At 43.9% G+C, this 72089-nt stretch overlaps 1 long non-coding RNA gene across 1 annotated transcript; it reads right to left on the bottom strand.

Moving 5' to 3' along the window:
• Positions 1-10786: 10786 nt before the first annotated feature.
• LOC135321410 (uncharacterized) lies at positions 10787-32601 on the bottom strand. Its single transcript, XR_010381156.1, has 3 exons — positions 32457-32601; positions 17902-17995; positions 10787-12231 (listed from the first exon to the last, which is right to left on the bottom strand). It is a non-coding gene; the product is annotated as an uncharacterized LOC135321410 (long non-coding RNA).
• Between the last annotated feature and the right edge of the window lie 39488 nt (positions 32602-72089).

Below are 72089 nucleotides of genomic sequence, written 5' to 3' on the forward strand. Positions count from 1 at the left end.
CAGCCGCCAGGCTCCCAGGGGGTTCTGTTTATTTGCCTCTTATTTTTTTTAAAGTACCCTCTCATTAAAACAGCAAATCACATGCATTTTCTAAAACGGTATTGCTGACTTTTAAATTCAGATGGCTGAGTTTTAGAGCAGTGATTAAGAAAACAATTAAGACGCTGTGGGCCACATGGCAGACCTGTGTAACAAATCTTGGCATATTGGTCGGAGTACCCCAAGAAACTTGAAAGACAAATCTAGGTCACGTAAAAGGGACACACCCCACGTGGGGCACAGGGGGCTGGTTATCCAGAGGAGATCCAATAGGCGGAAGGTAAGGAGAACTTAAAATTTTAGATTTGTTCTTGGGTTGAAGATTGATAGAAGGATACTGAGGAAGATGAAGACTGGCCACGTAGGACTGTAATGTCTCCAGATGGAAAAGGTGTGGAGATTTCTGTGCATTCCCTTCCCTGGAAGCAATATTCCTCAGGATCAAGCTGGGGAAAGAATGCTGGATGGATCACCTTCCCCATAGAAGGCCCTTTGTGTGGGGCTGATGGCAAGTCTCCTCATCGAGGTGCTGTGTGATGTGACGGATGGAAGGAGCCCAGAGTCAGTGGCGTGGCTCTCACAGCTGACTGTCAGCTCCACGAGGACCAGCCCTGTGATGGGCCTTAAACCGCGTTAAGAGGAGCCTGTAGACTAGAGTGAAGAAGAAGATAGTCCCATCACATCTTCTTCTAAACAGATCACTTCTGGAATGATCTCTTTCTGGAATGCAACTTGGGATGCCAGTGACTTAGAATTTTGAGAAATCATGCCTGAACATTTCTATATGTTTTGTCCATGTTCTAGAGTTCTCCAAGTAGCTCCATTTATTATTTCACTGAGCCTCAAAGTAAACTTAGGATTTAACATTATCCCCAGACTGCCAATGAAAACACTGAGGCCCAGAGCAGGTAACAGGCTAGCCAGGAGGTAGGGATTCCAGAACTTAAATACAGCTCTTTGGCGGCAGGACTCGTGATTTTTCCACTATACCACGAACTAAAGTGCAATGAGCCCAGAGGCAGGGGCCAGGACCGAGGATTCTGGAAGCCACATTCCGGAAGAAGCTTTTGAAGAAACTTGAGATGTCTGGCCTCAAAGAGAGATGCTTCTAGAGAGCACATAATGGCTGTTGTCAAATATTCAAAACCTGTAATACAGAGGAGGGGGAGACTTCTTAATCGCTTCAGAGGGCAGAAAGAGACCTAACTGATTGAAATTATGCATGAAGCCAGAGGGCAGTGGCAAAACTGTGTCTGAAGGAGTGACAAGTGCACAACTGTGCCCAGACAGGCCAACAGAGCTGTGACCCCAGGGCAGCAGAGTCAGCCCGGTTTGCCTAAGCAGGGGGGAGGGAGGGTCGTCGGCACAAATGCCAGCAGCTGGCTTTTCCCCTGCTTTTGTGGGCAGGCTGGATCCATCTAAAGCCCCATTCCTGCTCAGTTTTGATTCCACTTCCAGCAATTTCCTTGATGGGCATCCTAAAGGGGAGCCCTGGCTGGTCAGTTTGGAAAGGTCATAGTTCAGAGCAGATCGCAGAGCCCCAGCGTTCCTGGGTCGGATTGGGCGGAGCTCCTCCCGGCCCCGCAGCTCCTCTCCCCAGGCCTGCAAATGCTCCCACTTGTCAGCTCTTTGGGGTTCTCCTCTTCAAGGTCTGTAGACGCCTCGTGGCTTCCCTCTGCCTTCCCACAGGTGTGGAGAGCGCCCAGGGCTTGCTGCTGTTGGGGGTTTATCCTAACTTGCCTGCATTTGGGGTTTCTTGGGAATACCTCATCAGCTAGCTTTGTCGTAAATGTTGTCCAAGGCCAGGTTGGTCGGTTTGGCTACTGAGTAGCTCTGTCTGTTTTTACGTGGGGATTCAAGCGGCCACAGACCTGCGCTGCCACATCGCCGCCACCTTGCCCAAATTCTCTGGCCTGCTACTATTACATCAAACGCCTTTCTCGCCTGTTAGGTCTCTGCTAATGTAATCCTCACCAGTTGCCTCTTAGAAACTCTCATCAACATACAGTAAATCACACTTCTGTGAAGGGGTCTGGACTTGAGATACAAGTTAAGCTCTGCTAGAACACAACTTATAGAAGAAACTTGGGAAGATTTAAAAACAGAGAGGAGTTTTTCACGGTGAGTTATGGTCCTGGGCTGGGTAAGAGATGACGTTTGGCAGCATTTTGCATTCTCTGCCCCAGAAGAGAACAGTTCTCACAGTTGGATATCTGACTCAGGAATCTGTTGTTTTTGTCTGACTAAAGTCACATCACTGATTGATGCCAGATCTTGCCCAATTAAAGGTCCATTTTTTCTTTGGCTGTTGGCAAATGCAACATTGGTGATTGGTTATTAGCATCCACCCCTTCGGATTTCCATGCTCTGGGTATGTTTGCCTGCATTCCTACTACAGCAGCAGCCCTGGGCTCCAAACCACTTTTCGGTTCTGGACCCAAGGACACCTGCGTGTGTCTGACTGCAGGGAGGGGACATGCTCAGTCAGGCCCTTTCTAGGGAGATGGAAAGAAAAAGAGGATCTTCACCCAATCTCCATCTCATTCTAGCCCTACACCCCCAAGCTAAGAAAAACAGTGATATTTTGTGATAACATTTTGGTTGTTTTCACTTGTCTATTTATTCACTCATTTGTTTGTTTATTCATTCAATAAGTATTTTTGAGAACTGGTTTGTGGGGGCAAGCGGAAAGAGTACAGAGACTCTAGAAAAAGGAGGTTGATTCTCATAAGCCATGTGTGAAAGCACTCTGCTTTATTGTGAGAGTTCTCAAGCAGGATGTGGAAACTCTGAGCCAGCCGCTGCAGCCACCACTTTGCATCAGGCCCTTTCTCTGAGGTCTTCTGTGGAGAGGGAAGGCAGCATCCCTGGTCTGCCAAGAGACTTTGAGTTCTCACACATCATCTTCCATTTGAGGATGGTCTCCAAGCCATCATCATGCCCTGGCCTTGAGCTGTGACTCCATTGGTATCAAGATTTCATGAGCTGAATCCTACTCCTGGGAAAATTTTGGGAGGGAACTCTAATCCAAAAAGATACAAGCACCCCAATGTTCATAGCAGCACTGTTTACAATAGCCAAGACATGGAAGCAACCTAAATGTCCATCAACAGATGACTGGATAAAGAAGCTGTGGCATATATATATATATATAATGGAATACTACTCAGCCATAAAAAATAATAAAATAATGCCATTTGCAGCAAGATAGATGGACCTAGAGATCATCATTCTAAGTGAAGTAAGCCAGAAAGAGAAAGAAAAATATATCATATGGTATCACTCATATGTGGAATCTAAAAAAAAAAAAAAAAGACACAAATGAACTTATTTACAAAACAGAAACAGACTCACAGACATAGAAGAGAAACTTACGGTTACTAGGGCGAAGTTGGGGAAGGGATAAATTGGGAGTTCAAGATTTGCAGATATAAACTACTATATATAAAATAGATAAATAACAAGTTCCTACTGTATAGCACAGGGAACTATATTCAATGTCTTGTAGCAACTTGTAATGAAAAAGCATACAAAAAGGAATATATGTATGTATATGTATGACTGAAACGTTATGCTGTACACCAGAAACTGATACATTGTAAACTGACTATACTTCAAAAAAAAAAAAAAAAAAAAAAAAAACACCTTCATGAGAATGAAAGTAGCTGCTTTTCCCCACAGGGCTGAGGCCTCCACCAGGTGCCCTCTGGCAGGAAGGAGCCGACGCCCAGGACTAGCCCCTGTCAAGGTTCATCTGAGTTCCTGCCTCCTCTCCTGATTGAGCCCACATCTCCACCATTACCTGGTGTATCTGTTTCCTATGGCTGCTAGAACAAATTTCCACAAACTTAGTGGTTTAAAGTAAAATAAATTTATTATCTTAAAGTTCTGGAGGTCAGAAATCTCACTGGTCTAAAATTGAGGTGTCTGCAGTGCTGGGTTCCTTCTGGAGGCCCCGGGAAAGAATTTATTTCCTTGCCTTTTCTAGCATCTAGAAGCTTCCTGCATTTCATGGCTCCTGACCCTCTTCCTCCATCTTCAAAGCCTGCATCATAGCATCTTCTCTCCTCTCTGACCTCTGCTTTTGTTGTCACATCCCCTTCTCTGACTCTGACCCTCCTGCCTCTCTCTTTTGAGGACCCTTGTGCCACGACTCACCTGGGTAATCTAGGATAATCCCCCTTCTCCAGGTTCTTAACAGAATCACAACTGCAAGGTCCCTTTTGTTATGTAAAATAATATTCACAGGTTCTGGGGGTTAGGACAAGGATGTTTTAGGGGAACCACTATTCAGTCTTCCATACCCAGGTTCTTTGTTCGTTCGTTTTTGTTCTTTTTAATTTTTTTATTGTGTGAAATACACGTATGTGAAATTGACCATCTCAACCATGTTTAAGTATACAGTTCAACAGTATTAAATACATTCATAATGTTGTACAACCATCAGTACCATCCATCTTCAGAGCTTCTTACCTTGTAAAACTGAAATTCTCTACCCAGTTCCTTTTGTCCTGACCAAGGCAGGATAACTCCTCAAAACGGCCCTGCTGTGGCATTTGTCAAAATGATAGTAATGAGAGCTAACAATGAGAGCTTGCCAGAAAAAAAATTAGATAAAAAATTGTTAGACAGTTGAGGAAACTGAGGCATGAGAAGTTAAAACATAACCAACCCAGGAAGCAAGGGAGCCAGCAGCTTGTCTCCAGATGCAGGCTGCTTCCCTGGAAAAGAAGGTTTGCTAGGACCCCAGGGTGGTGGCGGGGGCAAGGGGGGCAGACCCATAAAGGGTTGTTCCCAAGTGTTGCCTGCAGCAGCAGAACTTGGAGTATCACATATGAAAGGCAGACGATAAAACTTCTCCGATGCCTTTGTGGCCAGTGTCAATTAAACACCATCACTCTCCGAGGTTCTTAATCAGACACTTCTGTCAAAAAAAAATAATGCTGCTGAAGTAAGCAGGGCTTCTCTACAAGTTACAGAATAACTGTCAAGCTTGTTAGTGGAAATTCCCCCCATCCCTCCCCCACGTGGTTTGCTGCTGACTTTGCTCCAAAAAAATGCCTTTGAGTGCTTTTTCATGCCAGGCTCTCTAGACGGGTGTCTCTTCTCCTTGTTGGCTATTAGCAGTGATGTTCCTGTGGGTCTTCAGGGGTCTAATTTTCCTTTTGGAGGAGAGCTAGCAAATCTTCACAAGGATTCTGCAACTCTGTATTCTAGCTGCCTGCTGTGTGAAAGATCAGCCTGGAGATCAGAGTTTAGAGGAATGAAAAGGGCTCACAGCTGCTCACCCTGAAGAACATGAGCCCACGGAGAATCCAGGAACTGAAAATAAAATGCCCAGTTTGGATACAGGGCCAGCGAGACAAATCTTGTCCATAGTTCAGTGTTAAATGATGCCCTTAATCCCCAGCTCTTGGGACCTGCTACCTCAGTTGAACGTTGATCAGCCTTGGCTCAGAATCGTGGAGTTCTCTGCACGGACATTCAAGGCTGTTTGTAGGCACAGTAAATATTTGTCCTGTCAAACGGCATTTGGCTGCTCACATGTCTTGTTTAAGAGATAAATGTCAGGGGTTTCTCTCTCTCTCTCTCTCTTTCGTGTGGACTACAAGGAGATACATACGCATCAATATCATTCCTACTTCCCTAACAACTGTGAGTCTGCAGATAAAGACTAATATCTTCAGAGTTTCATATCCTGATTGGGTTTGTGTCAAGTCCAAGTGAAGCTATCCCCACCCCATTAATATATGTGCCATCGAGAGTGCAGCCTGTACCAGACCAGAAGCAATTTCTGTTCTGACATGTCTCTGTATTAAAAAGGTAAGGAAAGCAGAAAAGGGAATACAAAGGTTGGATCTATCAAAGATGGGACTATGAAGTTAATGGTCCTGTGCCGTCTATTTGGAGAGGTGTGGAAGCCCACAATGACTTTAGTCAGGAGACACTGGAAATCCACAGCAAGGATCAACCACGGGGAGGAAAAAGACACAGAAGAAGAAAAAACTGCTTCTGTTTTATAGCTATTATGTCAAGATTACAGGGATTAAGGGTAGTAATTGATTGGCAGGGAGCAAACGTTGGGGTCAGGGAAGACCATCACCTTTGCCACTGCTGCAGGTTAAAAGAGCATAACTGGAAACGATGACTTCACACTTTCATAACTGCATATTCATAAGTGGCGAATGATTGATGGGAAACAGGCAGAGGGTCTTTTGGTGTGTGTGCTTATAGACAGCTAGGGGCAATGACTCTGATTTGGGAATTTTCTCAGGCTGAGGAAGGGGTGAGAAGCAGCAAGAGATTTTCCTGATTTTAGAGTGGGAAGTTCTGGGCTTGCAACAGTCATACTGTCCTCATTGGCACTGGGGAGAGAGCCGCTCTGGGCAGCTGCCCCACTGAATGAGGTTCTGTGAGGCTCAGAAAAATCAAAGTGAAGATTCTGCAAACAGAATGTGTATTCTCCCCAACAAAGATTAGAAAATGAGCTTTATTAAAACTATCTTGTGTACCTCCAAAACCCAGGGACTAACCATCGTGTGGAAGCTATCTTTGACATGACACATGTGACCTCATGTGATCCTCCTGGCAATTATGAGGGCAAGTTAGTCATTATCCCTATTTGACAGGTGAGGAAAGCAAGACCCAGGGGAATGGATGACTATCCAAAGTCATACAGCCAAGGGAGAGCCAAGGAGGAGAGGACACAGACGGGTGGATTCCAGGTTCTGCTGTACTTCCTTTGCTCTGTGCTCCCATTCATAGCCCTATCCAGCCCCTTGTCCAACTGGAACCACCATATCTGTCCACAGGGCAGAAAAATAGCCAGAGCCTCAGTCCAGAGGTTTCATTAAGACTAAATATGGAAGTGAAGGCTCGCATGTTCCTGATACCCTCTGGTGAGGACCCTCATCTGTGCTGTTAGCATCACTCTGATCCTCTCTTGTTATGGACTGAATGTTTGTGTCCCCCCAGATTTCTGTGTTCAAGCCCTAACCCTCAATGTAGAGGAGGAGCTTTGGGAGGTGAATTGGTCATGAAGGTGGAAATTCCATGAGTGGAATTAGTGTTCATATAAGAAGAGATATGAAAGAGATGATTGTTCTCTCTACCATGTAAGGACACAGAGAGAAGGTAGCTGTCTACAAACCAGGAAGAAGTTCCTCCCAGATGCCATAATAGGTCAGCACCTTGATCTTGGCCATTCCAGTTTCTAGAACTGTGAGAAATCAATGTTTGTTGTTTAAGCAACAACATTGCTACAACAACATTGCTAGTGTTTGTTATAGCAGCCTGTGCTGACTAATACATTTCCCTTCCAATTAATGCCAGTTCTACTCTCCCTTAGTCTTCACCAACCTGGGCAGAAACCCAATGGCTAAAATATATAACTTTCAAATAATCAGCAGTTAAAAATGGTGATTGTTCCTCCTCATAGTCCTTCATTTATTTATTCAACAGATGTTTGTGGGTCTCCTGCTCTATGTGCCAGACTGTGCCAGGCATTGGGAGTCCAACGGTACCTACTCTCATGAGCTGGTGGACCAGTCTGTCCTTAATTTGAAATGACTAATCAAATAATTATTTGGCATCAAATAATTATTCGGTAATAATTTTTCTATTAATCAAATAACTACAGAAGAAACATAATTACAAATGCAGAGAAGAACTCTGAAAGACAAGAATGGTGTGTTAAAAATTCACAGATCAAAGAGAGCTGAACTAGTGGGGAAGGAGGGAGGGAATGCAGGAGAGTCTCCTCTGGCCCCTCCAGACCCACTGTCTCCTCTTCCTCAGGTTGCTCTGACCTCAGCAGACCACATCCATGGGCTTCCTGGCCCTCTGTCTTTAGTTTGGAGGCAACAGCAGATGATCAGGGAGTGGAAGGGGAGAGAGGTGGAGGTGTTTGTGCCCTGGTACTGTCCCTGCTGGACTGTAGTTTGGCAGTGATCTGTTCCTGTCCTGGAAGTCACAGCTCTATCAGGAGGCCTCTCTCCCACAACTGCCGCTCCTGCCCCTGTGCCTTCAGTCCTTGGGTGGCAACAGCTTGCAGCCCAGGGATGCCTCATCAGCCATCATGGGTCCCTTAACTGGGCCTTCACCCTGTAATTAGTCCCTTCATTAAACTCCCTTTAGTCCAGTCCCTTTTGGGGTGTGCTGTGTCTTCTGCTGGGATCCTGACCAATACTAAAGGCTGTCGTGAGAAAGTGATTTTGATTGGAAATTACTTAAAAGAAGGAATTGGGGAAGGGAGGAGAGTATCAGATAGAGAGAACATGTTCAAATTCTATGGGCTGGAGTGAGACAGGTATGTTTAAGAAAACAGAGTGTTGCTGAGTGCAGAGAGCAAGGGGAGACTGGTACAAGATGAGACTGGAGAGATAGGTCAGGGCCCAGGGCCAAATGTACAGCTGTGCAGGCTGTGTACTGCACAGCTTCAAGGGGAGCCTCACCAGATTATCATGTAAACAGTGGCTTCTGGAATTGTTAGTGGATGGAGGGACACCTAAATTAGGAAGCCCACCAAAGTGTGGGTCCTTGCTGCCAGCTGTGAAAGAATTCAAGCAGCAGAGGCAGAGGGATGAAGTGAACAGCTGTTTTATTGCTCAGAAGGGGAAATGGGAGGGGCGTGCTCGAGCAGAGAGAAGGAAAGGAAAGTGCTTGAGTGGGGAGCCAGCAGCCAAGATGGCCAGTAAAGACAGCTCCACTGGTTTGGGCCACGTGGACTTTTATGGGAAGCTTCTGCCAGCATGTCCTCCTTCTAGTGTGATGGAGCCGGTCGATCCTTATACAGGCTTTTCAGTCCTTGTATGGGCTTTTCTAGTTGCTGTAATGGCAGTTGTCAACTGTCTTGGTGCTGGTGGGTGTGTCATTTAGCATGTTAATAGATTATAATGAGCATATAATGAGGCTCAAGGTCCATTGGAAGTCAAATCTGCCACCATCCTGGATGTTGGTTCTAACCAGTTCTTGTTTCTCTGCAGCTGCCTCCTGAGACTTAGATAAGAGTAATTGATTTCTATTCGAGGGAGGGGCAGGGGTATGATCCTGGGGGCAACAGCCTTGGTAACAAAAAGAAAAGTTACTTTCAATCAGAATGCCTGCAATCTGGTGGATCCAGTGTCACCCCCTAAAAAAACAAAACAACAAAACAAAACAAAAACCATCTCCAAAGATTCTGTTCAACCATGAAAGTTTTGAAGGGAAATGACGGAATAATCTCACTTAATTGTTGAGACAGATGGTCAGAATCTTTGCCATCTCCTTCAGGCTTGTCCTAATCAACTGCTTGAGCCTGATCTTCTATGATTTAGGGAGGCCTGGGAGACTTCAGCTTTTCTACAAACAAGAGGCAGGGGTTGGAGGAGGACCCACAGAGTCATGCTCCGTATCAGAATTAGACAACGTGGTGGCAGAACCTGCTGGATCTTATAGACCACGTTAAGGATTTGGATCTAGATTTAAGAGCAATGGAAAAATTACCAAAGAGTTTTAAGAAGGGTGTGTGTGTGTGTGTGTTGTGTGTATGAGTGTGAGTGTGTGTGAGCTCATATGCTCATCAGCATTTTGAAGAAAGTCTAGAAGATTTGAAATAACCTAGTATTAAATAGAAAGTTCTAATTGACAGGAGTTTTGCCTTCTGGACCAGAAGGCGCCTAGGCCTGGCCCAATGCCAGGCTTACAGCTGGGACTTCAGCACCTATTGAAGAAAATCAAGGAGGCTGGGTCTTCTTGACTGTGGTTTCCATCATTCCCTTTGTATCGCACTTGGTCGTCAGGAATGGTGGATTAGGAGAGAAAACCTAAGAGTGTACTTCAGACATGACTGCGATGTTTGCAGGATTGCGGATGAAAAGAGAAAGTCTGGATGTGGTTTAAGTTTGGGGCAGAGAAATTGATCACTCGGGAATCCTTGGCCCAGAGCACTGTGAGTCTCTTAAAGCTGATTGGTGAAGACTTTCCCTGCTAAGATGTTAACATAGGTGAGTGATGGAAATGTTTCAGGACCACACGTTAAAAGGTTAGGGTCTGGATTAGGAAAGTTCATGCTATAGCTCCGTGCATTACCCTTAGAAGGACTTAACTCCCCATCCTCATGCTTCCATAAAGAAACAGGAGCTACACTCCCCAGGAGGGAACGGCACTGAGGGACACTGCCTGTCCCTGTGGATCCTCAGGTAGAATGTGAGGACGCCCATCTGGCTGCAGGTGTGATCTGTCTCTACTGGCTGCAAAGCTAATGTTTTGATCTCCATTTTTCTGACATCTACTTCTAGAGCTCAGCTGGCTCAGATCATGGAGGGGAAAGCGGACGACTTACTGCCGTCCCTCAGACCATCCCAGCTGTCAATTACGGCCTGGGGTTTTCGAATATCATCTCATTTCATCTCAAAACATCCTGGGAGACAAGTGTGTTTAATCCCCATTTGCTTACCTCATTTAATCCTCATAACAACCTTATGGGATATTTATAATTTACCCTTAATCTAATCCCAAACTCCTAATTATACACATTGCTATGTATAAAATAGCTAAACAACCAGGACCTACTGTATAGCACAGGGAACTATATTCAGTTTCTTGTAATAACATATAGTGGAAAAGCATCTGAAAAAAATATGTATGTATATGTGTAATTGAATCATTTTGCTGTACACCTGAAACTAACATTGTAAATCAAATACAGTTCAATAAAAAACAAAATTAGGAGAAAAAAAAAGCTTACCCTTAATTTAAAGATGAAGAAACTGAGGCTTAGAGAACATGAGTAAATGAAATCACTCTGCTGGCAAGTGACAGAGCGGGGTGGGAACCCTGTTCTGCTGCGAGCACATGAAGCTCTGGCCCCTGCTCCAGGCCACGCTGCTGCTGCGATGGGTGGCTGTGATGGGCCGTCCTGCTCTACACCTGTGGGACATCATCTCTCTGTCTCCCCAGCTCTCTCTGCACAGTCTCGAGCTGTTTTTAGAGGCGATTACTAAGTACAAGGCCAGCGTGATGATGACCCTGGTCACGATCCCACGCACTCAGTGGGGAGTGAACTACCTTCTAGTTTCCGTGCTTGTCCCACTGTTGCCAGCTTCCCCACCTTAGGAAGTCAACACCGACCCAGAGCCGCCCTGGACGCAGACAAGGCAGCTGAGACAAAGCCACTGAAGTCAGGTGGCTGCGAATGCTGAGATTTATTTCAGGACTTGGCACCCATGAGAGACAGGCTCACCAACACGAGCCCTATACAGGTTTATTCCATTTACTGACATATAACTTCCTTGGGAACAGAGATGGGGATCCAGACGAGTTTATGGCTTAAAGTCGATCAGGCCCTCATGCACCATGATCTCCACTCTGCCCTCATTTCAGCTCCTGTGGAGCCTGGGGAAGGATTCCTGTTCAGCACAAGCAGGAGCCAAGGCTGATTTTGGAGCTGGCTTGGCTCAGGGCCTCTGGGATTTCAATCCATTAAGGCTGGAGTCCTCCTATTTCCTTCTGTAATCTCCCTTGTAACTTTCCAATTTGAATTTGTTTAAATTGTCACTAGACTGTACAGCTTTGCTTCAAAAGACTTGTTCCATTGTGAAATAAAAAGAGTTTTCTTAATATGTAAATGCCTATGCAAATTGTGTCTTCCCACCACCAATCCCTCCTTCTCCCTCCCTACCGCTCTGATTGCTGAGGTTCAGGGAGGACATCTGAGCCACAGAGGAGCAGAAATCTGGGGCAGCTGTTACCATGACGACCACTTATTGAGCACTTACTCTGTGCCAGGAACGGTGCCAAGACCACTGCATGCATTATCTCCTGTTTCTTCACAACGATGCTTAGGGCTAGACATTATTCATACTCCTATTTTAATGGAGAGATTGAGTAACTTGCTCAAGAGTTCATAGCTTCCGGCAGGGCCAGGTCTGGCAGAACTGAAATCCAATGCCCAGGAGCACTGTGCTTTCTAGTAAGATGTCTCCTTAGCCAATGCAAGGATGATGGGGCTCCAGGGTTGAAGAACCAAAGGGGAAGGTTTGAATCATCTTGATGGGATTCCTCCAGGAGAGCAGGCAGAAGACCCAGTACCACATCCCGGGCAGTAGAAATGGCATGGACTCTGAATTCAGACCCGGGTTCAGTATTACTCCTGGCACTTAGAACTGTGCAACCACAGGCAAGGTATTCACCCTCATTTAGCCCGTACCTCACCTATCGAATAGAAATAATAATGATAATAATAATGACCATTATTATTATTCCAGCAACTCCCCTGCCTAATTTGCTTCTCCTGTTGTAGTCCCTATTTCTAGGATATGTATGAGTATGTGGCACATGAGACATGCCACCAAAATGGTAGCTATTATTGCAATTCACTCATTTAGTCATTCAACAAATATTTATTGAGTGACTACACAGAGATTTTATTGATTTTACCCCATTAGCAGAGTGCCTAGGGCTTAAGAGCTCTTCAAGTGCCTACAAGAATATTTAACACCTAAAATGATAAAATTATTAGCTCCAGGAAAAGAAGTAACTTCCCATAGATTCAAAATTAATTAATGCTTAATTGAATGCCTACTAAACTGACATTATACCAATCAACTGTTAACAATTCAACTCTTTTATAGTTATATATAGGCAATAAATATAATAGAGTTTACACCACAAGAACAACATGAAGAATTTAATATGTTAAAGGATAAAATTTTAAAAAATAAAATCATGACTGTCACATAAATATACAAAGTGAATATGCATCAAATATTTGATTTAACTTATTAATTAATGAGGAAGTCAGTAAGATGTCATAACTGGTTCAAAGGAGAATTCAAAGAGCAGAGACACATGTAGGTCATGAAATGAATTTACAAGTAAATGCAAAACTGGCTTCTTCCACAGTGGAGGAGAGGAAGGGCTCAATTGTTTCTCCCCCAGACAGAATTAATTTGCATGTGTATAGACAATAATTATTTGCATTGTTATCATTAAAAAAAAAACAACAACAAAATCATAAAATAGCTCAAAGACAATAAAAGTTTTAAATCCCGCAGAATCAGATAAGCCAGAATGGTGTGCTCTAGATAACATATAGATTGCCAATGAGTACATGCAGTCATTTGGGGGAGGCTTTTTGGTACATTTCAAAGTCTTTCACAATTTTTTCTGACAGTCTTTCTCCTTTCCCTTGTGTTTATAGAATTTCAAAGAAAGATTATTCTTGATCACAAAATAAGGCTGACCTCAAATAGATTTGGCCTGATTCTTTACATAAATGCAGTGAGGGTGTTCACTTAATACACAGGCCTCTTTAAGTCTGCTTTGCAAATCTTGAGCCATACGGTACTGAGCAACTACTAATGCCACAAAATTAACTTCCTTCTGGGAGTTTTTATAAGGAATCTCAGACGGATTTAAAAGCCTGTACTTTAAAAGCCTCTAATTTACTGTCTTGAGACAAGAAAACTCTCTCCACCAGAGTTCAGCCACAGGTCTGAGGAATTTAGGTGAATTCCTCTCTCCTTAAGGCCCTCAAATAGTCTATAGTACTTGATCTGCTAGGAAGTAACCTTACCCATCATCTGAAAGGCTGGGACCCTACCAGCCAGGAACCGGACCAGCTTTCCTGGGAGGGTTTTGTAGGCATTATTAGCTCTATAAATACAGCTAAGCTTTGTTCCCTAGAACAAAATAGTGGTCATATGTGATTAAATGGGCACAATCTTCAAACATAACACTTTGCATAAGTCCTTCATTGGACAATCAGTTGGTCCAGTTATATCCTGATAGAAAGAAAGACTGATTCTTATGGAAACTATGAAATAACTCCATTGCCGTGAGAAGCGAGGAGTTTCTGTAAGTGTTTCTGAGTTCTGCAGACCCAGTGAGAATCAGAAAATAAAACATGTTTAATTTCAGTGTACAAAAGCAGACTTTACCAAATTATAAATTGGGTTATAGAAGTATAAGAGGAAAGAGAAATGTCTTTTTATAGATCCAGAAAATGGAATAATTTTTAAAAATCAATAATATTCCAGAAAACCACAAGAAATTTTTCCTCATCAGTTTATTCAGTCCTATAATTAATTCGTGTTCTGCTAGATCTTGGGTTAGCAGTTGCATGAAGCTGTCTGCTTCTCAACTGGAAAAGAGTTCTGGCAATCTGGACTCAGCCCACTGGTACTGTCGGAGAGTTGTCTAAGGGATGTTCACCTCACAATACTACCCAAGTTGCTGTTCTTCGAAATGTCAATGGTTTGAAGTACCTGGTAAAATCCTTTTCAACGAGACTGAGACTATCCTTCTTTATTCAATGCATAAATTCTGGCCTGTATCTTATAGCATCACTTCAGGGAAGCATCAGAATAAAACAGAAACCATCTGTAGATAACAGACACTTAGAATAGCTGTGCTTAATTTATTAATGATAATTTTAAAACATAAAAGGTCTGATGCCATGCAAGACATAGCTAATTAAGAAATTTTAAAAATTTAGACAAAACATCACTAGGGATATTGATTATAAACTTATCTCCAAAGAAGTTAGTGAATGTTACATTTGGTTTATACAAATGTATGAATATAATCTATAAAGAAAAAATCTTGAGCTATAACCTATAATTAATAATCCTGAGACATAATACACATAATAGACCAAGAATATCAAGTAAAGAGAGTCTATAAGTCTGGATCTTATTTTATATTTTTACAAAATACATAAATGGGTACTTATATTCCCATTTGTATGTCCATACTCCATAGATAACTTTCATATATATTTCCAACAAAGAACCATTGGCCTAGAAGCCTCTAGATTCAAATTAAAGAAGTAAGGTTTTGGATAAGAAAGTGTTTCAAATAATAACTGAATTTATGACTAATAATACCATATGCTGTGGCTTAATATCATCAGGTAAAGCATCTCCAGGGCACTAATAAAATATAGGAAAACTTGAAAGGAACTATTTCTTAAGAGTTTTAATCAGTGTTTTCCCTAAGGTGAAAGCATATTATAGAAAGCAAGAATACTGACAAATTTCCGGGGACTTCCCATAAACCATACACTTTCTGAAGCATTTATTTTAATACAATTTTACTTATAAAGATTTAACCTAGATTAGGCTGAGTGTCTTTCCTGACAGTTCTTCCCGTGAAACTCTTACAATAGTCACATATCAAACAAACCTAATTATTTCTAGTATTTCTCTCTTTACAAAGTAGAAGAAAAAACTTTGTGAGTTTTTCCAGGGGCTCTCTAGGAAATCTTAAAGATGGTTTTAGGTATAAAAAATATCCTAACAGTTTTGTTTTTTCCTATATTTAGGATTCTATTTTGGGAAGGCACAATTTAAAAAAAATTGTCAAAGGAGTTCAGACATAGGTTCATGGATTCCTGAGAAACAATATTTGATGACCTATTTAATCAAAGTGACAATAAAATATGTAAAAATACACATTGATGGAAGTGTAATTGCCAAGAACCTTACTTGTTTTACAAATGAGGAAACTTTGTACTTTTTTAAAAAAATAATCAAGGATGTAATAAAGTCCACATAAAACACAGAAAATTACTCTGATAAGACTCAGGATCTTTTCTCTCTAGGCAATTTACACAGAAAGTAGAGAATCATCATTTATATTGTGAACAAAGTTACTCATCTGTAAACCAGGGAAGCAAACTCATTAAAATAAAGTGAGCTTTGCTAAGATTTTAACACATTTCGTAGCTTCTTTTCAGACTCAGTTTTTATCAACAACGGCAAATAGAATTCATATTCTGAGTTTTTTTTCATTATCCTGTTTCATATTGTAGAACAAATGGACACTTTGCATTAGGACAGATCTCAGAGGATCCACAAGATCAAAATTAATTTTCTTATGATTCTAAGATGCTGTTTATGTAAACATGCCATTTGTTTATTACTACTGTTACTGGGAAAAGGAAAATAAGAATCACCTCAGTTCTTTGTCACTCGAAAAAGAGATTTTTGACGAGAGACAGGAAAAAAACGTGATAAGCAAAATTTTATTAGTGATACTAAAAAAATACTGAAAGATAGTACACTCCCGAGAATTGGGAGCGGGCCAATCCAAGAGGGGAAACATGGCCCCGCTCTCTCCTTCCTCCTGTTTTTATATCCTGGCTTTGTAATTGATTAATTAATTGATTGACTGGCTGATTAACTGATTGATTCCCTGTGCTCTGGTTAATTAACAGCTCAGGTTCCCTGTGCTCTGGTTAATTGACAGCGCAGGTTCCTTGTGTTCTGGGTTGTTCCTTCCCCTTCCTCTCCCCCTGCCCAGTGCTCATTTCTGTCTAAACTACCTAATACCACTACCCTCAAGTTAAATAATAGACCAGTATTTTAAAAATTCCAAGTTTTAATTTCTAGCATGACTTTAATTATAACCTGTATACACAGAAGCCCCTTGGGGTCCTAAACAAATCCTAAGAGAGCAATGATCTGAAGACCAGCAAAACTGAGGACTGCTGCCTTAGGATAAAACTATTCTTTTTCTTTGAAAAACAAAACATACATGCAGTTGGAGTTCTCTGTCACAATTGCTCTCAAGTATAGCTGCAACCACTTATATTAATTATAACTTTTTACCAAAGTAATTTTCATTCATAAAGGAAAGTGAGTGTGGATGTGGATAATTGAAAACTTTGCCATACACCAGTGTTACAGCAGACTAGAAAATTTCATGAATATACTTTTCTATAACCCCACACAGAAGCCTTCTTTTTTACATGTTCTTACTAGCAAAAATGATCATGTTCATTATTACCATGACCCATAGATATAGCCCTTCTAGAGCATATAATTATGTTTCAATATTCTAGCTTTCTTAGAAATTATCTAGATATTTAATGACTATTCAATAATTAACTCAATATAATACCAGTTCAAGGTTTTAAGCTACACAGAAATCTCATAAATTATCTTTAAGCGAGCATGCCACAAAGCATAATTATTCTTAAATTGAAGTTATGAAAATCTTGAATACAAATGTATATTATGTAAGAGTAATTGTTAGTTTATTTGGTTAGTAACTTGGCATCTGATATAATTCAGAGAAGGCACAACTGTTCTATTAAACCAAACATATCAAACCAGTCACATTTGCCAAAGATTTACCTTAATTATGTGAACTTGGATTCTTAAAATGTTTCTGAGTTAGTTTCTGAAGAATTTTTTTCAGGGTAGCACATTTAAAGCATTAGAAATTTTAAGCCTCATTTTATTAAATTTTAGGAATATTTGATTTATGTAAGCACTTATTTATCTCTGTAAGTCAATAAGAATAGAGCTTCTTTAAGATACTCGATCATCTAATTGATTAATACCCTCTCAAGGAAGGAAAACATTTCACACTTTATAAGAAGTAAAGGACTGAATTACAGACACATAGATATACAGACACAAAGAGAGCTTAAAGCTTCAGTTCTACAATTTTAGCCACAGGTTGAGAGACGTAAGAGGCACAAAACACACTCACTACTGGTCCAGAAATAAAAGAGCTGCTCTCTTTCCTGGTGGGTGCCAAATTTTTTGAGCTCAAAATAGACAAATAGACAAACAAATAAGACTTAACAACCAGATTCTCTGTCGTTTCTTGTCTTAACAGAAAATAGATTTCTATGATTTATTAATCCATTTACAGAGATCATTATATAATCAATTTATAAAACCAAATAAATTCCTAGTCATTGCCACCACCATTGGAGAATCACTTCCCAACCATAAACAAAACAAAAAAAATGAAACAGAACAACATACAAAATTGGGAGGGGGAGAACAAAAAAACAACAGATAAACTGAGAGTCAACAAGGTTCTATTGCTACGTCAGTTTCACCTCTGTGTCAGGAACTGGCATACCTGGGTTTCGGCTGCCCATGGGGTGCACATCTCTGGCAGTACAATTTCTCTTGCTCCGTCAGGTGACTCCACTGGGCACATTGGTGGAGGATCTCTAAAGCCGATAAAGAATAATATTTTTAAAAAGATAAAAGCATGATTCTCATACAAATATAAAATGAACACGTCAATAGTGTTATTTAACTCATTAATTAATAAGAAAACCAGTAAGACATTATGTCTAATTCAAAAGAGATTACAAAGCGACTTGTCTAGGCATTTACTTGAATTTACAAATAAATGCAGAACTGGCTTTTTTACACAGTGATGGAGGAAGGGAAATCAGTTGTGTCTCTACTGGACAAAATATATTTTCATGTTTACAGACTAGAATGATTTACATTGCTATCAGGTGTCTATGATTTATAGAGTCAAAGACAATAAGGGTGCAAACCCCATAAATCAGATCATCTGGGAGGATGTGCTTTAGACAACATGTAGATTTCCACTGAAGATATACCACAATCGTTCTTTTTTTTTTGGTCTACTTCAAAGCCTTTTACAAAGAAAGCTCAAAAGTGTAAAAATTGTGAAGATCACACAAATCTTCCAAAAAAAAAACAAAAACACTTACATGAAATGTGGCTAATAAGCACACTTTAACACCTTTGATGTGGCATGGAGAGGAATGGGGTCTCCAGGAGTGAACATGCTTAGGATCTATGAGCGTCTCTGAGGTGTGATGGGTGCTAGCACTGTGTTAGTGTGGAGGGCTTGTTGAGATGAAGGGAGATGTAAGCCAAGATGCCAAGGAGCTTACATTCCATCATGAGGTACAAAAACCAAGTAAATAAGCAAATTCATTAATTTTTAGATATTGACATGCAGTCAAGGAAATAAATTGAGTTCAGTGAAGAGAGGATGGTGCAGAGGAAATTATGGTGGTATGTTTAGTATGGCGGACATTATTGGTTGCTGACTTACTTGCCGTATCTCCGTCTCTTTTTTGGAGTCAGCTCCCCAGTTTTTACTAGTTATAGAGCCTTAAGGTGTATAAGAGTGATGGTCAAAGCCAGTCTTGATAATTCCATTCCCTCTGCTTTTTTCTCCATTACCACTGAAATAACTCAACTTCAGGCATTGTTATCTCCCTTCTGGGTTGTTGCCTACTTTGAGTGTTGCTATTCTCCAAGTCATTTTCTTTTTATTTTAAATTGTGAACACATACACATGGAAAAATATACAAAATAAAAAAGTAAAGAATAGCTTTTGGCAAAATGAACACCCTATATAATCATCACCCAGGTAATAAAATCAAATATTGTTAGAAGCCCCAAATCCTTCTTTGCCTGACTGCGTCCTCCCTTATTGCTGGAGGCAATCACTGTTCTGATTTTGTGTAATCCCATCTAGCCTTTCCTTCAGGGTTTTACCATCTACATATGCATCTGGAAATGATACAGTTTTATTTTGGCTGTTTGAACTTTATTAGAAGCACTTCACTGAACATTATATTTGTGAAATTCAGCCATGTTGCTGGCAAAACTATAATTTGCTAACTTTCCTTGCTATGTAGCAGTGCTTCTCAAAAGTTCTTGGTCTCTTGACCCCTTTAACCAGTAAAAATGGCTGAGCACCGCAAATATCTTTTGTCTATGTGGGTTATATCTATCAATGTTTATTGCATTAGAAATTAAAGTGGAAATTAAACAAAAATTTGTCTCTTAATTCAAAAAAAGAATAATAATACCTCCAAAAGCTAACCAGAGAATTACCACATATGACCCAGCAGTGGGGGAGTTACTGTTTAACGGGTTCAGATCTTCTGTTTCAGTGATATAACCAGTGCCACTGAATCACATGCTTAAAAATTGTTAAAATTGCAAATTTTATGTTATCTACATTTAAGCACAACAAAACAAACAAAAATCATATTAATGAAACCATCCCATGTTAATGTAAGTAAAATAGTTTCTCAAAAGAAACTGTACTTTACAAAATAAAAAAAATGAGGAATGACATTATTTTACATGTATTTAATACCTATTTAAAAGAAGGCAGTTGAATTCTTATCTGTGCTTCTTCATTCAGTCTGTTGTGATATCTTGATTTGGCTGAAGTATATAAAGAAAATCTGGCCTCACGTAAAAATGCAGTTGATAAAAGGAGGTGTAATTTAATAGCTTTTGTAAATAATTGTGGCTATTCTTCCTCAGTATTACACCAGAACTTGATAAATGGTAGTTTCTTAAAGGTTGTTTGCCACATGGGGTGTGAAACTATATCCTTTGGTCTACCTTGCTCTCTGAGTGGATTTTTTTACCCATGTACAATTTTATAGCAGCATGCATTGGCTATTTAGAATATGTTGGTTCACTGAGTTATGCAGATTTTATAAATATTGATACATTTCATTATGCAGTATCAAAAAATCACATTAGTAAATATCACCACCAGTCTTATCCAAAGATTCTTTAAATGTTGGGAAACTCACAGTGGTGGGTACAAGCTTTCAAAAATTCTAATTTTTGCTGGAAACCTCAGATTTTATCACTGGTAACAAATACCGAAATTTTTCCCCCAGGCTCAATTTGTTAATGTTTGAGGAAGTATCTGCCAAATTCCAAAGTCTGAATAAACATTTTTGGTATGTCAGTTTTTTTTTTTTTTTAATAAAAACTGGTATTCCATGAAATATGTGGATAGTTTAGCTCACAACTTAAATATTTATACAAGTGCTTTTTTCAGGGCTGGTATTATATTTTGGCATGCAGCAAAAGTGCTTTCTGTATACTTCCCATTTTGTCACACAGAATACTAAAAAATTATATTAATCTTTTTGGAGAGATATTTGGCAATACTTAATGAAACAACATATGCACTTACTTTTGGCTCAGCAATCCTAATTCTAGGAACTTCACCTGAAGATATTCCCCAAATGAGACAAAAATGCATATGCACAAGTTTATTTCTTACAGCATTGTTTATAACTGCAAAATACTGGAAACAACCTAAGTGCTTATACATAGAAGAGTGGCTGAATAAACTACAGCACATCTACAAAATGGAGTACTAAACAGCCATATAAAAGGATGAAGAAGACTTATAAAAACTGATTTGGAATGATTTCTAAGATACATTGTTTGAGAGAAAGCAACGAGAAAAGATTATTTTAGTATGTTATTCTTCATATAAGAAAGAAGGGGTATAAAGAACAGACATATATCTGCTTATTTGTGCAAAAGAAATTCATGAAGGATAAATGAGACTGACTGATTTAAGGAGGTAGGGGGGAAAGGGTGGGAAGGGAGTGGGAATGTGGTAATGGATGAGGAGGGGGTGACATCTCTGAGTACATCTTTTCATACAGCCTTGACTTAGACTCAGGCTCTTTTACACAAACCACAAACTATATACAAATAATTAAAAGCAACCAGATGTAAGTAGACGCAAAATTGGAATACAAATTATAACAAATGAGCCTAACTGTTTAAAAATGAAAAGCGCTGAAGAAAATGAGGAAGACCCAATTTACATAACTTTGGAAAAGAGTTCTGTTGACTGGATTCTATAAGACTAAAGACAAAAAGAATTGCTCACAGGTACTGTACTCAGGTTGGTGAACTTGTTTCTCATAGGGGCCTGGGTTAGCAATTCTGGACCCAGTTTATACCAGGATTGAATAAATAAGTGTTGATAATAAGAACCAGGTTTCTCACTATTGGAGAAAGAAGCTATAAATAAGGAAAGGAGAAATACTAGAATCAGCCTTGTGGCGTTGGATTAGAATCAGAGGGATTAGCATGAATTCATAGTTTTTAATATATACATATACATATATATATATATATATACACACATACATACATACATACACAGATACACAGACATGGAAAGAAACAGATGTGTGTGGATGTGTAGTTTCATCCCAGCTGTGTGCTAAGAAGGTCCCCATAGTAATGAGCACACCTAATTTCCTGTTTCTGGTTTCTCTAATAAAGGAACCAATGCTCCATGGGAAAAATGATGAAAGCAGGCTTTGGACAGAAAATTCAAAACGAGCTTGGACTATCTTGTGATACCAGGGGAAAAAAACCCCCAAATGCTTGAAAAAGTATAGAGATGTATCAAGATGACCCAGGAACCCAACTGAAGAAACAATCAGTGGCTAAATTTGGGACAATTTGAGCAACAAAATATACCATGATAGAGTTAGGTTATAATCCACAGACTAAAACAAATATCTCTGAGTTCCTACTCCTGGAAGTAAATAAATAAATAAATAAATGGGGAAATAGAATAATACACAGTTCAAGGGTGCAGGCATCCTTGAATTACTAGGTATAGTAGGGAGAGAAATGCCTTCACACAAAGATGTCCACGACTAATCCTCAGAATGTGTAAATATGTTACATGGCAAAAGGGACTTTACACATGTAATTAATGTGTAAAACTTAATGACTTTGAGTTGGGGAGATTATCCTGGATTATCTGGGTGTGCCCAAGGTAATCACAAGTGTCCTTGGAATTAAGGCAGCATCTATAGGGAACTGCCTAAAAAAATAAAGAGTTATAGGTTACGTAACTAACAAATTAGTAGGACAGGGCATGGAAGTGGTTAAAAACAAACAAACAAATATCTTGATTAATCCTAAAGAGAGCAAAAAAGAAGAGGAAAGTGAACATAGAAGAGGCAGGGCAACTAGAAAACAGACAGTAAAATGGTAGATTTAAATCCAGGACATGGAACAAAGTGAAAAAAGCAAGATGCTGAACTACGTGCATCTTTTAAGAAACTTTTTCTTATAGGCTTGTCAATTCTGTGAATCTTTCTGGAAGAATTTGGTGTTTCATAGAGGGTCTCAGATAAGAGGAAGATTTCTCTTTCATTACCTCTACTTGAAATTTCTTACCATATGAATGTATTACCTTTTCAATTTAAAAAAATGTTAATTAAAATAAATATTTGCTGAATGAATACACTGGAAATGAAAATTCATCAAACAGACTTATCTTTCTGCCATGGATTTAGAATCCTCCCCCCATCTTCTCTCTCCTCCTTTCTTTTCTACTTCAAACATGTTGTGCCTGAAAGGGGATTAAAGTGGCTTAATCCAAATATTGCAATTTTAAAAGTACACATTGCACTCTGCCCTTTATCTGAGAAATGTGTTTCAGTAGCTCATCACTGGTAGCCGCCTTTCCCGGGGGTGGGCTGTGTCTGAGCAGGTAACAGTTTCCTGCTAAGGATAAAGGCCTCCAGTGACCATTAGGACCAAACTTAAATGTTTGTATGTATTAATTTTTTCCATTCGCCAAGCTTTTATCAAAGGTATATTATAAGCCACAGATAGATCAGTGTTTGAGGAAATCAAGGAAAGAAAGCACGCAAAGGAAAGAGTTTTATAATCTCAGCCTCTCACCAGTAGGCAATCTAATAATTTCAGGCAAGTAATATGGCAGTAAAACAACTAGGATTCCAGAAGTAATCACTTCTGTTTCTCTCCCACGAAACCATTGGCTATAAAACAGGGCTGGCAAACTATAGTCCATGGCTAAAGCTGATTCCCAGCCAAATCCAGCTCAGAGTCAAATCTAGCTTACTCCCTCTGTTTATAAAGTTTTATTGAAACTACCCCACCTATTTGTTTGTATATTGCTTCTGGCTGCTTTCATGCTAAAATGACATAATTGAATAGTTGCAAAAGGCTGAAATATTTATCATCTGGCCCTTTACAGAAAATCTTGCTGATCCCTGTTATAAACTCACACAGAGTCTAACATGCCACCTGGGGACACATGCAGAACTAAACTTGTCCTAGTAAGGACTGGGAGACAGGAGAAATTTAGGGCCATGTTGTCTGGTGGTCATTTTTGGACAGAACCTTTGCATACTTTAGCATGCAAATTTCCTAGGAGACCTCTGGCTTTATATAGGTGTGTACTAGACAGAATGAGGAGTTCAGTGATGAGAAAGGGCAGAGTGGGCTCTGTGCATGTCCGCTTTTCTTGGCAATTAGGTAGTGTTGAGTGTGGAAGAGGATGAATAATTGTCATGGGTTTATACCTGTGGGTGCAGAAGCTAGAAGCACTGGATTTGATGAACACCTAGCTATTTATGTAAATAGATCATAAAAACATACGGTGTAAAAAAAGTAGTGAACAGAATGAGATCTATGATGCCAAAAATATATGCATATAAAACAACAACTTACATCTTGTTATACCACTTATAAGTAGGAAGATATACTTAGACACATCATAGTTTGCCTTGTTGGGGAGGACAACGGGAGTGGCTTTGAGAATAAGACTGGCTCCATCAATAAACTGGACAAATGATAACAATGTGCCTTGAGGGAAGGCGCCTGAGGTTCAAGGACAACAAAACAACAACCAGAAAGAAGGAAGGAAGGAAAGGAGAGAGGAAGGAACCAGGCTGAAGGAATCTGGACACATAGCTTGAATCTGTTATAGCTCTGGCAGCTAAATGGATCTGTGACCTGGTAACCAGCTGCTGGGACTCAGCTTCCAAATAAACCAGCATCTGAATGGTGGAGGCACTGGGGGTCATGATTTTGTGTGTGTGTGTGTGTGTGTGTGTGTGTGTGTGTGTGTGTGTGTGTATTTCTGACAGGTAGGGAGGTTCAGAGCTGAGAGACTCCAAGCCAAATGGGGTGCAGACCAGTCCTCAGGGAAGAGAACCAGTCTAGCATAGGTAGGCTGCAGGAGTCCCAGGGAAGGTGGGGTTCAATCCAGCTCAGGTGACGAGGGTGGTTCTTGCTGTGGGTCAGGGAGAAGGCTCAGCGCTTTGGATGTGCACTCAGGCATATCAGATCTTAAACGGAGTCCTCCTGGGGTGTAGGTTCTGAGTATAATACTGGTTGGCCCAGGGACTGAGTAGATGACTTAGGTAACAACAGATTACAGATCTTCAGAGACAAGCTTTGGAGTCTTTGGACAAATGTCATCATTCTTCTGTATTTAATTTCCCCAATTTGGGAACATAATACCTGTTCTGACTACCTCATTAGATTGTTTTGATGATCACGTGAGATGACATACATAGAAGAGTTCTGGAAAAATAAAGTACACCACACCGTAGCTATGAAAATATTTAAATAACTTCTTAGAAAATAACTCCTTCTTTCCATCCACCTCAAACCAGAAACATTTCTGGATAGAAAGAAAGAAAGAGCTGGTAAATCTCCAAACAGCCATTTCCTCTAAAAGACGTGAGAGAAAAACATAATAGCTTTTATGTGTTTTTTTAAAAAGTAATTTTCTTCAAAAGGAATGTGTTTTCTTGCACATAATTTCATCCTTCAATTCTCAAAAGTTAAATCAGTTCTTTCTCATCGTTTGCAAACATTTCTGAGGTGTGTCTCAGGACAGTCCAATTTACAGCCAACTCCCAGCAGGCAGTCCTGGCTGCTGACGCTGGAACTTTATCTGGTCATAATCCATCAGCTTCAGAACAAAAGAAAAATGGAGATGCCTTTAAAGTTCAAAAGTCAGTGGACTTTATGCATCAGGAAAGCAATGGAAAGCTGACTGTGAAAACTGTTCTTGCTAACTCAACTAAAATCGTATTTTGAAAGAATACAATAAATATGCTAGTCTCATTTTCTGTTATGAGATAATTTAGACACATTTCTGAAACAAACTTTTTCCTCATTTAAAAAATAATTTTCAAATTACAATGGAGCTTAACAAGAGAGTAAAAACTCCATCAAACATTTGGGAGGTACACACACAGGTATATATGTTATATAAATTATATTCATTTCTTGCAACATCAGGCTCAAACCACATATACAGTACTGGGTTCTGCTGCTTTTTAAATATATTATTACATCACTCGTACCTTTTTACATTACTAAATTTTCCTCCATAATATGACTTTTAAGGACCAAATAATATTCCAGCTTCTGAATGTGCCATGGTCTATCTGAACTTTTCTATATTTAGATTATTTATAATATTTTTACTGTAATAAGTAGCATTTTCAAAAACATTCTTTTACATTAATCTTTGATAACATTGCTGATTGTTTCCTAGCATAGATTCATGAAGTTGGAATAACTGGAACAAAGTGTGTTAACACACTTTTAAGTCTCTTGATACACAGTTCCAAACTGTTCATCAGAACCTGTGATATTATATGCCAATCCGTACACATCTTACTACAGCCTCAGCAGCATTTAGTTTCATCTAAAAAAAAAAAAATTCTTGCCTGTTGAAAGTGTACTGAACAAATTGTTCTGTTCTTCCCAGCATCCCTTTGGGGAGCATCCCATCTCCTGTTTCTTAATCATTCAGATCAGACCCTAGAAGCGCAAACAGCCTGAATGATGCCACACACAGTGTATGCCTCTATGTGATGACCACATATTTTATTGCTTAAACTGGCTTTGCAATATAACAAAGGAAAGCTCCCACACAGTCTGTCTTGGTTATTTTTTTTTTTTAAGTCTTATGCAAACAGCCTCTTGCATACACGTTATCATCCTAGAGGAATCCAGGCTTCATTTGGGTCAGGGCTTCCCTCTCAGTGATGAAAAGCTCTCCAAGGTATATTTTCTTTTTGGATTTTTGGCTCCACCCAGTGTCAGCCCCAGTGTATCCTATGCAAATGATGTTATTTATAGCCTGGCGTGTAATACCCTGAGGTAGGAAAGCTTGTTGAAAGCATTGGCTGGACACCCAGTGTGAAATAGGGAGGTATGTGGTGAAAAACATTGTGTGAGCACATCAAACAATGCTGGAGACAGAAATTTAAAAAAGAAAACGTAGAATAAAGCAAAGAACAAGCAGCAGGAAGACTGTGTTTTCCAGGGCTGAGGATGTAGTTTACTTTAAACAAAAGTAGGACCTGATATAAAAGACACATTGATTTTCACAGTTGAGTTGGATGGAGGAGAGAGGCAGGAATGAACTAGGGCAAAAACCAGAAACGTTTTGGAGAACAGAATGAAGAAACTACATGCACAAAAGCCTGGACTCAGGGACTCGGGATCAAGAAACCTCTAGATAAGACTTGTATCGCATACGGGAAGAGGGTGGGCTCCATCTACATGGCACCTGTAATTTACCTCTTCACACATTGTGCCTGTTGTAAGCAAGAGTCCTCAACAGCAGAATCAAATAGAATTTTTTGTTAGTGAGTACAGAGGCTAAATACCCAACATGGTTGTTTTACTAGAGTTCTGATGTTGTAGGGGAAAAAAACAACAACTTCAGTTCGGAGGAGATTGCTTAAATCTCTCTGTGAGTGGTTCCTGAAAAAGAGCTAATTCATAACTCAAGGCTCCATGGCTTCCTTTTGGCAGCAGCTGGAATTGTTTGCATCGAGTCTGGATGCAAACAGCCAGTCTCTGTAGGGCTCACCTGGCAAACTTTACAGAATAGTTGCTTCTGAGTCACCACTGGGAAGAGATGCTAAAGGGAAAGGAAAGGTATAGACTAACAATTATAGGCTAAGAGAAATACCCCAATTAACTTCTTGTTTTAGCAAACGTTAAAAGCGTGCACTCCCTAACCACCACTATAACGAGCTGTTCCAGCTCTTAAGTGATTGTCTCGCACTCCTAACCCATCCTTCTCTCTGATATCTTGTGATACTGGAGCTGAGACTGCAAAGCACATCTCTGCTTTGCCAGACGGCTCTCCATTAGGCTTTTCTATAGGGGGCGCTACAGGGAGGCTGCGATGCTGAAGGAGGCAGAAGGGACGTGCTTCTTATTGACTTCATGCTGGCTTCTCCTTCCTACCAGGTCATTCCAGCCAGTGAGGCACCTGGGTCGGGGTTGGGGGTGCTCTCTGCAGTGGCTACCTCATGGAATTCTCTCATTATTCTTTCAGATGCCTAGATAACAACTTTCTTTCTAGTTAGCAGCTCCTGATAGTAAATCTGTATATATAGTTGGTGTGGGTTTTGACTTCTGACCCATGAACCCGTAGAGGTCTTCATAACCATCAGATAAGTAGCTGGGAAAGTATCTTCTTTTGATAGGGTATTTTGGCTTCTCTGACAGTCACTAAATATTTTCTTGCTCTTACTGTGTGCCCAACATGGAACTAGACTAGGGGACACAGGGATGACAAGACACCATCACTGCCCTCATGGAGTTACCATTTAGTAGCCGAGGAAAGGTGACGCCCATGACAGGAAGTGAGCAAGGGCTCTGCATGACTTTATTGCTGGAGGTTAAATTTCTCACGCTGTAACCCATAAGTCAGTCTATCACCTCTCTCTCTCTGTCTATGTCTCTCTCATCTATCTCTTCTCTGTCTTTCCCATCAGCTTAGTAGAATGGGTGGTTAAGAGCCCGGGCCCGGGAGTGTCAGATTTCCAGTGTTCCTGCCTCACCAGTTGTATCTAAGGACACATTGCTTATCTACCCTAAACCTTGGTTTCCTCATCTATAAAATGGGGATAATATTAGGATCTACGCCCACCTCTCAGGGTTTTAAGGACTGGATGAGATAATACCTGTTGAGTGCTTAGCCTGGTATTTATTACCCAGTAAGTACACAATTGATGCTTTCTTAAAGCATCTGTAGGACTGAATAAGACTGAAGTGCTACAATCAGAGACTCTCTGGTGGGAGACCAGCACCGAGCAGGGTGAGGAGTGTGGCTGGGACGTGCCTGTGGGTGGGGATGTGCTCTAATGAAGCTGAAATGAGGAGCCTTGGGGTGTGAATCCAGCCAGCAGCTGGGAAAGGAGGCTTGTTCCCAAAGAAGAATGGACTTCTTTCCAGCCCATCGTTGCAAAATGTGATAAAGTTTTTCAGAGATGTCTTGAAATATATGCTGCTAATGCCTCAGAGCAGAAGTATGCAATTCTTGTTCCCAAATAGCTGTAAATGTCAGCTTTTCTACCTTATATGTTTGTCGGGAGGGATTTTATGAGCTCCATGCACACTCTTCACTCACAGTTCCTTCACGTTCAATCCTGTGCTATTCATAGTACCGTCCTTCTTCAGGAGCGCTCCGGGGCACTTGGTGAACCCTTGATGATCAACCTGCTTGTGGCATCCTGTGTTGTGGAACTGCTCTCATCTCCCAAATAGTAAGTGGCGGGTAAGTGACTCACCCAGCGTTACATGGGAAATCAGTCTCAGGCAGTGCCGTAACTCTGGGGCTCTCTGCAGATTTCCTGGCCTGGGTAGACATCAAGAAGAAGTCCAGGAATCCTACATACATGGGACAATGGTGAGGGAGGATGGGGCTGGACAGCCAAAGGCAGAGCGAACGAGAGAATATCTGACTCTCATATTTTAACAATGAGTTAGGTAAGGAGGAGGTGTGTCTGCCTCAGCCCAGTGGTCTTTGAAGGTGGTCTCAGCAGCAGTCAGCACCTGGGGACTTGGACCTACTAATTCAGTCTCTGGGGGTGCGGCTCAGCCACCTGTGTTTCAACAAGCTTTCCAGGGGGTTCTGCTCCATGATAACGTTTGAGAACCACGTGTCAGCACGTGCATGACCTTTCCAACCAAACATAGAAAGTAGCTGAAAGGGGCGGTGTTGGGTGTGTTAGTCTGAAAATGAAGACGTGAGGGGAAATATCAAGCCTGCCTTCCAGGGTAGAAGAGGGAAGAGTAGGAAACACTGTTCCTCATTTCCCTTGAAACTAGAGCATAGAATTGTGGGAAGGAAAGGTGGAGGAGACCATCTTGGTTATGGAGCTCAATGTCCTCATTTTTCTTCATGATGGAGTCAAGGTCAAGTTAATGAAGGGAATTTCCCAAGGGAAAACCTGAGTCAAGACTCAAAACTTGAACCCTCGCCTCCTCCCCAGGCTCTTTCCCAGCACCACCTTGCTGGGCTCTTGGAGGGGCACTCAGTCTCCCCTTCCCTTTCCAGTCCAGGCCCCGATCACCTCCCCCTGGGTGATTTCCACATCCTCCTGGGGCTGCTCTTTTCTTCAAGGTTCTCCTCATTTTACATTTTCCTGACCTCACTCCCTTCAAGGCCATGGTCTGAACGTCCCATAGTGGCTCATTGATTTCTCTCTCTCGTGCCAAGGCTTTCTCAGCCTCCATAATCTTATCCCCCCTTTCTCTTCCATTTTATATCCTCCATGCTCTTTCCCCAGCTGGCATGCCTCCCTGCTCCCCAACCCAGCTGTCTTTCTTCTAAGTTAGTGGTCACTAAACTTTTTCTATAAAGAACTAGATAGCAAATATTTTAGGCTTTGTGGGTCACATGGTTTCTGTCTCAACTGTTCAACTCTGTTACTAACAAGGCAAAAGCAGCCACAGAAAATACGTAAACGGATGACTCTGACCATGTTCCAACAAAACTCTATTTACAAAAACAAGTGGTAGGGATGAAAATGCTCAACTAGGAACAGAAGGGAACTTCCTTAATCTGATAAAGGATATCTACAAAAAAACCGCAACTAATATCACATTAATGGTGACAGACAGAGTGCTTCCCCCTTAATATCAGGGATAAGAGTAGGACATCTGCACTCACCTTCTATTCAGTATCACACTGTAGGTTCAGCCAGGACAGCTAAGCAAGAAAAAATAAGTAAAAAATATCCAGACTGAAAAGGCAGAAGTAAAACTAAAAAATATCCAGACTGAAAAGGCAGAAGTAAAACTAGCTCTATTTGCAAATGATATTTTACAAACAGACATGACATTTACATTTAGTCTATCTTAAAGAATCTATTCAAAGCTATTAGAATAAACAAGTACAGTAGGTTAAAAGATCAATGTACAAAAATAAATTGTATTTATATACACTAGTAATGGTATTCTGAAAGCAGTTTCACTTACAACATAATAAAAAAATACTAAGGAATAAATTTATTTTAAAAATATACAACTTGTATACTGAAAATTATAAAATATTGTTAGAAGTTTTTAAGAAGACCTAAATAAATAGAAAGAGTCCCTGTTCATGAGCTGAAAGACTTAATATTATTAAGATGGCTATAGTTTTCAAACTAATCTATAGATTCAATGCAGTCTATCAAAATCCAGCTAGTTTTTTGTTTGTTTGTTTTTTTGCAGAAATTTTCAGGCTGATCTTAAAATTCACATGAGAATGCAAAAGACCCAGAAGAACCAAAACAATCATGAGAAAAAAGAACTAAGTTAGAGAACTGGACTCATACTTCCTGATTTCAAAACTTACAACAAATCTGCAATAATCAAGACAGTGTGCTACTGGCATAAGGACAGACAAATAGATCAATGGGGTAGAACTGAGGGTCAGCTGATTTTCTACAAAGGTACCAAGACCATTCAATGGGGAACGAAGAGTCTTAAACAAATGGTTCTGGGACAACTGGATAACTACATGCAAGAAAATGAAGCTATACCTTACCTCACACCGTGTACAAAGATTAACTTGAAATGGAATAAAGCCTACACGTTAGAGCTAAAAACTACAAAACTGTTAGAAGAAAACATAGGGATAAATCTGTAAAACCTCATATTTGGCAATAGATTCTTAGATACAACAAAGCAAGAGCAACAAAAGAAAAAGATAGATAAATTAGACATTATCAAAATTAAAACCTTCATGCTTCAAAAGATACTATCAGGAAAGTGAAAAGAAAACCCACAGAATGAGAGAATATGTTTGCAAATCTCATGTCTGATAAGGGACTTGTATCTGGAATATACAGTTGACCCCTGAACAATGCAGGGGTTAGGGGCACCAATCCTCTGCACAGTCGAAAATCCATGTATAACTTAACAGTCAGTCCTCATATCCACAGTTCTGTATCTGTGGATTCAACCAACTGCAGATTGTGCAGTACTGTGGTATGTATTTAGTGAAACAATACACAGGTATAAGTGGTCCTGTGCAGTTCAAACTCGTGTTGTTCAAGGGTCGACTGTATAAAAAACTCTTACAACTCAAAAATAAAAAGAAATTAATCCAATTAAGAATGGGCAAAAAATTTGATAAACATTTCTCCAGAGAGTTTATACAAATAGCCAATAAGCTCATGAAAAGTGGATCCCCATCATTAGTCATTAGGAAAATGCAGATCAAAAGCACAAGAATAAATATACCACTTCATATCCAATAAGAGAGCTAGAATCAAAAGTCAGCTAATAACACGTGATGGTGAGAATGTGGAGAAATTGTAACCCTCAATCGTTGCTGGCAAGAAAGTAAAATTGCACAGTCATTTTTGAAGAATCTGTCAGTTCCACAAATAATTAAACACAGTTACACATGCTAAGTGAAAGCAGCCAGGCACAAAAAGCTACAAATCACAAGATTCCAGTTGTATGAAATGTCCAGAAGAGGCAAATGTATAGACAGAAAGTAGATTAGTGGTTGCTTAGGTTGGTGGGGGCAGGGGGTGGAGACAGATAAGGGATGAGGATTGACTGCTAATGAAATTTCTTTCATGCAAGATAAAAATGTTCTCAAGTTAGATTTTGGTGATGGTTGCACAACCCTGTGAATATACTAAAAACATTGAATTGTACACTTTAAGTGAGTGCATTGTTTTGCATGTGAATTATATATCAAAATAACTGTTAAAAAAAATCCAGGTGGCAAGCTAGATTTGGTTTGCTGATTTGTGCTAAACTTACCGAAATTCTATCCTTTGCTTTGTATCTTCCTCTTGTTTCTCCACAATGATGGTTTCAACAAAAATACTGTCTACTTACTATTCCTCTGCAAATCTCTTGTTACCCCATGTGAAGTCTTCCTCACTGTTATCTCCAGTTTTGCAGTGAGCATTCTGGCTCATCTCTTTGACCGGTTAGCTTCCTTAAACTTTTTGGTTGCTAAAAATCCTGAGGTCAGCGTTATGCTAAGTTCTGCTTTTTGCACTTGACCAAGGACAGGCCCTTATTAGTATTCAAAAATGATACAGTCTGTATTTTTTCTCCTTAATGTTTTACTCTAAGAGGACAGAGCAAGGGGGTCCTGTGACTGGGGCATCCATGAGACGTGACTATCATCTTGTGGTCCTGGCATCCCCAGGGTCAAGTGCCTTTTGCTTGGACACCAAATTCTTCAAATGAATAATGTGCCCAAAGCACTTTTTAGATTCTTCCCATAATAACACTGGCGCTTCATCATTTTAAGACACAGGAAACCACATGCCTTAACTCTGGAACTATGAAACAAACACATCAGGCCATGACCTTCTCTCTGCCGAGGTGTAATCTCATCCAGGCAGTGACCGAAATAAGAATATTTTGTGGAATTAGGGGAGAGTAAGAAGAGAAGTGGCAGGTGGTGGAGATGGAAAAGAGACAGAAAGGCATGGTTGTGAGAAAAAAAAAAAGTGGTGGTGGGATGGTCACGCAGGGGTTGGATCTAAACCAGTTCACGCCAAGAATGAGATACACACAGCAGGGAAAAGTTTACCGTCACCTTTAATGCTCCACTCATTCCTAATGCTGGTCATAAAACTTGCTGGGATATTAAGACAAATGAGGCTGATATCTGTTGGGGACTATGTTGGGATGGGATGTGGACACCAATGGCAGCTGATGTCCCAGGACTGGAAGTCTCGTTGAGCTTCTCCGCGCTCTGCCCTGACGCCCCCCTCAGTGCGAGAGGGGTTGCTGGCTACGGATGTGTATCAAGCTTTCTTAAAAGCTGTCACTTGAGGAACTGGTGTTTAATCATTTGCCAGGATTTTGTTTTCACTGTATTTTCAATAAATATTCATAGCCCCATCATTATCAAAGATTAGTCACAGAAATTAAAGTTTCTTTTTCAGTTGGGTCTCCAATGTACTTTGTCAGCGTTATGGAAAGGAATGCTTTTTTGAGAATGGATTCTGAGAGGGCAGTGAGTGAGTCATCTCTGGGGAGCAGAGAAGCGCTCCCCAGAGATGGAGGCTGGGAAGCCCCAGCCTGTGGGCCTTCTGACCCCCCTCCCTCCCTCTGGCAGCACTAGAGGGCCCGCCCTGGCTGTCCCTACTTTCCTTATTTTTTTTTTCCTTCTTGCAAAAAAACCAAAAACCAAAAACCAAAAACCAAAAAACCCAAAGCAAAACAAACAAACAAAAACTCTGATCATCTCAAATCTCCCTTGGTCTGCCGGGTAGGTCTGTATTACCTCCTAAGTACAAAGACTCTGAGCAGGAATGAACCTCAAGCCTTCCCTCCCTCTTCCTTTTCCTTTAATCTCCTCCCGGCTCTTCCCTGACCCACAGCTCCTCCCTTTTTCCAGGGAAAACAGCAGCACCAAAGCCCTCAACTACCAGACAAGCATGAAATGAGCTTGAACAGCTCGCTGTACCAGGGCACCGTCCAGCCAGAAGGGTCTGAAACCTCAGTTCAACCAGCCAAATGCCCTGTCGTATTTTCCATCTGTGGTTTTGCTTGGCGTCAGTCTCACCATGAGATAAACCACAGGGTGACACACCTGGGTGGGCCCCAAATGAGGCATCAATGTGGGCATTAATTCCTCTCACTGCCTGGCCGGCCGAAGGAGGAAACCGACGACCCAGTGTCTCGCCGAGGCCCGGCCTCTTTCCCGGGGAGCTGTTGGCACAAGATTTCTTCCATTACCCTGTAAGCGCTGCAGCCCCGTGGGTCCCGCTGGGAAGGTGACAGTCTTATTCCTGCATTTCTAATTAATGAACATTCCTTCTCACCTTTTGGGACGCCCCATCAAGTTCTGGTTAGAGAGAGTGCAGCTGATCTTGCTGTGCCAACACTGCCCTGAAATGTTGCAATCCCAGAACTGACTGCAGATTCGGCGAAGTGCTGAATTACTCGGGAAGCTTCCCTACTCACCTGCAGAGGACACTGAGGAGGCACTGGCAACAAGACCAGTGGGGAAGCTGGGATTATCTTACTTCACCTCCCTCTTTGCTGGGGCTCTGGTGATGCCCGCAATTAAATTCCTGGCCCCGCCCACCCACCCAGCATGGAGGACTCACTGGGCAGCTGTGGTTTTATGAGTCTTTCTTGCGTGAATGTCATTGAACTTCAGATTCCTCAGGGTAAACAGCAAATGGGAAATGAGAGTTGTCTGCCTGGAAGATGCTGTGGTTAAACACTGAGCAGTAGAGCCATCCACTGACGCCAGACTCCTCTTCGTGGTCCCTCTGGCTTTCACTGGAGACTTCTGTGTGCTCAGTGCTAACGTGCCCTAGTGGAATGTAGGGCTGTGGGGATTCAGGGCTGGCACTGTGTGTGTGTGTGTGTGTGTGTGTGTGTGTGTGTGTGTGTGTGTGTGTGTTTGGCCCAGGGAGGGCATGTAGGCTGGGAGAGGTTGGCAGGTCCTGGCTTCTCTTTATGACAACCCCAGGACCATTTGAAACACATTACGAGGAACCACTGGCAGACAAAGCTGCCCCCTAGGTCCTTCAGTGCCTCTCTGCCACAGGGTCTCAAAGTTTGCCTATAGGTAACAGGTCAAAAGGGACAGACTGATACTACTAAGCTGTGGGCAGGATGTGAGGCTGGCTTTCACCAACATCATCAGCTTTGCAGGATAAGGGCTGGAGTAGCTTATCCTGTACCTGAAGCAGCTTCCCAGTATGTAGGGCAGTGATTCATGGAGCTAGAAGGACCCACAGCTGGGAAGGTGTATGGCAAGAAATTTCTTACTTATAATATTTATAAAGAAATTTGATGATTGTTTACTTTTAAAAATAAAATGTTTCCCATAGTATTGTTAGAATGCTGTCCCTGACATTTACCTGTATTTGGATATGCTTTCCTGCATGGGAGCGAGCATAGCTGAGTTAAAGCCACTATAGTTGGTACATGATGACGCATGTGAGTGTCATCCATTGGGCATTTCAGCATTTACCACATCAGAGACTGAAAATGAGAAACAACAATGAAAAAAAAGGGCAACCAGTTGGACAAAGGTTGAAACAGTATGTGGGGTTCTCTTGGTTATACCCCTTCCGACTGGTGAGGCTGCACGTAGACAGGGGTTCAGGGCTGTGTCTGGGCTCCCCAGGGCTCTGCTGGGGGCTGGTGGTCACCCTTGCATATTTGAGAAGCGCTAACTGTAGGATGGACTCTCATAACCAGTTCCATTTCCACTAACCCTACTCCTTTCTCTAAACCTCTTTCCCAAGAAGAGATTGCTGGCTTAGATTAAGCAAGGAGAATCAGAAACACTTTAATGGCCACGATGGTCAACCTGGGAGCTCAGCTTCTAGTCCCATGATGATGACCGTCTTACATCCATGTGGCACAGGTGTCCATTTCTGCCCCCAGTGGCCCAGGAGGAAGAACTTCCATGCACTTTTGTCCCTTCTGCACCATGGCAAGTGTGACAAGTACCTCCTAGGCCACTGAGCAAGTCCTTGACATTTCTCCCATCCCACCTTCCTCCTACCTCTTGTGGGTATGAGATGTTACTTTCATTGTTGTTAAAGCTTGGAAATGTTTGTTATCTCTTGTTGAATTCCAAAAAAAAAAAAAAAAAAAAAAAAAAAAAAATCCCCTGTATCAGTATAATCCGGAAGAAATTTCAGATTTCTGGTGAAGGTTGTATATCAAGCTTGGGAAAGACATCTTAGGTTTTATTTACATCAAACACAAACTTTATATTCATATTTTAGCTCCAGACTTTCTCTGCTAAAGGCCCAGAGAGGGAAGTAAAAGGATGGGGCGTGATAGACTGCTTCAAATACTCGAGACCCTCCAAATCCCTCACTAGATGAAAAGCAAATTAAGGATCCTTGACAGGTCAAAACCAAGTACTGGGCGTTTCTGTGCTGTTGTGGATGAATTTCCAGCTTAATAACTCTCCCGGAATTTCCTCTGCTGCTCTATTCCATGATCCTTTCAACTACTGAGCTTGTTTCTGGTGTGTGTCATGAGTTTTAAATCTGACAGTGGCTTTTAATTAAATCCTTGTTTATCAGTTAGTTAATGGGCTAAGACTAATGATGAAAGGAAAAACAGGCTTTCAGCGATTTTCTCACCCATCATACGATACTAAAGAAAAATAATAAAGTGCTTTACTCAAGGGTGAGTTAGTATAAATGCCATTTCCTTTATTTGTGCTTCTGTATGATTTCTGGAATGATTTGGGACAGCCAGTCACTCTGCTTGGGTACATCAAGAAATTGCTATAAATCTTCCCAGGGAGCAAGAAATTGCTATAAATCTGTCTGGGGAGCTCCAACATCTCCCTGTAGCCAAGAGCTGCTGCGAGGTCTGGGCAAGCCGCCATCTGCAGTGTGATCCTGGAGATCTGAGATGACAAATCTTCAAGGTCACCTTTCCCTTTTTTCTTCTTTTTAAGTGTTTACCCTGGGAACTTTGAGCACGTTCCTGTTAAATACACACTAGCTGGACGGATTTACCTGGCCTCGTTTCCCAGGTGTCTGCCTTCTCCAATACCACCCCTACGAATTTCTAAATAGTGAATAGGATTTTGAAAGTTGGGGTCCTGAGTTCTCTTCCCTGCACTGAAACTATGTAAGCTTGGATCATTCACTCAATCACTCTGTACCTCATTTTCCCCATTTATAAAGTGGAGATAATCATCTTATTCTCTGAACCATCTAAAGGAGATTTTGTAAGTATCAGCCATAGAAGTGAAGGTTCAGAATGAAAACAAAAGAAGAAACCAGGAGCCTCTGACTATCTGAGGATATACTTGGACATACTTCCCCAAGCCGCGGGCAGGAGAGTGCCATGTGGATATAAGACACATGGTTGGGCTGCTCGTGGTCATCATCGTGGGGCACACAGAAAACTCAGCGGCTCCCAGGTGCCAGTATGTGGTGAGAACATACTAGAAGTTGAGCTCCACTGGGCTGCCAAGTTGACCATCATGGCCATTAAAATGTTTCTGATCCTTCTTGCTTAATCCAAGCCAACAATCTCACATTTCCTCACTGATCTTATAGGTGGGAAGTTACGGATCAGATCTGATGCATCCTACAAATAGACCATTTGCCTAACTTGGAAAGGAGGATCCAGTCTGAGCATTTTGAATTCCCACATTGAGAAGTCCTAAGTGCGTGGTCCTAGGGATTTCCATGGATAGAATTCAAAGATTCTGTGAACTCGGATGGAAAAAAAAAATTACATCTTTGTTTTCACTAAGCTTTAACTAAAATTATTTTCTTCAGTTATAAATGTGAGCAACAAACCCTCAAGAGTGAAAGCAGTACCCGTGTCTTTGTTGCTCTCAGAACCTGGAGAGCGTTTCCTGTGATATGATGGTTGTTGCACGTACCTTACAGCATCCTTTATACCCATCACTGCTTTGAAATTGTGCAAGTTGTTAGCCCAGCTCCTAGAACTGGTTGAATTAATAACAAAGCACGTGTATAACACTGTGTCACACACTTGCTTAAAAATATTTTTCCATTTCAACAAAATTGGTATCCTTTGAAACCCATGTATTTGATTTTCTGTATTAAAAAGCATTATCCTGTGACGGGGTCATTGTGACTCTGTGAAGGTTAGGACTGCCTGCCCCAGAGTCCATCTGACGCCTCCTAGGGCCTGAGGCCCCGCTTTGAGCAGTGGGCAGAGCCGGGGCCTCCCAGTCAGACGAGCCGGGGCTGAGCCCTGGCTTCACCTCTGTCTAGCTGTGGGGTCACTGAGCTTCTCTGAGTTTCCATTTTCCTCCTGGAAAAAGGCAATGATAATAATTTCTCACATGTTTTCTGGGGAGAGTAAATGAAATAATGACTGTCAGGATGTTTTGTAAACTGTGAAGTGCTATGCAAATGCTGGGTGTTAATATTCAGTGGTGCCAGACACTTCTTTCACTTAGCATCAAGCTGGCAATGAAGGGGAAATGAAAGAAAACAATCGGGGCCAGATGTTTTGTGTGCGAGAAATGGGAGGAGAAAAGTACATTTGTGGCTTGAATTATGGAACACTTATGCATCTGGTTGCGAATATAATGGAATCAAATAGATTCGGGTAAAAATCGCTGCTCCACGACATACTAGCTGAGGGTCTTTGGCAAACGACTCAGTTTGCCTAAAAGATGGAGATAGTAGCTACCTCCTAGGGTTGTTGGTAAAGACTTAAACAGTGCTTACTCCCGTGCCAGCAGGTAGGGCTCGAGATCTGAGTTTGCATCCTTTTCCAGACTCGCTGTTTCTTAGCAACCCAAGATGGACCCATGAGAGAGAAAAAGAGAGGGACAAAGAATGGTCTGCAGACTTTCCTCATGAGTTGAGCTTTCTCCTCCAGATGCTTTATTTTTCAACAATGTGTTTTAGATGAGTTTTACCAAGGATATTTGCAGTGCCCACTGATGAACTTGGCCTTCCTTCTCGTGAGCTGTGGTGCCATTGGAAATCTCACAACATCCTAATCCGCACTGCTGTCCACTATGGCAGCCACTAGCCACTTGGGGGTGATTTAATTTGAAATTAATTAAAATTAACCAAAATTAAAGATTTCATTCCTTAGTTGCACTAGTCACGTTTCAAGTGTTCAGTAGTCACAGGTGGCTGGTGGCTACCAATAGAACATGGCTCTCATTGTGCAAACCCAATTGGACAGCACTGGGAGGGGCATAGCCGAGGCTGGGTAAGGTAATGTAGGTAAAATATGCCAACAAACAGCCTGGTGTGTACCCTCTGAACCCCCTACTCCCACCCCGTCTGAATCTTATATGAGGATGGAAGGTGGCCATTAAAGACTTGTTTGCACAGAGAATGAACATCTTCAGTGCCCATCACACAGAGCCTCTGGACCAGGTGACCATCCTCAAGGGATGGTTGGTGCAGGGAAAAGGAGCATCCTTTCTGTCCACCCCTGTTCTTCCTTTTCTAATCCCCTCACCCCATTTCTTTACAATGTCTCAGATGATTTTTCTGGCAGGGAGCTGTTGTCTCACCTACATTGGGATTTATCTAATTAGAATTTAAATTGGGAAAGGATTGTAGGAAAAGTGGTGATTCCAGTGTGAGCTTTCTTTGTGTGATCACAGTAGAGGAGCGCCTTGTACCCACTTCCTTTGATATGGTAATATTACTAGTCTTATTTGCAAAAGCTCATTCACCAGTGGAAAGGGAGTCAACAAAACCAGCAGCCCTGATTTGATGAATTTCTCAGCAAAGTTAAGCATGCATGCTGCCTCAGTTTCTCCTTTACAACACGGGGTGTCACTTCCCACCACTCATCACCCTCCAAGTGTACTGAGAGCATCATAAAGAAATGGTTTGTAAAATCACTCTTACCAACTAAGAAGCTGAAAATCTCTTTCAAGTTTCTTTTTACCTGCCTTCCTTTTCTCAACATGTTCTTGGAAGGAATAAACTTCTCTCTCAGTATCTTGTCTTTTTTCCAAAACCAGTGAGCTAATTTCTATTTACTCAGAAGGCAACTTTTTGGATTCACAATATGGGTCACCGGAAAGGAGGATGAAACTATAACTGAGAAAAATCTGTCACTGTCATCTCATAAACATGGAAGATGCATTAGTTAAGGTAATGCTAGCTGCTCTAAAAGAGAGACCCTGAAATATAAGTGGTTTAATACAAAGGAAGTTTTTTTTTTAATTGAAGTATAGTTGGTTTACAATGTTGGGTTAATTTCTGGTGTACAGCATAGTGATTCAGTTATACATATATACATATGTATGTTCTTTTTCATTATAAGCTATTATAAGTTATTGAATATTGTTCCCTGTGCTGTACAGTAGGACTCTGCTGTTTATCTATTTAAATATAGTAGTATCTGCAAATCCCGAAGTCCCAATTTATCCCTCCACCTCGCCTTTCCCCTCTGGTAACCACAAGTTTGTTTGTTATGTCTGTGACTCTGTTTCTGGTTTGTAAATATGTTCATTTATGTCACTTTTTTGGATTCTACAGACAGATGATATCATATGGTATTTTTCTTTCTCTTTCTGACTTCCTTCACTTAGTATGACAATCTCCAGGTCCATCCACGTTGCTCCAAATGGCATTGTGTTATTCTTTTTTATGGCTGAGTAGTATTCCATGCAATGTAAGTTCATTCCTCGCTCATGTAAAGTCCCATCTCACATTTCTAAGAGGCTTCCCATGGTAAGCTTTGCAGACACAGAAGTACCTACTTTAGTGTCTCTACCTGCTAGAGCTTTTCAAGTCAGCCTGCAGATTGGAAAGTGAGGATGGAGGCTGCTGCAGTGGCCAGGCTGGCGGCAGAGCACGCCCCTCTTTTTGCCAAGTGTACCATTTACCACATGAGGACTTTGGGACTTGTGATGACAGGGTCTGTTTCTGACCCACGGATTTCCTTTCGCCAGCACCAGGGATGGGAGGACTTGTAAAGCCAGCGCCAATCTCAGTGTCTGTGGCTTATTTAGAGCAGACTGCTATTGAGTCTTAGTTGGGCGGAGCTGATAAGACCCATGCAGTGCCCACCTCCATAGGGGGGTCCCGGCTAAGGGGTGCCAAGGAGGCCTCCACCCCAGGCCTAGCACGGAGACCATAGCCCATATGTCCCTTTCTCCTCTGAGAGATTAATCATGATATGTGAGTTTGGACAGACACCTGCCCCATGAGCTGTGATAATTCCCCCTGAAAACTCGTGAAGACATCTTTGCCTCCGTAGAAGTACCTTTTGTGTGAGTGAGGGAGTTGCAGACTCAGGCAACTCTCAGCTCTTTGAAGCAGGTCTTAAGATCACCCTCCCTGCAGAATCCCAGCAGCAGACGTCCCCTATCCCATCCACGTTCCCTCCCTAGGACTCTCTCCAGCCATCTCTCCACTCAGCTTGGTGTCAGCTCAGGCCAGGCAAACCAATTTTAATCCGAGGGCAAGTAAAAACATAATTCAGAAGTTTAATCTCTTTCCCCAAAAAGCATACAGTTCTCTGTTCATTGTGCATTTTTTTAAGCATCTGGAAAGACAAAAGACATGCATTTGTCAGTACAGAGACAGCTGCTCACTTGTTTGTGGAGTTTGCAATTAAATACCCAGCTTCTGCTGCCCAGTGCGATCTATTTTGAAGGGCAGGAGAGGAAAGGAGAATTTTAACTCAAAGCATTGATCAGAGGGAAGCAAAACCCTGTCCAGACACTGGATTCTCTTTGAATAAGGATGTTGGTGCAAAACACCCAGGATCTGAATTGTCTCCCGGGTGGGGCTGCTTTTTGCTTAATGTTATCTCAGAGCCTTCACATTCCCCTGGAGGAGCCCACAGATCAAGATGGATGAGCTTTTCCAGTTGCCTAAATATTTAAAGAAGTAAGCAGGCTCCCGCCCCTTCCTGGAGGCCTAGGTTTAACTCCTTGCTGGGTTGCAGCTGAGTGCACCATTGTATAAAGCACCAGGCCCGCTGTTCCAGCAGAGGGCAGCCAGTGAAACTGCACTTGGTCCCCAGAGCACAGGGGACTTGCCACCATCTCCCTTTTCAGGAGGATGGGAAGGTCTTTAGTCTGCCCTCCTTCGGAGAAGGTCGCTCTGTTCCCCAGAAGCCATTCAGTCATAATAGATATGGTTGGAATGATAGCCCTGAGGCTGTGGGTTAGAAAAACACATTTATTTGAGAAGGCATGAGACCACAGTAATTAAGTGACACAAATGAACACGAGTTAATGAAGTCGTGATGGGATTGTGTGTGCCCCACGGCCACCGCCCCTCCTCCCTTTGCAGCAGCTGGGCCAGGAAGAGCAGGGTCAGGAAAGGGGGCGTTCTGGAAGGTCCCCTCACTACACCCCCCAAACTCTCCTGGAAAGTTAGTTCTAAAGGGGAAGAGGGCTGCAAGGGCCCGAACCTGCTGTGTTCTGTCCCTGGACTCGGCTGGCAGCTTCTTGGTGTAACTTTGGACAGGCTTCCCTGTACTTCAGTCTCAAGCTTTGAAGGATTGAGAATCCTTATGCCCGTGTATTTTGAAGAGCACAAAGTGATTCTTAAAGAAAGCATTTAAACAAAAATAAAAACACCAACAGAAACAGACTCACAGACATAGAGAACAGACTCATGGTACCAGGGGCTATAGGCGGTGGGAAGGGATAAATTGGGAGTTCGAGATTTGCACCTTTCGCTGAGTGATGGAAATGTTAGGTATCTACCTCGATTGTGGTGGTGGTTTCATAGGTGTACATCTATCAAAATTCACCAAATTGTACATTTGAAATATGTGTAGTTTACTGTACAGAAATTACACCACAATAAAGTTGTTTTTAAGAAAAGCACCAACAATAACCAATGATACATGTACACAGTTTTACCGGCCATTCATTCTTTTAACAAAAATTGATCGAATGCTACCACGTGTCAGGCGCTGAGACCCTAGTGGTGAATGATGGTAATGAGGAGCATGAAGATAACACCAGCAACAGTAGTAATAACCACGCCTGTGCTTGCTGTTTTCCAGGTGTTGTTCTAAGTGTGTGGTGCGCATTAATCCATCCGTCCCTGCAGGACCCCGATACTACACAAGACAGGCCAGCAAGGCACAGGCCCTGCCCACAAACAGCAGGTAGTAGGTGAGGCAGGACCTCCGCTGGGAGGGAACAGGGATGCATGGAGGGCACGGCCGGCCCGCGGAGCCAGGGAGGGCGATGGAAGCAGGGCTGGCTGGGCGCATCCCCAGCTGCTAAGGCAGGAGGGAGAAGTCACCTGGAGCTTGAAGGGCAGCCTTGAGGGGACCGCAGAGATGATAGTTCCACTGGCCGGAGTCTGAGGTCCTGGTAAGATTTGCTGGCGGTGGAGGAGAGGGTAAGAAAGACTTCCTAAAGGTGGAGACGAGGGATGTCCCCCAGAGACATGAAGGCTGGTGGGAGCTGGTCTTGGGGGTCGGGGATGGGGGGCGTGACTGAGGTCCTGGAGGGTCTGAGGAAAGGCTGCACCCCCTGGGGCTCAGATTCCAGCACTGGTGGGCTGGGTGGGGAGCGGCCTCCCCGCTGTATTCAGGAGGTGGCGTGTTATTCTGAGGGCACAGTCGGACTTCCCGTTGAGGAAGAGCACGTGGCCGCGGTGTGGGGTACAAATGAAAGAGGGCTTGAGGGTGTGGCAGGGAGCCCCGAGGAATCTGGGTGTGCACTGGCAGCGAGTGATGAGGGCTGGGGCGGGGCTCAGAGGCAAGAAGGAGATGGAACTGAGAGATAACTAGGAAGCGGGGAGGAGGGGAGAGGTTGTGACCTAGGGTGATTCCTGGGAACCCCACATCTGTGCAGAGCAGTGACAGCGGCAGGGCTGAGGAGGGAGGCTGCTGTCCCCTCCCCCCTGTCTACATCCCACCACCCACCTTGGTCCACAGGACCCTGAACACACTTCTCGTTTAGGTGCCCATGTAACTCCAAGTCCAGCGGGGATGACTTCAGAACGCAGACTCCATGGCAGTGCCCAGCAGCCACGCAGAGGGCTTCCTCAGACACGCGGTGGCCTGACTCAGCCTCTGACCGTGATGCATTTGCTTCCAGATCTTTCCTGACATCAGCCCTGTCAGCCTGCTGGCTTTTCTTCCTCCCACAAGAGATCCTTAATCTGGGGTCAGACTCCCTCAGGGTCCATGGATGTGGTTCAGAGGGGCCACGGTAACTGGAATTCTGGGTGGAGTTTCATGTGCCTGTGAGGCTTTTCTGGGAAGAGCACACAGAGCTGGCAGATTCTCTGAGGGGTTTATGATCCCAAAAAGCTTCTGACTCATTGATCTGAGCTTTGATTTCAAGGTTAAAATTTTTCTGGCCAATTTTCCTTCTCATTATCACCATCCCGTCCCAGCGGGAAGGTCCTTGGACCGCATTCACCTCATCTCTTCACAGGATTGCCAGGAATTAAAAATAAGTGTTGGCCTGTTAACTCTTGTCCCCATCCTGCCCTGAAATGCCTCCGCTACCCGGCACTAGATAATTCAAAATCCTCACCTCTAGTATTTATATTTTATGACAGGAAAAAACCATTACCTGAGGCCCTTCGTCCTGCGGGTCCCTGTCAGTTTTGAAGAGGGATAAGCTTGCTGTGTGCCTGCCTGGTTTTGGGTCTCCTGATGTGACAGACCCTTATGAATAGTAGCAGCTGACATGTGTTGGTATTTCTATGTCGGGTTCTGTGGTAAGCACTTTTCTGGCATTCTCTCATAAAACTTTTGGTGCTCTGGACACAGACACTGAAATTATCTCAATTTTAAAATGAGGAAACTGAGGCCTAGCGTAAATAGACAGCAGGAAGCAACGGACCCAGGAGTCATACTCAGGTGGTCAAATTCCAGAGACTTTGTCTCAACCTCCCCCTGAGCCCGGTCTTCCCTTCATCTGTTCTCTTGCCCCCACTCCCACCCCCAGGGGTCACTACTCCTACTTGCCTCATAGCTTGGCATCCGTACCAACTAGAGTCAAGTCCTAACCCTTCTCACTGAAGTCCCTTTTGGAAGCAGTGAACAAGAGCTGCTCCACAGAGGAAGCAGTATCTTTTTAATGGTAGGAAAAGCCAAAATCAGTATCTCTCACTAAGGGGTGATTTGAAAGGCCAAGAAAGTTTCTGTTACCCCTCAAATATTTCCCTAACCTAGAATTCCAATGTCGAAAATTTCAACATTAGAGATTCATTCCTTTGGATTAGTTACACCCCCCACTCCATTTGAGCCTCTTAAAAAAACAAGAATAAACTTAGGGATATGAATTAGGGAGTCCTGTGAGCTTTAGTGATAGCCCTGAAAGATCTGAGTGCAGAGGATGTTCAAAGAGGGAAGAGAGTACATAATAGGTCACTCACTGAAAGCACTACCAAGGAGCAGCCCTGCCTGTGACCCCTACCTCGTCACCACGTTGGAAGGAGTTTTGTGGACTAGACTCACCACTGATCTCCAATACTAGACTCTCCAGTGTCTTGGCTGCTACTTCCACAGCTGAGGGAGTCTGTGCGAGGACAGTCTAGCCTTGAAATCCAAAGCTCTTGAAGTTTCCCTTTGCCTGTCCCCTTTGTGAGGTTGGGGAGCAAGTGATCTGTCACCTCTGAGAAGTCAGCCAGTGGCCTAACAATACCTGATGTTAGAGGGACTGGCCTTGGTGTCTGGAAAAGGTGGTCCTACAGTTATACCATAAGGGCAACATTATCCCCAGGGGGCCAGGATGCAAATGGTTAACTAATGGCTTGAGAACAGCCCCCAGGATCCCTCCCCCGGGTCCCAGGATCAGATATATCAGGCTTTCCTTTGTCCTGCGGAGGCCACTGGACTTTTATTGAGAAGACACTCTGTTATGAGTTGAGTTGTGTCCTGCCAAAATCCACATGTGAAGCCCTAACCCCTGGTACCTCAGATTGGCTGTATTCGGAGCGAGGACCTTTAAAGAGATAATTAAGCGAAAACGAGGCTCTTAGGGTGAGTCCTAATCCAATCTAACTGGCATCGTCCTATAAAAAGGAGGGAATTTGAACACACAGAAAGACAACAGGGATGTGTGTGCCCAGAGGGCCGACCACGCGAAGAGGCAGCAAGAAGGTGGACATCTGCAAGCCAAGGAGAGAGGCCTCAGAGGAAACCAGCCCTGCTGACACCCTGACCTTGGACTTCCAGCTGCCAGAACTGTGAGAAACCAAATGTCTGTCGTTTAAGCCAACTAGTCTGCAGTGTCTTGCTTCAGCCCTAGCAAACTAACACAGATTCCATGAGATTTAGAGTAAAATCTCCAAAATGGTATGTACCTAGATGATCCTTTGAGGTGAAGGAAGAAAATATTGTAACATGTATGTCTATGGATTTCCATCTGAGTCTACTTAATTTCAATTTCTGATGTATGTTGTAAAATGTACATAAGGCATGAGTGGGGGAGGACATGCGTGTCACATGACACATTAGGGGTGTGTGCTTAAACATTTTATAAATCGGATAAATAATCCAAAAGTTTGGAGACCACTGAGCCAAGATGGCGGCTGGCTGTGTATCTCTAAATCTGAAAGACAAGTAAGAGTAACTTCTCTTCTCATAATTATAAGGGCCCTAAAGAGTTCATCATTTGTTCCCTATTCTTTCTCCAGCTAACTGAAGATGTTTCGGGAGCTACTCTTTGCCTACATCAGGGAGATTTATGTTGTCATTACTACAACTGTTATCTATGAGTACTTGTGAGTAACGATTCACAGAAATGTACTCTATCGAGGGGACTGGAGGCCGCAGAAAATCAATCCATTAAAACCCATGCTTTGCTTAAACCTCTTCCTTTGGTCCTCCCTCGCCCCCTCAAAGACTGAGCCACTTGGCCTGGCTCTGCTCGGCTCAGACTCACTCTGTGATTAGACAGGATGTGGACGGTTCCTGGGAGTGACGTCCCCTGGCAGACCCGGCAGAAGTGTGAGGATGTTTTCTGGGGGCTCTGCGTCGAATCCGCCAGCGGAGTGTTTGAAGTGGAAAAAGTCAATGCTGTGGTGGGGACATTAAAACTGTCTCTCTGGCTGAGTGGTTAATCTCCTTTCATTGTTTAAATGTGTCTACAGGGCCCAGGAGAGTCACAAATCTGCATGAAGGGAAATCGGCTCTCAGAATTCACTGGCAGGTTTATCACTTTCCTGACTGCTGTGAGGAGGCCGGCCAGCCTGAGCTTCACCTCTCCACCAGCTCTTGGGAATCACTGTGACCTATGTCCTAAATAAGTGCCCCTCTGACAGGAGCATGAGCAGAAATGGCGTCCCAGGGCAAGGCCCTTTGAGACTGATCAGGCCATCATTGGGTTGGTGTCTCGATGGTGCCATTTCAGGACAATGTCGGTCACACTCAGAGTCATGTATGAGGTCTCATAGCTTTGCTCAGACCACAAGTGGTCAGGTTTGGTTCTCAGCTTTCTGGAATAAATGGAATGTGACCAGATAGCAGAAAAGCGGGGTGCTCTGCAGGCAGACAGATGTGGTGTGGGATGCCAACTCTTCTTTTAATGGGTGTGAGATCTGGGGAGAGGCATACACTTTCTCTGGCTCTCCGTGTTCTTGTCTCTAAAATGGGGATAACAAGACCTACTCTGTGGTGTCACCGTGGTGATGGCTAAATGCAGTACTGTGTGCAGAGAACATGGCGGACACGCAATCGTGTGGGCTCCCTCCCTTTCCCTCCCGGCAGGCAGAGAGCTGACCTGCTCTGTCACTGTATTATCTCTATTTGCAGTCGTCAGTCATCGCTGTGCTTCCCTGTATCCAGCTCAACACGACGAAGGCTTGCTTTGTTTTTTTTCCCTCTCAATAGTATTAATTCATTCTTTTATTCAGTCTTTCAGCACATGTGTAATTTTCTGGTGCTATGCAGGTGCTGGGGACACAAGATTGAGCAAGTTAAACACTGTGCTTGTCCTGGGAGAGCTTCTAGCTCACGGCCAAGGTAGACAAGTACCCACTGGCCTGTCTTAGCAGGTAGTCATGGGGCGCCTCCCTCAGGAAGTGATGTTTGACTGAGCCCTGAAGGAAGTGCACTAATATGGCCACATTCCCTCCTTCCACTGACTCATGATCAAGGACAGATAGTCATACACTGGCAAAAAGGGTATTCAAGGCTTATCAGGCAGAGAGAGAGCAAAGTCACAGCCCTGGCTTTGTTATTTTTGTTCTCTAAGCAACTGAGCTGGCCAGACATGTCCTCAGTCTCAATTTTGAAGTAGAACTTGAAAGTAGGACTCAACAAAGTACAGAGTTTGGCAATTTGATGACAGAAGTCTGGCATTGGTGTTTTGCATGCTGTTTGACTCAGAAATTCCACTTCTGGAAATTTACACTAAAGAACTTACAACTTACTTGTACAAAGATTTGACTATAAGGATGTTGTTTGCCAAATTAGCACAAAATTTGGAACAATCTAGGCCCTTTAATACTAGATTGGGTAAATAAATCTCAGTAAATGTGTTCAGAGGAATAATATACAGCCATTAAAATGATATTACAGAAAATAGGTGTTAAAATGGAAAGAAGTCCATAATGTATGTTAAATGGAAAAAGGGAAATTAGAAAATAGCACATATAGTGCAATTTTAAAAATATTCTTTCTTTGAAAAAATCTGAAAAGAATATGTATGAAAGTATTATTAATAATTATTTCTGTGTTGTAAAAGTAAGGATAATTTTTATTGCCTTCCTGGTTTATTTTTAAGTTTTCCCTGAGTTACTATACATTCTTTGTGGATTAAAGAAAAGTTAGCATAATAAATAGAGCTTTCACATGAAAAGATGGTCAATATCATTAGTCACTAGGAAAATGAATATCAAAACCACAATGAAATTTCATTTCACTAGGATGGCTATTATCAAAAAGATGGACAATTTCCAATGCCTGCAATGATGTGGAGAAATAGGAAGACTTACACATTGCTCATGCAGCCCCTTTGGAAAACAGTTTGGCAGTTCCATAAAGTTACATATAAAGTTAGTAAATATCCCAACAATTCTACTCGTAGGAATATATCCAAGAGACATGGAAATATACATCCATATTTGAAAACTCCATATGAAACTCATATGAAAACTCGTACACAATTATTCATAGCAGCATTATTCAAAACAGCCAAAAGGTAGAAACAACCCAGTGTCCTTCAGCTGATGGACGGATAAACAAAATGTGGTAGATCATACAGCAGAATATCACTAGGCCATAAAAAGGAGTGAAATACCGATTCATGCTATAACATGGATGAACCTTGAAAACATTATGCTAAGTGAAAGAAACCCAACACAAAAGGTCATACATTACGTGATTCCATTTACGTAAAATCTCCAGAAGAGGCAAACTCATGGAGACAGAAGGTAGACAGTGATTGCTGGGGCTGGGGGAGGGGGAGTGAGGAGCGACTGCTAATGAGTAAGGTATTTAAGGTGTTTCTTTTTTGGAGTTATGGAAATATTCTTGAATTAGGTAGTGATGATGGTCACACAAACTGTGGACATACTAAAAGCTACTGAATTGTACTCTTACAAAAAAACAAACCAGAAAAAATTTCCCTCTGCCATTAACCCTTTTAGACAATGAAGAATTACTGTCAAGGACTCCCCAACATGCAAAAGAGACAGATACCCCTGTAGCCCTTCCTGTGCCTTTCAAAACTGTAGGAAGTACACCTCTGTATGCATGTATTACCATGTCTTTTTATTCTTTTGTATCTTGGTGCTTGGACACCTTGCGGTCTTGCTGACCCAGGAGGGACTGTCCCTTCCAGTTCCTATAGATAGCAAACAACTCACCTGTGCGTGTCCCTTTCATATGCAGACCGAGCAATCCAGAGCCCATACCCTGAATCACCATCTTTATTGGGCTCTCACACTCAGGGTCACTATTGCCCTGCCCTAATCACCCCAGGGCCGGGTACCAACCAACTAGGGACAGCTGCTATGCCCCAGAGCCTAGTGACATTATTCAAACTAGACAATCCTCAGCCTGCTTACTCTGCCTCACCCATTCCTTCCAGAGGAAACACAGTAGAGGCTTTTGCCCATGGTTTCCTCTTGCTCCTGCCTCTTGACCAACTCTGGTGCTTCTCCATGTGGCCCTTCTGCCTGGCATGCCAGGCTTCCCATTCCTAGGGCTCTGTTAGTAAAAAGAACTTCTACTTCCGTGATAGTCATTTCCATGTCTGTGTGTCTTATAATACCTGATTAAAACAAATCGTGGGTACCCTTAAAAAAATACACATCTGGAAGACTAGCAAACCCTGGCTGGACACATTACCAGCAATCACAAGATAATCAAAAAAATCAGTGCAACTATGGTTCTATAAGTGCTTCCTCCAGGACTCCTGACCCCACTGTTATGGACGGAGTTTTCAAAACCTCTTTGCCTGCACTTAGCCATCACCCGTTTCTACCCCATTATGAGTTAGCCATGAATACCCAGGCCTTAATGTCCCCAGTGTCTCATATGCCATATAAACACACACACACACACACACACACACACACAAATGTGATTTGCATTTTGGTCTCATCAGTCATAGAAGTCCCAGGCAGTAGGAACTGGGTGATTTGGATTTGCTCTGCATTACATTGCCTGACTCGACAAAAATTAAAGCAATCTATCTTTCACCCTCTTCCTTGTCAAAGTCTGACTGGCCATCTCAGACATGAAATGGGATCAGCTCTTGAGGGATTAGAGACAACCCCATGACACAGGGCTGGCCCCCGACACGTGCAGCAGAAAACCACCTAGAAAAACCTCATCTCCCCTCCCCTCAGGCAACACAAGAATTTGAATTTTTATTAAATATTGTCATATAAATATACATCAAACAACTGAATTTGTTGAGAATAGAAATTGCAAAAGACCCTCAAGGCCTTGTCTAAGTAACCGCAGGATTGTGTACCCCAGCAGAGGGCGAGCAGAAAAGAAGCTCTGATGGAGAAGGCAAGACCAAACTGGGACAAGAGAAGACATTTCCAGCTGTTTTTGTTGTCTGGCTTCAGCTGATAACACTTGATAGCTTTGCATCTTGCCCATTTTTCCATTGCCCTTGGGAAGTGTCCTGGTCTGACCAGACCCACTGAATAGGAGCCCAACCCAACACAACCCATCGCAACACTAGGACTGGACAAGCGTTACTTTCCATGACCAAGGTCTTTCTTCTCTTTAGACTTACCAAATGGCTCAGAGTTGATGGAACCAGAAACAATCACCAAGAGTCTCAAAGAATATTAGCTTTAGGCCGATCTCTGCTTTTGGAGAATGAGATTCCTTATCTGTAAAATATGGATAATAATAATTATTTCATAGAGATGTTGTGAATATTAACAAGATAATGCCTATAAAACCTTGACATCCACTTAAGGAAGGAAAGATAATGTCCCAAGCTCAGGGGGACTTGTTAGGAAATTGAGATTCTACTTCATTTACCTCCCTTTAAAAAAATGAAGAAGAAGGTACAATCTATTTCAAGGGATTAGTCTAGTCACATCACTTTCCTTCTAAACAATATTTCTCCTTCTGGCTGTATTTTGGATCCACTGCTAATGTGCATTAGTCTCCAATTTCCCTCCAGCCACTCTCCGGAAGTGCAATATTGGTTCTTTGTCTTAGGGATATTTCATTTCCTCAATCATGTTAAATCAAACAAACCTCCCATACCAGCAAACAGAAAAAAGCAGCTCTGGGCCTCTGAACTAATTTGCAGTGGCGAAACTGATCAGGCCTTCCTCCAGTGTCTTAATTAGGAGTCTTAATCCCTTTTATTTAAAACCAAAAGAAATGCAGGACATGGTAGGAAACTCTGAGCATATTTATTTAATACACACAAAGAGGGTTTAGAAAGTTGGCTTAATATACAGTGTCAACAGAAATATATGTCCCTTTCTTTCTAATAATTCTTCTAGGATAAAGTATGGCTTATGCTCAGACTGGAACCATCAGTTTTCATGTTCTCTTTCATTTAAAGAGACAGTTATTCCCAACCTACTTTATGTTTCCTGAGACTTTTGACTGGTTTGCTTTCATTTCTCGTGTGACATAAGGAGAGAGTAACTCAGAGACTATATTTGATATTGTTCACATTGAATTTTTAAAAATGTGATGAATGGGTGGAGGTAGACGGAGGTTGACCGTGAGAAAATGAAGAGAGTGACGATGATCATGCATGGTCTCTGCTGACGTGGACTAGGGCTTCTGGCACAGATGCTGGAATGCCTCTGGGATTTGGTAGAAGGCGGGTTCTTCTCAAACCCCATCCAAAGTGGTTCAGTTCTTGAGGAAACAAATGGATGGTGTCAAGGTGCACTGACATGGCTCTTGCAAGGGTTGGTGAAGTGTACGTGCGGCACTTAGCAAGGGGCTTGGAACAGCACCCAGGACCGTCACCCACTGGTATGGTCAATGTAGGTTTCTGCGCAGCTTGCTTTTTTTTTACAAGATAACAAGCATGTGAGCATTTATGAAAAACTAGGAGAGGGTGTTGATAACTGAGGTGAACTGTGGACACTATGAAAAGGATTAGAGATTCCAGCCAACCGGCCCCAGTGCTCTGCTTAGTCTTCAGGCCATTTTTTTCCTACAGAAATTGACAAGATCCTCAGAGAGCTCAGCCTCCTAAGAGGAGCACCCAGTATTTTGGACATTTCTCAGCACTGAACCCAGTGGGCAGTCATTCATGACATCCTCTTAGGATGCTCTAGAAGAGTCTCAGTGCCTTTGATCCAATGTGATCTCTCGCAATAATAATCAGTTTAATTGGTGGGAACTACCTAGGCGTGGGTTCACATGGGGACCACTGGCTTTATGCTCCCTTTCATGTAAAAAGACAGTCTTTTTAGATCTAATTGTTCATGAGTTGGAATAGAGCCAAATCTAGTCTGTGTTATCTTAAAAGGATTAATCTGATCACTTTCAAGAACATGGAGTAAGTCTAAATGGGCAAAATATTTAAAAAAAAAAAACCAAAAAGTAACCTCAGGTATTTAAATACTCTTTTTAATGTGTGAAATAATAAACTGACATAGCATTTTTTATACTTAAGTCATTGTCATATCTTTTATTTCATTTATTTTTACAGTACCCCTGTGAAGTTGTCAAGTCATTTTCCTACTTTACAGAAAAACAAAGCAAAACAAAGACAACTGAGAAAGAAAGCTCAGTAAACTGTCCAGAGAATACAGAGAAAAACAGAAATACAGGGTTGGAGTTTGGTGTCTTAACTATTAGACACCAGAAGATTTGGAATAAATAAATCGGCTGTTTGTATGTGACTGGGCCCTTTTAAAAGACTGACAGGTGATGCTGAAAAGAATTAATCCTCTGAAATATCATAAACACCCACCCCTGCAGTTTTATTTACATTTTCCTTTGGGAAGGGATCTACTTGTGAACTAATCCACATCCCATCCAAATTATCAGTAATTCTGAAATTAGTGAAATCTAATAAGATTTGATTATTTACTGTCCCTCGGCACATAACCATTATCTGCAATCTAAAGCCTGATACTACACGACTATCCTATAAAGTGGGAGGTTTTCTTTGGTCTCCCAAACGTGTGGCTCGGCTTTGCATCAGGTGGTAACAGCAAGAAAATAACAAGCCCCACCTAACTCCTAAAGAAATGAGGAGGCCTGAGAGGGTTCAGATGTGGGCAAGTCCATCCCCAGGTTCCCCCAAGATGGTGAATCTGCTGCAGACCCGCATCATGCGGAGACAAAGCCGCAGAAGCATATGAAACACTTACAGATCAGCACACCCAGCCGGCTGTCAGCAGAGAGAACTGCGCCACTGAATAATCACAGCTGAAGCTATTGATTGGGACCACGAGAGAGTTTCACCCAAATGCTTTTAATTTGCCAAACAGAGGGTGGTGTGCTGCAGAGAGGTCGCTTCCCGTAACGGCTTCTCTCCCCCTGCTGATTAAGAGGAGCGCTTAACAAGGTGAAGGGGATTGTTTTTAAATCTTGCCAAGGAAAATCTATGGCCATTTGAGAGGTGGCCAATGAGAGATGAAGGGCTTGTCTTAAGGAAATGGCCTAAAACGACTGGTCTGCAATGGGCTTGGTCCTGTGGGAGATCCAGTCTGGTCACGGCCCCCAGATTCTTGCTGGCCAGAGGGTCCGTGCCTTGCTCCACCAGAGAGATGACGGACCTAAGGCTGAAATAACAGCTGGGGGCCAGGTGGGCTCTCTCTCTGGGTTCATCACACTTGCGACCCTCCTGTGACCTCAGAATATCTCTTGATCTCAACGCTGGGGCCCCTACCCTTGATGAGGAATGACAATATTACCTAACTGGAACTGATGAGTGATTTTTCTTTAAAAAAAAATTATTATTCACTGAAGTCCGTAGTTTATTCAGATTTCCTTAGTTTTAACCCAATGTCCTTTTCCTCTTCTAGGATCTATCCTGGATGCCACCTTATCATGAGTTGTCACATCTCCTAGGCTCCTCCTGGGTGTGACAGTTTCACAGACTTTCTTTGTTTTTGGCGACCTTGAGAGTTTTGAGGAGTAGTGCTCAGGTATATTGCAGGACGCTCCTTTATTGGAATTTGATGGTTTTTTTCATGTTTAAACAAATAAAAGTGCAGGATATAGCTGGCCTACTCAAGGTGAGGAGGCAAAATTAACCATGTGTAACAAATATATACAATAATTCTCCCTACCCCAAACATAACACACACACACACACACACACACACACACACACACACACACACACACACTGTCTTCCTAAGTGCCTAGCACCGGTCTCCAACACAGTGATAGCCTGATATTTGGATGGATGAAAAGAGTGATGGATGGATACATTTTTTCTCAACTGCCACCATCCTTACTATCCTCACATAACTCTACGTTAATATCATTTTCAGTCTTTCAAAGGACATTCAACCCCTTTTTATCATGACACAATAAAATTCACAATATGTGTCTTCACTCCTGTTTTAAATATCTCTCATGTGACCCTACAGGCTTAAATCAGCCACAATTGTCATAAGACCCAGTACTAGTGGGACCTCAGGATAAAACTGCTCAGAGGTTACAATGCACTAACCCCCTAAAACAACTCCATCTATTTCTATCCACTAAGAATAATTCTTGCATAGAATATAAACCTGTGGTTGCCAAGGGGGCAACCTTGAGAAGGGACAGACTAGGATTTCAAAATGTAGAATAGATAAACAAGATTATACTGTATAGCACAGGGAAATATATACAAGATCTTGTGGTAGCTCACAGCGAAAAACAATGTGACAATGAATATATGTATGTTCATGTGTAACTCAGAAGTTGTGCTCTACACTGGAATTTGACACATTGTAAAATGACTATAACTCAATTTAAAAATTAAAAAAAAAGTAGTTCTTGATCTTTAAAACTGTCAGATATTCTGTAAGATGAAGCGTCCATCATAAAAGGAATAAACAATTAAATAAATTGGAATTTAACTCCAAGAAGAAAAGGCTATGGATGACCTAATTATAATCTTCTAAGATTATGGGAGAATGGGAGGAGTTACCCAGACTTGAGTTCTAGCCCTGGCCCTGCCACAAACTAGCTGTGTGATCATGGGAAAGTTACTACACCTCTCTGTGCTTTCAGTTTCCCATCTGTAAAATGAGAAAAATAATGCTTACCTGGCAGAGCCATGGCAGGTTTATAGGGAGGTAACATATGTAACATGCTTAGCACTGTTCCTGACATGGACTCGGTAAAATCTAATTTCCCCCTTGCCTGCAATGTGATCTTAACATTTGATTAAAAATAAAACCACTTCCTATTTTTATGAGTCTTCACAGCTTAGGAACCATCTTCTCATGATTTAGGGCGATAAGCCATTATTGTCCTAGCTCTTCAAAGCCCAAGTAAAATAAAATGGATTTTGAGTCAAGTAATAGTGATTTTGGTTGGACAAAGCACATTTTTGACCACTGAGATAATAAAACTCAGAACAAATTATCTGGGGTGCTGTGGACTCTGTCCTTGGGGGAGTTTCAAAAAGGAGCGGGCAGCTCAGGGCACACAGCCTTGACCTTATCACCACTCAACAGCCATTGAAATCTTGGCTGATGGGAATAAGGTGGTGGGGCTCTGGGAGGCGGGAGGGGCAAAGGAGTTGCTGTTTATCCCTGGGATACTGTAACTCCACCCTCTGCCTTTTGGGAATCTTCCCAAATTCTGCCTCCAGAATTCAGAGTTTCCGGGAACCAAACTTTGCCTGGTGGAGATACATCTTGGTGCATAACCCAGTGTGTTGGGAGTAGCTTGTTTCTGTGTTCTTTTAAAAAATTAGCCTAAATGCAATGCTGATCTTCTCACCTGGGCTTGTCATTTAGGGGCTGCACCCCAGGGCTGTGCCAAGGTTCGGGGGGCTCACCTGGTGCCAAAGCATTGCCAAGGCTCTTTGGTCCAGCCTAGACTTCCCAGCCATGTTGGGGGGGGTGGTCCCTGCTCTTACCACAATCACAGCACGGACACTACGTTGTAGTTTTCCCACTAGGGGTCTGTCTCCCCTTCTAAAGAGTCAGCGGTGTGAGGGAAGGGCCTGTGTCTTTACTGTGGTGCCTCTGGAATTGGTGCATGGACCAGTGTGCAGCAAAGGCACGAGAAACACGTGTTGAAGAATAAACACGTGTTTCCTTTAGAGCGCGAAGTACACGCGAAGGTTTTTTTTCCTCCCCCATGACTGTGAGCCCACTGGGGGAAAGGCCGCTGCTCTTGCCTCTGTCTCCTCAATGCCTGGAGTCCCCAGCAAGCCCTCCTTGCATAAGTGATTGGATGGTGCTTCCTTTGTGTGCATTGCTTTGAACGACTTTGTCTGTCTTGGCACCTGTGCAGTCCTGGGGGCAGGGCTCTGAGCTGGTCATTGCCATAGACTGTCACATCTGTTTTCTCCTGCATAGATCCTCCGAGTTTTAGCGGGCACATGGCTGCCTCTGATAAAAACAAGGTTTTCTAGCCTTCTTGGAATGATCACGTGACTAAGTTCTGGCCAAAGGGCTACCCACATGGTGATGGGTGCAGCTCACAGGAGCAAGTTCTGTACTTCCCTCCCCTCCCTTTTGCCAGTGGGGTGAGGACAGCACCCTAGGAACAGTGGAGCAACAAGAGAGACGAGGCTGGGTCCCCCATCTGGAGGGGTCTCCACACTGGCCCCAGACTGCTGGGGGCAAGAGAAGTAATTCTATCTTGTTTAAACCACTGTATCTGGTGGCTCTGTGAGAGCAGCCCAAACTCTAACCAGTACCCTCATCTCGGCACTCTTGCTGCCAGGGCGGGAGCCCTTCCTGTCCTGTCCATCTCCGCGTTTTCATCCGACCTCGTGGCGCTCCCAGGGAGGGTCTCGTAGAGGCGGGGAGGCAGTCCTTCTTCACCGCTCCAGCCTGAGCCAGTGGCAGTTTTCAGTTTAATGAAATGACACTAATGACTTTGCCTCCCTGAGATGAGCAGGCCTGTCCTCTCTGGAGAACCAGGGAAGGTCTTGGCACTTCCATCACTGCTGAGCTTGGAGGTCAAAGGGAAGACAGGAGTCTCAGAAAGGGGCAGGGAGTCATGGACCTATAGAACAGGCATTTGCTGCCCCAGAACTGAGCCTGAACTTCAGTAAAAGGGAAGAGGACAGCACCTGGGCCTGCTTCATCCTGGCAGGTGCCACGGGAAGTTTCCAGTACTCACTTGGCAAGCAGGACACCTTTCACACCTGAGAAGTGCTGTTTGCTTAGCCTGTAGTGAGGCTCACTGGCTTTGTTAGGTATGCGGTGGTCCCTTGGCTCCTGCCCTCCTGCAGCCTTTGCAGCCCTGATGCTCTGGGTGGCACGTAGCTGACCCTGAACTCTCCTGCGCTGGGTTCCTTTGGGAAGCTATGGATCTGCCCCATGGACTCCTGCCCATAGCCCCTACTCCCCCACCTCTGTCCAACGAACTTGAACTCCTGCTCTTCAAACCCCGGCCCACTCCTCAGCCATGCCATGTCAACTCAATCCAAGGACTCTCCCTGGAGCTCTGGTTCCCTTTTGTGAACTCAGGTGTTCGGGTCAGAGAAAGGCACCATTATTCCAAACACTTTTCGTTTGTACTTTTTGGCGGGATGTGTGGTAAGCACCCGCTTCTCACTCATGTAGGGCAGTAGGGCCATGGGAGCTGAATTTCCTGTTTATCTAACGTTGAGTGCTTACGCTGGGTCAGGTGCTTTGCTCAGCACTGACATGTAAATTAGCTCAGGGATTCTCTCAGCCATCTTTGAGGCTGGAGCTGTTATGATCCTCATTTCACAAATAAAGAAGCCAAGGCTCAGGGAGGATCAGCAGCTCACCACAGTAATCCAGTGCTCAGTGGGGCCCGGATTCATGGGGATTCTGGCCCCAATGCCTGCTCTTCCACGTGCCCCAGGTTTATGCCCGCCTTCTCGAGCATATGGTTGGGGACACAATGCAAAGTATCTTCAGTGAGGGGGAAAAGGCCTGGACCAGATGTGCGCTATCAAGGGTCAGATACACCAGACAAGAGCAGAGCCAAATATAGAGTGTGAGGTCAGAGGTCAGATTCTGGGATGATCAGAAACAGGAGGGCAAGGTAGGTGGAGCAGAACGGGGCAGAGTGTGTGCTGAGAATTAGGCGGAGAGCCAGGAGCTTCCGACTTTCGGGTGTTGGCCACTGGGCTAGGGAGAGGCTACCTGTCTGCCGGTGCTGGTAGGGCTCGGGGAAGGGGAGGGCCTGGGTGGAAGCCAGGGGCAGCACCTCTCCCTCACAGTGAAATTAGCTGCTTCCCACTGCTCCTCTCCCTGCAGTCTTGCAGGTCCAGGAAGAAGCAGGAAGGTTCCCTGGATGTGTAACATGAGTACTTCCTCCAGCGAGGAGGGAGGAGGCTGAGGGTGTGGGCTGTGACTGCTCCCCAGCCTGGCCTTTCTCAGTGCCCTCCCAGCTGCGGGGCCCTAGAGTGACAACAGAACTTATGAGGTTTGCCAAACCAGGCTTCTTCTGTCCCAGGTCACCTCCGTTTACTTTCAGATGTTATGCGCTTTAAAATAGCCTTGCTGATAGGTGCCCAAACCCAGCAGACCTGAAAAGGGCTACCAGGATGGAAAGACTGAAGGACACTGGCCTCCCAGCCTGATCAGTGCTGCCCCTGCCACCCCCCCTTCTCCTAGAACCTGTCTCCAGGCCCAGAGACCCCAGAAACTTTGCCTCAAAATACAAATTCCTGTGAAAACGCCATAAAAAGCTGATAGAAAGGATGAGTCCTAATGGCCTGGCAAGAAAGAAAACTCCATTTCCACCGTCCCAATGCCGACGTGAGCTGGGTCCTTGTGGGCTGGATTCACAATGAATTTGGATTCACATGGCAGCTGGGAGGCAGCGGGGAGATGAGAACCAGGAGGGAGGCAGGATGACAGCCTAGGGCCCATTTTCACGGCCTCTCTGCTCTGTCATTTTCCCCACTGGCCCCTCAGAAGCTTCCAGGGCCTGGAGAGGCTCCCTCAGGGTGTAAACACCTGGGGAGGTCTCACCGCATGTGATGTCACAGACTGGCTGGGCTGATCAATATTCACATAACCAACGAGCAGTACTGAGGCCCCGGACAGTGTGCTGTGCCGCGGGCACACAGGAATAAATAAAATGAACAAAACATGGTCTCTGCCTTGGAGCAGAGTCAAGAAAACACGGGGTGCTGGAGATGAACTTAGTAGGGGTACCTTTAGAGGTTAAGGAAGGCTCTCTGGAGGAGGTGACCCTGAGGCTGAGACTGGGAGGAAGAATAGAATGCAGCAGTCAAGTGGTGGGAAAGGATGTCACACGCAGAGGAAGGGCATGTGCAGAGGCCCAGAGGTGAGAGGGAGCCAGCTGTACCCGTGAGACCACAGTGGTTCAGTGTGACTGGCGTGGGCAATGCTGGGGCCAGGGGGGCGGGAGCGAGGTACAAACAGACTGGAGAGCAGGGCGGGCCCAGATGCTGGCGGGCCTTGTGAGAGATTCCTGAATGGTCTGGACTTCCTGAGGGCAGGCCTTGTTTTGTTCACTGCTCCATCCCCAGCCGCTACATTGCTGACAGGGACAGTGGATGCTTAGCATGCATTTGTGGTTGAGGAAGTGGTGAGCGCTGAAAGATTTTAAACAGAGACAAGATCTGTCGAGTTCTGCATTTTAGAACCACCCCCAAGGCTGCAATGCAGAGGGTGGATTTCAGAGCAACAGTGTCAGGGCGGGAGGCAGGGACCTGACCAAGACCCTAACCACAGATGGTGGTGGGGGTGGAGACAGCGGGGTGGTGGGATCCACAGGCCTCCATGACTGGTCGCAGGGAGGTAGTGAGAAGGAGGAGCCCGGATGAAAGGCATCAGGTGTCACTTCCTCTGTGAGCATTGGGCAAGGTGCACACCACAGCCCTGAGCGGCGCTGCCCCAGCTGGACGTCCGAGTCCACTCACCTTGAAGTCCAGGCTCAGTTGTGAAGTTCAGGTCCCTCATCTGCAAAAAAAAGGAGATCCCACTAGTCATAGGCATGGGGGCAGAGATTATATAAAGCACATGGCGCAAGGCCTGGCCCACAGTGACCTCAGTGTAAGACCCCCAGTATTACTTGAGGGGGCCCTGAGGGAAAGGCACCCCTCCAACAGCAGGAGATGGCCCGGGGGGCTGTCCGGAGGAAGGACTGGAAGGAGCAAAAACTGTCTTTGTAGGATAGCACGAGGAGTGTGAGTCATTCAGAGCTTTGGAGATGTAGGCAAACATGTGAGAGTGATAGAGGCTGCAAAGACAAGTGAGAGAAAACGCTATGTGGCCGTGCTTCCGGAGGGCGGCCTCTGACATCTCACCGGGGCCCTCACCCGTTCCTGCCACCGGCCTGGCACCGTCCCTTCTCCGCGCTGCAGCGAGGGTTTCCACGCAGCTTGGAATTGACCCAGCAGCCCTGAGGAGCCACTGAAGGTTCTGGGCCGGGGGATGACCAGCTCAGCACTGTGAGCTCATTGTGCTGCCCAGAAGGCAAGGCCCTGGAGGGACGGTCATGGGGCAGCCTAAGCGGTGTACCCACCTGGTCCAGGCAGGCCCGTGGGGCTCCCCACTACCTACAAGGATGGCCCAACCTTGTGTGTTCCCCAGGCTTCCCCTCCTTCCCTCCAGTGTACCCCGAACGGTGTGAGGGAGACCAGGACCCCAGGGTCTGTGTCTGTGGCAGAGGAGAGGACCACTGCTGCCCCCACAGTATGTCTGTAAAGGCTGATGCTTCATCTTGTAAATTCATGCCAATTTTACCTTCTATGGCATAACATTCATGCTTATTTTAATTTCAAAAATGTCTTCAAATCTCTTCTTATATACCTTATTCTACCCAAATGTTTAAGCAGGATTAACACCCTTGGAAGATGCACCGTACTTGCTCTGTAGCTTTGAGTGTGCCTTGACCTACAGCAGTGGGTGCCCGAGCATGTAGGCACCCAATGTGGGAGGCATCAACTTAACACTTTAGCTGTGTCCTTTTGTTCGAGTTTTCTCCTGCTTGAGCACAATCCCTTCTTGAGCTGGAGAACTCGTACTTATGCTTCAAAACCCAGCTCAACTGTTGCCTCTTAAGTTAAAATTAATCAATTTATTAATTTAATAAATAAGGACTTCACAAGAGGCTGTCCCTGCTGCCCTGCCCAGCTTTCCCCTTTCCAGTAGGATGAACACAGCCTTCATGAGTATTTCCATATACTCTGTAATATCTCCATCAGAGTGCTTATCCCATTATGGGAAAATGGAGTTAAAAAATTTTTTTTTAATTATTATTTTTTAATAGAGGTACTAGGGATTAAACCCAGGATCTCATGCATGTTAAGCTTGTACTCCACCACTGAGGTATACCTTCCCCCCAGAATGTAGTTTTGATATCTGTTTGTTTGCCCTACTAGTTCTGTGAAGGTAAAAGCAAGAAAGGATCTTAATTATGTTTGTCCCTTGCAACCTATGACAGTGCCCGGCATACAGCAGGAACTCTAGTCAAAGGGGAGGGAGAAGCTGCGAAAGACTTTTGAATGGTATGTGGAGTTGAATTCTGACAGCGATGGGGTACCTAGGATCACTGTGGCTCCCTTCTGCAGAGTCACCACGGCTGGAGTAGGGGTCCCAGTCCTGCCTCTGCTCACTGCAGGCAGAGGGTGCTCACACGAGGCCACATGATCCTCCCTCTAATGCTAATCAAGCATGCCTTTGCTGCCAAACATACCCCCAAGCCAGAAGCCAGGAGGAAGAAGTATCTTTAAAATACATAAAGAGCAATACATGATTCAAATGCTGCCCCCATTCCAGGGGCCGACCTGTGCTCTCTGGCAAAGTTGATCTGCCTCCATGCAGAGATTTACTCGCAGCCTCCAGAACACCCCTGCTCAGAGGAAACAGAGAAGTCAGCTGGCACTCCTCCATGATCAGCTCAAGGAACCACCTCCGCTCTGCCTCCTTTTCCCTTTTCTCACAGGAGTTTCCCCAAACTGGATGTCAAGCCCTCGAGGAAGCACACTCCTGGGCTCCCACCCCGGGGAGCCCTACCATTCGTAGTTGCCGATAAAGGCCATTTGATTCTGCCACACCTTCAAGGCCTGGGTTCTGACCTTGGTGGGATTTATTCACTCAGGTTATCCAAGCAAGGATTTCTAAAGCCTGTCAGGGTCGAGGGGTTTTTCAGAGTGTGATGCTCCTGCTCCCGCCTCGGACTATTTATGAAGTTCCAGCTCTGGTTTCTGATGGCTCCCAGCCTGCAGGTGGGCGTGTTGGTCTCGACTACCTTCCATTCACCTGTCTTTGCCGCTGCAGGAGACAAACTCGTGCTCTTCAGACAAGCAGGCTACTGAGGCTTGGGAGCATAACAACCTGTTTTAGCCAGAGTTGTTGAACTCTAGGAATCTTTGCCCGGAAAAGAGAAAATAAATCAATATTTGCTTAAGGAATAAAGACCAAACTTCCACAGAAAAACAAAATGCAATTTGTAAATTATCAAAGCCAGCTCTAGTCATCACAGAGGGAATGAAACTTGAAGCTTTTAACTGGGCAACTTGCTAGGTTAAATCCCGGGCCATGTTAATTACTGAGGCCTGCACTCCTCTCTTCCCTTTGGCTATATCCTCCTCCCATCTGACCCCAGCCGCTGGCCTCCATCCGCATCTCCATCCTTTCCTGGATGTTGCCTCTGCCACTATTTCATCATTTATATGTAGATAAGGTGGAGAGAGCAGGAGGAAACAATGAAGCCTCCTTTTCAAGATATGTATTATTTCTTGTTTGAACCAGTAAAATAGGCTCCCAGCCTACCTCCCTGGCTCTAATTCTGGCCCTCCTCACCCTCCACACAGCTGCTGCTCCAGATATCTGTCTAAGATGTAAATTTGACGCTGCCTGATGCTGGCAGCTCTTAGGCAGTGTCCCACAAGGCCTCCAGGATTTAACCCTGTCTCTCGATCCTGGGATCCAATCCACCATCTACCACCAGAAAGTGTGCTGTGGCCTGGGATTCCTCCATGAACCTGGGTTCCTAACACCACACCGATCTCAAGACACCTTTCAAAAGAGCTAAAATCTAAATCAAAAAGTAAATAAGGGAGACGGAAAAAGAGACATCTACCAAGAAAGGATGTGCAACCAGACGTAAAAGAGAGAAAGATTTTTTTGCACCACATTGGGTGACAGCAGCCGCAGCAGAATTAGGAATTCTGGTGAAACGTGCTTTTTCTTTTAGTTCTTCTTTTTTGGCTTAAAAACCCTTTTTTGGAAGTACAAAATACATTCAGAAACATACATAAATCATAAGTGTATGGCTCAGAGAATGTTCATAAACTGAACACGCTCCTGCGAGTGGCGCCCAGACAGAGAAACGGGACCCGACCACACCCCCCCCAGGAGCCCTCCTCATAGTCACTGCCGTGCGAGGGTGACCGTATTGGCCTCAGACATCCCCAAGCAGTTTCACCCATTTGTGAACTTTATGTAAATATCAGCTTTCAGAATGTACTCTTCGGTGATCAGCTCCACTGGCTAAACGTTATGTTGATAAGATTCAACCATGTCCTTGTCGTTGGATCATTCTCCTTGCTGTACAATACTCAATTGTGTGAGTGAATACACCATGCTTTATCTGATCTGCTGCTGCTGGGCACTTGAGTAATTTCTAGTTTGGGGCTGTTATAAAAATGCTGTTATGAGCATTCTAGTTCACGTCTTTTGGTGAACAGGTGTGTGACATACTGCGGATTAGCATCCATCCTGGGCCGTGGGAATCTGATAGGTTCAGCTTTAGTAGGTGCTGTCAAACGGTTTTCCAACGTACGTGAATGGAACCTATTAACAGCGGGAGACCCCTGGTGACTCCGCATCCTCTGCTGTGGTCAGTCTCCTTTATTTTAGCTGCTCCAATAGGCCTGTGGTGGCATGTTGGGTGCTTTAAGTAGCGTTCCCTGATACTACGGTGTCGAACACCTAGCCTTATTGGCCATTTAGATAATCATTTTGTGAAGTGCCTGTTCAGGTATTTTGCCTGTTTTTCATGAGTTGTCTGTCGTTCCTTACAGATTTGTAGGAGAAACTGTGTCTTTCTGAGTAATCGTGTTTTCCACTTTGTCCCCCTTAAATCCACTCTGAGTTATTAATGAGAGCCCTCGGCATGACTAAGTCAGGTGCCGGAGTATGCAGAGGAGTGAGGCCCAAAGCTCACTCTTTGTCCTCAAGTGTGTGCCTTTGTCTTCGGGCATTTTGGAGTCTAGACTGCAGGCCCCTGCACTGGCTGGAAGTCTCGGCTGGCCCTTGGCCTCTTCTCACTCGCATCCAAACCTCACCAAAGCTTGGCCCGGTGGGCAGGAGTTGGGTTGAATTTCCAAAGCTCAGTAGTTAACTCTTCTGAAGGTTTCCATGAAAGAAACAGGGAGACAGAATCAAATGATTTGAGGCAGATGAGGCCTCACTGACTCCGTCCCACCTCACCAATTGGCGAGGGCACCGCCCTGCAGAGCGGCCCGGCGGCGGCTCTCTCCTCTGGGAATGGACAGCAATGGTCAGGAGCCACAGGTTGATACTGACGCTGCCCTACTTCCTGCCTTCCAGGAAGAGCTGGTACTCTGTTTGGTTTGGAAGACGTGAGCTTTCCATAGGACACCTATTTTGGAATTCTATCACCATGTCTTAACTGATGGCTTCTATTTCTACAGACATGTAGCAGCCACAGGAGTCTGCTAACTGCTGGGTAGAAAACTCCTTCTGGATTCACTGAGGCCTTGTACTGATCTCATTTTGTGACCTGATGTTGTTCTGAAAGACAGTGTCCTACAGTGATCAGTGAACCACACTCAGGAGATCTGACCAGGTCACTGTGTGACCTTAGGCAAGTTGCTTAACTTCTCTGAGCCTTTCTCCCCTTGTTCATCAGCCAAATGAGAATCCTAGTTCCTGTCATGCCTACCCTGCCAGGTTTCTGGAAAATTCAAGTCAGTTAATATATATGAAAAAGCATTTTGAACGATATAAAGTGCTAAATAAAGGTAAAGTCCTACCACACACTGGATTTTGTTCCAATATAGCATTCGGAGCTCAGGTTTTCTTTTAATCATCCATTTCCATTTTTCTTGTACTAGCTGGTGCTCAGACCTGTTCGTGGCCCTCGGCTTGGAATTCTTTCATGTGAAGGGTACCTCTTTGGTCTAGATAAACTCGTGTACATTGGCATTTCACCACATGGCTACTTCCTCTGTGACCTTTTCCTTCCTTTCTTTCTTTTCAGGGTCTAGCAGACCTTTGTCACCTGGACAGGATTCACACAGGCAGCCTCCAAGCCACATCAAGGGATTTTAATTTCCTCATGGCTTTGTTAACATTTCACATTGTTACAGGTCAAAACTTAAGGTTATTTACTAGGAATGAGAAATGTCACTAGTATAAACTGTGGGAGCCCCATGATTTCCCTCCAGGGATTCAGAACAATACATGGCGCCCATCATCCTGTTGACTTCACATGACACTGACCTCCTGAGACCCGTGGGCTTGACCACGGTCTGATGGGAGGACAGCCACTCTGGGCTGGGGAATGCCAAGGAGCCTCTTCCTTCACTGGCTGCCACTTTGTTATAGAAAATTCTGGAAGGTGCAAAATCCATTTCTTAACCAATAAGGGAGGGGAATGGAGATATCCATTCACTCATTCAAAAGTCACCCACTCGTCTTGTACTCACTCATTCAGTGGTGAGCACCTGCTGTGCAAGTATGAATGGGAGTGACTGTATAGAGCTGTTTACGTGTGTGTTTGGTCTCTTCCCCATCTGCTCCCTCTCTCTGTCAGTGTAAGTATAGCAAAGAGATGAGGTAAGGGAGGCCATGATAAGGAGGGGGACCCACAAGTTCTAAAGGAAAGAGGATGCTTTTGGTAATCGCCAGAAACAGAACTTTCTGTATCTTCCCTTCTTTTGGTTTCTGTGCACCATCCTCTTTTTGTTTTTCTCTTTTGCTGTCCCTTCTTCCTCTATACATTGAAATTCCTCAGGGATGTAACCCAGGCCCCATTCTCTTTCCTCTAAGAAGGTCCCAGCTATTCTCATGGCTATCAATGACTTCCATAGCCGCCAACCACCCCCTTGCATTTCTAGCCTGACCTTTCTTCCAAGCTGCAGACAAGCAGGGCTACCATCTCACTTGATTTGTCCACTTGGAAGAATCAATAGCATCTCCAACTTTGCATCCCAAAGATGGAGATGTCCATCTTCCTCCCACTCTGGCACTCCCTGCACTTTTCCTCATCTCAGCCAAACCAGGAACGCAGGAGACAGCCTTGATTCTCCCCTCTCTCCTCCTGCCACTCCCATCCACCACCTGCGTGGCTTCTCGAAGCTGTGCAGCTCTCACCATCCTCTTTCCAGAACCACTGTGGTGGCCTCCAAGCTAAGCCTTCCCTCTCTTCCTCTTGCCTCATCCTCTCTGCAGGGAGAGACAGCAAGTGCCAGCTTTTAAAAATGAGAATTGGATCATATTCCTTCCCTGCCTGAAAGCCTGCGGGGGCTTCCTGCCACACTGTAAATGAACGCAAGCTGCTCATGGGACCCCTCCGACCCCCCCGCTCCTTGCTCACCTTGCCTCCCTCCCTCTCTCCTCACCTCACCCCTCCCGCCGGCCTCTCTCAGTTGCTAACTCAGGGTCTTCTCTTTTCCAGCACTTTTCTCTGCCTGGAATCTTCTCGTCTTTAAATCTCATACCCAGCATCACTCCTTGGATGTGCCCTGCTTTGCCTCCATTTGTTTATCTCCCTTGTTAGTCTCATCTTCATAGCCCTTCCAGTCTGTAATTATCCACTGATTTATATGTGAATTGGCATCACGTCTCCCTCCTCTATAAGCCCCATGAAGACAGGAATTAGGCCTTTCCCTCAGTGCCCAGCACATAGCAGGAACTCGATAAATATATATTTGTTTAAAAAAATAAATACCCAAACGATACAAAATCAGCTATTTAAATTGTAAATCGTATACATTCTACTCTTTGAGAGCAGAAGAACTGTCACTTATGAAACTGGTACTTCCCACCTGGCAAGGAGTGACCTGGGTCCTCTGCTCTGGAGGCTACACCCTGGCCTCCCTCCAGCGGTGGCCCTCCCTGTGGGGTAAGGAGTCCCCAGGACCAATGGGACAGTCCTACCCAGAGCTCCCGCCCCAGCTAGGGTGGCCACATTAGCAAACAAAAATATATGATTCACAGTTAAATCTGAATTTCAGATAAATATGCACTCATTTTTTTAGTATAAGTATGTCCCATGCAATATTTGGGGCATACTTACACTAAAAAAAGAAATTCACTGTTTATCAGGAATTCAAGTTTGACTCGATGTCCTGTGTTTTATTTGGCACCACCAGCCCCAGCTTCTAAACCAGGGGTCTGCAAACTGGCCTGTGGGCCGGATTCAACTTGCTGCCTGTTTTCATCAGTTAAGCTGCATTGGCACACAGCCACACCCATTCACGTATCTAACGCCTACAGGGGCTTTTGTGAGACAGTAGCAAAGCTGAATGCTTGTGACAGAGACCATATTGCCCACAAAGCTGAAAGTATTTACCAAGTGACCCTCTACAGTCAGCTGACCTCTGTTTCAGACAGGCTGAGTCCCCAGGGCCTCGTACGTGTCTTCCCAACAATCCTGAGCTTCCTTCCAGAGCAGGCGGAGGCCACGCTCTGGTCTGGCCTCCGAGGGTGGAGGACTGTGCAGGGCCTCCAAGTGCAGGGCGGGGCTGAAGGAGGGAGGCTGGGTGCCTGTTTCTGCCCAGAACCCGGAGGATCTCAGAATTCTAAATTTGCACCTGGCCTTCCATTTCACTGGGAAGATATGTCTTTCAAGATAGGAAACATTTTACTTACTTTGTGTATTAGATTGATTTAACTTTTAAATATTTAAACATGTGGCACACGGGCCTCCTTCTTTCTCCTGACCTGGGGCCCCGCAAATGTCAGATCTGTTCTAAACAATCAAGGCCAAGAAATGTCATCAATAGTGCCATCTTGTGGTGAGATCTACTGTTACCATTTCCAAGCTGTCTAAGCTCCCTTACACTTCAGTCTTCTGCGCTCAAGGGCTTAGGAATTCTGCCTATGACTGTAACAAGCAAAGTTCAAAACTGAATCATTAGGAGGTTCTAAAATGTTTTACGAGACATTAAAGAGATATTAAATGGTATTCAGCAGAATTTTCTTCAAAATTAGTAATTTACAGGTGGCCCATAATAATAATTTCTCCTATTTGCAGTGCTTTACAGTTCACAAAGCATGTTCACACAGGACTTCGTAGCTGAACCTCACATCCACACTGTGGGTTCCACTGAAAATGGAGACTTTTAATGTCCGTGACTTGCGCCAGCCTGTCCAGCAGGTCCAGAGCTCTATCATCATTTTAGAGGCATCTAATTAACCGGAAGAGGGTGTGAGCAGAAAATCAATTTCCTTAACCCTGAAGAGAACAGAGAGGTCACATTTCAGCAGGCTGGAACTTTGATACTGACTTCCTCTTAGGGTTCCCAGGCCAAAGTAAGGAAGAGGAGGTTTCCGAAAGACAATTATCATCCTTCAATACTAGACATTTGAGCCAGTTGCTTATTATCCTCGACAAAGAGAATTTAGCAAGAGCCGATGCTCTGACATTTCCGTTATCCTCAAACAACTGTGACAACCCCCTTCTCTGCTCTGCAGGCAGCAGCACACAGGAGGTGCCCTAGGCCCCGGCCTTGAGTCAGGACACAGGGTTAACCTTCACCGATGCCTCCACTCCAGCCAATCCAGGGAGGTCTGAACTGCTTGGAGGACCTTTAATTCCAATCTGTCAGAGATTGACATCATGTCCAGAGATAGCTGCGAAGACAACTTCCTCCCACCAGCCCGGTGGTGAGCTGGGGGATTCACCATCTCTGGGGCTGAGCACACAGTCGAGTTTCCCTTCACAGCTAGAAATACATGGAGGGAATTCAGGGAATGTGACAAGGAGCTGGAAGAATTTTTGTTAAATTATACTTTTCTTAAGGACCAATAGATGCTTTAAAGCAGTCCACCAAGGGGGTGTTTTTGTGGCTCTGATGAAAACAGTTGGGCCTCTCGCTTCTGGGAAAGCCAATCTGAACCACCCAAGAGATGCTTTTCCAACTTTTTGATAGTGTATGATGTGATTTGTGGGAAAATAAGTTCACTTTGCTTTTCATTTGTGGACTTCTGGGTTCTGCAGTGAGCTGGGGGACCAAGTTGATCAGATCCAGGCTTGCCTATCGAACTCCAGATTCATTCACTTATTCAAGCACATAGTCAATAAACGTGTATTGAGACCCATCTTAGCCTCAGACACTCCTCAACACATTAATAAGACTTGGCCATGCCCATGTGACATTCAAAGGCTTGTGCTGCTGGGGACTCGTGTTGCAGGGGCCAGGAAAGGCTTTCCAGCTGAGACACTTGAGTCGGGTTTTGAAGGACCAGTGCCAGTTAGCCAGACAGATGGGGACAAAGGAAGGGAACGCAGGCTAGCTGACACCAAAGCCCATACTCCACGCTACACGGCCTCCAGAGACCTATATTGACAGGAAGCCTCTCCAGAGGGCAGTCACCAAGAGAAATTCTGTTCCTAAAGCCCCCACCCCCTCGAACAGCACTATGACTGCCCTTGCACAAATGACCAAGGCAGAAGGGCCTGAGGCAAAGCAGACAGAGGCTCGTGGAGAAACCAAAGCAACCCCCGGGAAGTCTGGTGGGTCCTGCCAATCCTGGCCAGCAGGGGGCAGTGCGGGGTTCTTTGAGGCCTTAGTCTGCACCCTTCCCTGGGAAGGTCCCTAAAGGTAAAGCGAGCCAAGCCCTCTCCCAGGAAGGTTACACCCCTTTTTATTGTCTTCACAGTGCTTATTACTTTCTGAAATGTCGCTGTTTATTCGTTTACGTTCCCGTGTATAATCTTCCTCTCCCTCTCCAGGTCATAAGTTCCACGAGCAAAAGGCTTGCCTGCCTTGTTCTCTGCTGTGTTGCTAGTGCCTACATCAGTGCTTGGCATGTGCTGATTTCTCTTTAATATTTTTAAAAAATAAGTTAATGAGTGTGTGAGTCCACGAGACGTTGAGAAATGGGCACAGCAGGAAAACTCAGACCTATGTGTTGCCGTTGGCTTCTGAAAGAGTCTCTTGACATATGGTCTCGCTCCACGTCTGCAAGATGAACAGCCAGGAGCACGGAGGGCCCAGGACGAGACACCTCTTGTGTATTCTGGGCTGAGTGTTGCTGGGCCAAGGGAAGCTGTCGATGCCTGGCCAGGAGGCGAAGGTCGCGGACCAGCAGGTGGGAGGAATGGCAAGGTCTGAGCCTAGCCCTGCCGCAGTGGAGGGATAGGAAGGCACAGAGGTAACGTGAGATGCCTGGTCCAAGGAGGCCATGCCGACACCAGCTGCAGGGCAGTCTGATTCCCAGACAGAGCAGAGTGAGGAGCCAGAAGATGTGGAAGCTGGGCCTGGGCCGTGGGAAGTGTGGGGCTACTTCCCGGGGATCCGGCTGTCTGTGCCTGAGGAACCTCTGAAGGCCAGGCTCTCCCTTGCAGGCATGTGGGTCTGACTACAGGGGGAGGGCTCTGATTCTGACTCCTACTATTATTCTGGGGCTTGCTTTTAGCTTCAGCCTTATGGCCTCTCTCACTTAGGGTCATCCATTTGTCAACTAGATTTTTTAATGAAAATCTAAGAATGAAAATACTAGACAGATATGCTGTAAAAAAAACTAATGGTCCAGCCAGTCAGTGATTATATATTGACCACCTGTGCCTGGCCTGTGCTGGGAGCCTGATGTGTTGTGAACACAATGTTGAAAGCCTTTAATGGGACTTCAGAGAAGTAGGAGAGTGGCATTTGTTACCAGTGCTGCCCTCCGAGAACGCAGCAGCCTGGTCATACCTATGCGTATTGAGAGGTCTGCTTCCTGGGATCAGGGCCACAATCAAAAGTGGCAGTTTTCAAATTTTAAATCTATTTGGCCCAAAGTGACACCAGAGTGTGTTTCAGGCTCTTCCCCACCTGCTCGACATAATTAAAGCCCATGTTATGTCTGCTGAAGTGACCCACCATCCTGGTTTCCCAGGCATGAGGATGTCCCAGGATATCAGACTTGCGCAGCTTAAAAGCTGGGAAGGTGTCAGGATCAGGATGAGCTAGTCACCCTGCTAGTGGCCCTGCCAGCATCACTTTATCTTTCCTTCGCTCCCTTGGGGATATTAAAGATCTTCATTTCTTCCCTGATCCTTCAGTCTCTTTTCCCCCTCCCCCTGCTTTCAGACCTCTGGCTTGGGTTCATGGGGCTGCTGGGGCTCTCCTGGTATCTCGGGAATCACACTTTGACCTGCTGGATGCTTTGTTGTTGCTACGATCTTGCCCCTAAATCCGTTTGGGAACTGTCAACACCACTGCCAGTGCAGATGTGGCAAGAAAAGACTATTTCATAACCCTCTTCC

Source organism: Camelus dromedarius, chromosome 5, assembly GCF_036321535.1.
Source record: "Camelus dromedarius isolate mCamDro1 chromosome 5, mCamDro1.pat, whole genome shotgun sequence".
NCBI classification, from domain to species: domain Eukaryota; kingdom Metazoa; phylum Chordata; class Mammalia; order Artiodactyla; family Camelidae; genus Camelus; species Camelus dromedarius.